We start from the raw sequence: 72,089 nt of genomic DNA, 5'->3' as shown, positions 1-72,089 counted from the left end.
TTGACAAGTGGCCGATCAGAGGACAATGGGCTTAGGCGCGTGTCCGAGTCGACCCTGTGCTTTATTTTCTTTCGTCTGTTTACCTAATTGCAGATTCCCGGTCGGAATATTATCGCTTTTTTACGAGAAAAATTGCATAAAAATGGATTTTAACCTGTTAGGGCTAGGGGGCAGTATTTACACCGCCGGATAAAAAACGTACCCGATTTAATCTGGTTACCACTCCTACCCAGTAACTAGAATATGCATATACTTATTAGATATGGATAGAAAACACCCTAAAGTTTCTAAAACTGTTTGAATGGTGTCTGTGAGTATAACAGAACTCATATGGCAGGCAAAACCTGAGAGATTCCTTTACAGGAAGTGGCCTGTCTGACCATTTATTGGCTTTCTTTGTCATCTCTATCTATTACAAAGGATCTCTGCTGTTACGTGACACTTCCTACGGCTCTAATGGGCTCTCAGAGCCCGGGAAAAACCTGAATGACGTAATTCAAAGCCCTGGCTGAAACACACGAGCGCTTTTGCTAAGTGGTCTATCAGAGGACAAAGGGCTTAGGCTCGTGCACTGGCCGCCCCCGCCTTTCTGTTTTTCCCTCTATTTACCGAAACGCAGATTCCCGGTCGGAATATTATCGCTTTTCTACGAGATAAATTGCATAAAAATTGATTTTAAACAGCGGTTGACATGCTTCGAAGTACGGTAATGGAATATTTAGAATTTTTTTGTCACGAAATGCGCCATGCGCACGACCCTGATTTACCATTTCAGATAGTGTCTAGAACGCACGAACAAAACGCCGCTGTTTGGATATAACGATGGATTATTTGGGACCAAACCAACATTTGTTATTGAGGTAGAAGTCCTGGGAGTGCATTCTGATGAAGAACAGGAAAAGTAATAACATTTTTGTTATAGTAAATCTGATTTTGGTGAAGGCTAAACTTGCTGGGTGTCTAAATAGCTAGCCCGTGATGGCTGGGCTATGTACTTAGAATATTGCAAAATGTGCTTTCACCAAAAAGCTATTTTAAAATCGGACATATCGAGTGCATAGAGGAGTTCTGTATCTATAATTCTTAAAATAATTGTTATGCTTTTTGTGAACGTTTATCATGAGTAATTTAGTAAATAGTTAGTAAATTCCCCGGAAGTTTGCGGGGGGTATGCTAGTTCTGAACGTCACATGCTAATGTAAAAAGCTGTTTTTTGATATAAACATGAACTTGATTGAACAAAACATGCATGTATTGTATAACATAATGTCCTAGGTGTGTCATCTGATGAAGATCATCAAAGGTTAGTGCTGCATTTAGCTGTCTTCTGGGTTAATGTGACATTATATGCTAGCTTGAAAAATGGATGTCTGATTATTTCTGGCTGGGTACTCTGCTGACATAATCTAATGTTTTGCTTTCGTTGTAAAGCCTTTTTGAAATCGGACAGTGTGGTTAGATTAACGAGAGTCTTGTCTTTAAAATGCTGTAAAATAGTCATATGTTTGAGAAATTGAAGTAATAGCATTTCTAAGCTATTTGAAAATCGCGCCACAGGATTCAACTGGCTGTTACGTAGGTGGGACGATTTCGTCCCGCCGGCCCTAGAGAGGTTAATGTAACCACATTGTCCGATTTCAAAAAGGCTTTACAGCGAAAGCAAAACATTAGATTATGTTAGGACAGTACATAGACAAACAATAACCAGTATTATCAATATTAGTATTATAAATATTCTCTCACCTTTGCTGATAATCGGCGGAATGCACTCCCAGGACTCCTACTTCCACAAGAAATGTTTGTTTTGTTCAAAATACTCCATATTTATGTCCAAATACCTCCGTTTTGTTCGTGCTTTCAGATCACTATCCAAAGGCATAATGCGCGAGCGCAAATCGAGACACGAAAAGTCAAAATGTTCCATTACCGTTCATAGAAACATGTCAAACGTTGTTTACAATCAATCTTTAGGGTCATTTTAACGTAAAAATGCAATAATATTCAAACCGGACAATAGCGTATTCATTCCAGGAGAAAAAGAAGGAACGGCTCGCTCGCGGGCTCGTGCATAACCAAGCCCTTTGTCCTCAGGCAGTCCACTCATTGACTGAGCTACTATTCTCTGCCCAGTAACAGGAGAAGGATGAAAAAACTTTCTAAAGGCTGTTGACAGCCAATGGAAGCCTTAGGAAGTGCAACGTGACCCCACAGACACTGTAGTTTCGATAGGGATTCAAAAGAACTACAATTCTCAGATCTCCCACTTCCTGGTTGGATTTTTCTCAGGTTTTTGCCTGCCATATGAGTTCTGTTATACTCACAGACATCATTCAAACCGTTTTAGAAACTTCAGAGTGTTTTCTATCCAAATCTACTAATAATATGCATATTCTAGTTTCTGGGCCCGAGTAGTAGGCAGTTTAATTTGGGTACGTTTTTCATCCTGCCGTGAAAATATTGCCCCCTATCCTCAACAGGTTTGCAACTCAATATTAGGAAGTTGTTCTTAATGTTTTTGGACTCAGTGTACGCAGGTAATTCTGATATGTATCCTAGAGGTCGAAGATCAAAGTTCTGTTGATCTGAACATTCTGATGGGTCTGGTGGACAGCTGTGAATCTAAGCTTTCCAATGATATATGATTAAAGGGTATACATGAGCAATAACCTGATGTACTGTATGCTGACATTGTCATGGGGTAAAACCCCAGTTAGCGGCAGTCCTGTGGGTGAAAACAGCTCATTGACGAGAGAGGTCGAAGGAGAATGGCAAAAATCATGCAAATTGACAAATAACGGCGCAGTACAACTGTGGTGTGCATCTTGGAACGCACAACTCGTCGATCCTCGTCACTGATGGGCTATTGCAGCAGACGACTACACTGTGTTCCACTCCTATCAGCTAAAAACAAGAAGAAGCTGCTCCAGTAGGAACGCAATAACCAACACTGGACAATTAAGGAGTGGAAAAACATTACCTGGTCCGACGAATCCCAGTTCCTGTTGCGTCATGCTGATTTTGGCGTAAGCAGCATGAGTTCATGGACTCATCCAACCTGGTGTCAACGGTACAAGATGTTGGCGGAGGTGCACTGGTGTGGGGAATGTTTTCCTGGCACACTTTAGGGCCCTTGATACCAGTTCAGCAACAACTTAACGCCACAGTTTATCTGAACATTGTTGCTGCCCTAACCCAACAGAGTATCTTTGGGATGAGATTGGCAGCATGAATGTGCCACCGTCCAATCTGCAATAAATGTGTGATTCCATCGCGTCAGCATGGACCAACATCCCGGGGGAATGTTTCCGACACCTTAAAGAATCCATACCCCGAAGAATTCAGGCTGTTCTGGAGGCAAAGGCTGGTCCGATCCGGTACTAGATGGGTTTACCTAATAAACTGGCCACTGAGTGTATACTGTTTATCAATCAAATAACAATTGTTGCAGAAGCAGATTGTAGTCTAATCCACACACATTATTGTTCTTACTTGATGAAATCAAATCCCCCTCCTCGTTTCCTCTCACAGTTACACTCTGCCCTGATGTTTCCTGCAGTCGACCAGCCGCAGAAACCCTCTTCAGACCCAGCAGTAAGGCGCTAACGGGAGTGTTGCAACCGGGGACTCCGGCAGGGTGGAGGGGGATGGGCTAGCTCTGTCCTGGTGACCACAAGAAGTATTGTACATAGAATATCATTAGACCAAACATTTGATTACTTTAACTGTGCATTCTTATAATATCTCATTTTTCTTGAAGTGTGCAATCGTTCACTACTTTCCACAAATGTACATTATTTTTTTTTTATCACTTTAGCACGTTTTTCCAAATGGATGTGGTTTATATATTCTTTTACTCTTAGTATAAATGCCAAAACTGATAACACTTGTAATGCCCCATTTTATGTTCAGAACCTTTGATTGAGCATTCATTAGAGTTGAACATATCTTTCACCCCTGAGTTAGTCTTGGATAACCCAGCACTAAAGTCTCACGTAATTGTTCAGCCGCTCGGTTAAGTTCCGGGTTCACTGATGTTAGGAGAGAATAGGAGATGCTAGAACGAGGAGCAGAACCAGAATGTGGAGCTCCTCTCGATATGGGCCAAATGTCCCCTCCCCTTCCGAAATATGAAAGATGATAACATCTGCGAAATACCCAAACACCAGAACTACTGCTGCTCGTTATCCCACATTTGCAGCATGTTGAGAAAAATGTCAGTCTTACAGTTTCAGTATTCTTATACAGTACATACATAGAAGAAACCATCAGATATAGGGGTACTGTGGTATGTAGCAGAAGCCTACATTAAAAAGGTATTGGTGTAGCCTAGTGCAATTTCTACCCCATGCAACATTGCTCAGATCCACTTGTCTATGTGACTTTACTGTAACAGCATCCTCATCTAAAATAATCAGCTTACAGCGTATCAACTTTTATTGGTCACATACACATGGTTAGCAGATGTTAATGCGAGTGTAGAGAAATGCTTGTGCTTCTAGTTCCGACCATGCAGTAATATCTAACAAGTAATCTAACAATTTCACAACAACTACCTTATACACACAGGTGTAAAGGAATTAATAAGAATATGTAAATATAAATATATGGATGAGCGATGACCGAACGGCATAGGCAAGATGCAGTAGATGGTATAGAGTACAGTATATACATATGAGATGAGTAATGTAGGGTATGTAAACATTATATAAAGTGGCTAGTGATACATTTATTACATCCAATTTTTTATTATTAAAGTGGCTAGAGATTTGAGTCAGTATGTTGGCAGCAGCCACTCAATGTTAGTGATGGCTGTTTAACAGTCTGATGGCCTTGAGATAGAAGCTGTTTTTCAGTCTCTCGGTCCCAGCTTTGATGCACCTGTACTGACCTCGCCTTCTGCATGATAGCAGGGTGAACAGGCAGTGGCTCGGGTGGTTGTTGTCCTTGATGATCTTTTTGGCCTTCCTGTGTCGTCTGCAAACTTAATGATTGAGTTGGAGGCGTGCATGGCCACACAGTCATGGGTGAACAGGGAGTACAGGAGAGGGCTGAAAACGCACCCTTGTGGGGCCCCAGTGTTGAGGATGAGCGGGGTGGAGATGTTGTTTCCTACCCTCACCATCTGGGGAGAAGTCCAGGAAGTCCAGGACCCAGTTGCACAGGGCGAGGTTGAGACCCAGGGTCTCGAGCTTAATGACAAGTTTGGAGGGTACTATGGTGTTAAATGCTGAGCTGTAGTTGATGAACAGCATTCTTACATAGGTATTACTCTTGTCCAGATGGGTTAGGACAGTGCAGTGTGATTGCGTCATCTGTGGACCTATTGGGGCGGTAAGCAAATTGGAGTGGGTCTAGGGTGTCAGGTAGGGTGGAGGTGATATGATCCTTGACTAGTCTCTCAAAGCACTTCATGATGACGGAAGTGAGTGCTACGGGGCGATAGTCATTTATCTCAGTTACCTTAGCTTTCTTGGGAACAGGAACAATGGTGGCCCCCTTGAAGCATGTGGGAACAGCAGACTGGGATAAGGATTGATTGAATATGTCCGTAAACACACCAGCCAGCTGGTCTGCGCATGCTCTGAGGACGCGGCAAGGGATGCCGTCTGGGCCGGCAGCCTTGCGAGGGTTAACACGTTTAAATGTTTTACCCATGTTGGCTGCGGTGAAGGACAGCCCGCAGGTTTTGGTAGAGGTCGTGTTGGTGGCACTGTATTGTCCTCAAAGCGAGCAAAGAAGTTGTTTAGTTTGTCTGGTAGCAAGACATAGTGGTCAGCGATGGGGCTGGTTTTCTTTTTGTAGTCCGTGATTGACTGTAGACCCTGCCACATACCTCTTGTGTCTGAGCCGTTGAATTGCGACTCTACTTTGTCTCTATACTGAAACTTAGCTTGTTTGATTGCCTTGCGGAGGGAATAGCTACACTGTTTGTATTCGATCATGTTTCCGGTAAAAGCAGTGGTTCACGCTTTCAGTTTTGCGTGAATGCTGCCATCAATCCACGGTTTCTGGTTGGGGAAGGTTTTAATAGTCGCTGTGGGTACAACATCACCGATGCACTTGCTAATAAACTCACTCAACGAATCAGCGTATTCATCAATGTTATTGTCCAACAGACAATATGCGGAACATATCCCAGTCCATGTGGTCAAAGCAGTCTTGAAGCGTGGAATCAGATTGGTCAGACCAGCGTTGAACAGACCTGAGCACGGGCGTTTCCTGTTTTAGTTTCTGTCTATAGGCTGGGAGCAACAAAATGGAGTCGTGGTCAGATTTTCCAAAAGGAGGGCGAGGGAGGGCTTTGTATGCATCGTGGAAGTTAGAGTAACAATGATCCAGGATTTTGCCAGCCTGGGTCGCGCATTCGATATGCTGGTAAAATTTAGGGAGCCTTGTTTTCAGATTAGCCTTGTTAAAATCCCCAGCTACAATAAATGCAGCCTCAGGATATGTGGTTTCCAGTTTACATAGAGTCTTTCAGGGCCGTCGATGTGTCTGCTTGGGGGGGGATACACACGACTGTGATTATAATCTAAGAGAATTCTCCTGGTAGATAATGCGGTCGGCATTTGATTGTAAGGATTTCTAGGTCAGGTGAACAAAAGGACTTGAGTTCCTGTATGTTGTTATGATCACACCACGTCTCGTTAATCATAAGGCATACACCCCCGCCCTTCTTCTTACCAGAGAGATGTTTGTTTCTGTCGGTGCAATGCGTAAAGAAACCAGGTGGCTGTACCGACTCTGATAACGTATACAGAGTGAGCCATGTTTCCATGAAACAAAGAACGTTACAATCTCTGATGTCTCTCTGGAAGGCAACCCTTGCTCGGATATCGTCTACCTTGTTGTCAAGAGACTGGACATTGGCGAGTAGTAAACTCGGGAGCAGTGCGCGATGTGCCCGTCTACGGAGCCTGACCAGAAGACCGCTCCATCTGCCCCTGCGCCGTTGTTTTGTGTCGCCGGCTGGGATCCGATCCATTGTCTTGGGTGGTGGACCAAACAGAGGATCCGCTTCGGGAAAGTCGTATTCCTGGTCGTAATGTTGGTAAGTTGATGTCGCTCTTATATTCAATAGTTCCTCCCGGCTGTATGTAATAAAACTTAAGATTTCCTGAGGTAACAGTGTAAGAAATAATACATAAAAAAACAAAATACTGCATAGTTTCCTAAGAACGTGAAGCGAGGCGGCCATCTCTGTCGGCGCCGGAACATTCAGATAATGAGTGGAATAAACTGTAATTTACCACTCAAGTATTTCAGCAGTTCATTGTACACTACACCATCATTTGAAATGGTAGCACAAAGTGACCCACTTTGCCCTGCTGGCTGAAGAAGGATGATGTAGTATTTATAGCCATATGCATAAATTATTTGGTTTTACCTTCCAACCTAAATTAAATTTATGTCAATTTATACAGCTTTCAAACTGTACGTAAACTCGACACTATACAATTTTGGTTTCGAAGTTCAGTTTTTAGCAATTTGATTAAATTATAGTTAAATGAATTGTTAACAAATGACAGGAAAATATTTTCAAAAGTAATCAATATGTTTTATACCAGTTATTTCCTTTCATATCAGTGAATGGAAGTGAACAAGTGCACACTTTGGGAGGATGGGAAAGAAAATGAGGGATTCGGTAACATAGTATCTAGGTAGAAGTGGAGCTAACGTGAGGGCCATGTGTGCTAAAAAACAAAACAATACATGTAAGCCTACCAAAAAACGAATAAAAACATTATGTAACACTATAAAACACCATTTAACAAGATTACACTATGAAGACATTGCTCCACCATTTCCTGGTTGCTACATTTTTTATAGTTCGCCTAATTTCAGTTTGTGACAAAACAAGCAAGTATAGTGTAGAGAATCATTGCAGCATCTAAACTGCTTTTAAATACATTTTCCATAACCCAAACTGTTGTATTTTCAGCTGTTCGAAGCTTGTGTACAAAACCGAAAGTAAAAAGAATACAAATCGGTTTGTGACACATGGAATCAATCAATCATTCGTTAATTCCATCACACAGGCGAGTCATTCATGCTTTGAAATGCAATCAAGCATTTTAGTTTTAAAACAAAGTAACAAAGAGAGCTTTGTATAACTAGCCTAAACAGTAAATAAACGGCAATTCACTGTTTTTAGTCTTTGCTGTAATAAAAGCTTAATATATTGTTCTTTAGAATAGACTCTGGTAAAATTAGAGTTGATTTTATTCAAAGACATAGGGTGTGTCTATATATGGAAAAAATACACGTTTTGACATTTTAATCAATCGATTGGTCGACAAAACAGACTACTCTCGGTCGACCAAGATCTTTTTAGTCAGGGACTTGCATAACTCCAAATACAGCTGGGCCAAGCTTGTAGCGTCATACGCAAGAAGACTCGGCGCTGTAATCGCTGCCAAAGGTGCTTCAAAGTACTGAGTATAGGGTCAGAATACTAAATAAAGTATGTTTATTTTTATACATTTGCAAAAATGTCAAAAACCCGTTTTCGCTTTGTCATTATGGGGTATAGTGTGTAGATTGATGAGGCAAAAAAACATTTCATCAATTTTATAAAAAGGCTGTAACGTAACAAAATGTAGAAAAAAGTGAAGGGGTCGGAATACTTTACAAATGCACTGTAGCTACCATAAAGTGACCATTTGATTGAAGAAAAAAAACATTGTATTGACTAAGTTTGTAGCTCCAACAGATTCTCACTTTCACGTGCACATTTTCGTCCATTAGCAACCAATGGCGAGCTACTTTTTTTGTAGCATTTCTGACAATGCTAACATCTTTTCAGCCATATCTCCGAGTTCTATTCAAACAGGTCAGCAACTCTGTTGCTCTGGAACAATACAGTTGCTATTAGCTAAAATTAGCTTATTTGCCCTGTCGGGTTGCGTCAATTCGAATCTGGTGTCAGAACAAAGAGAAACTCTGGTCTCTAGTACTGTTTCATAGCTGTTTATTAAGCTAAGTAAATAGCGATAAATGCAATGTTCGTATATACGGGCTCACTGTAACACCTCGCAGGGCAGACTGAGAACTGAGTGACACATCCTTTGCTTTTCATTAAATACTCTGACAGAGATAGTTCCTGCTCACTGCTGGCCTGTCAGAGGGAGGATGAGCGTGGTTTAAACTTACTCATCCTATCGTTGGCGTGCAGGCTGGTCCCAGCCTCTAGACGCATCTTTGTTGCCAAGCATAGTTGTCTTCTAGCTTATCTTCGTGTGTGTACCCGAGAGTCAGACACCCAAGGGCAGTGCCTGTTCTTGTGCCACAGCCATTCTCCCCTCTACCAGCCCCTCACATACACCTGTCCTTGAGCGGCCCCACAACCAGGCATTGTGTGTGTGTGTCACGAGTCTACTCAGCCTACACTACTAGCCAGCAACCCTCCAGTTAGTCATGTCTATTATATGTCGCTCAATCTATGTTAATACAATATAAACCTCTTATGTTTAGCATTAGTATTCATAAGTTATGCACCACAACTCATTTTATTATATAGGTTTAAATAGTTGTATTATATTGGTTATGCAAACAAATAGTTGGTTAAACCCTAACAATCCCCCTTTTCACACCTGATAGGTGTGAATACACAAGTTCTTAAAATTTCAGGGAAATTTTGAGATTCCCCCTTTTGACACCCCCTAGGGTGTCACTCAACACAATTTTAAATTCCCATTTTAATGATTAGATGATTAGTTAAAAAACCCTCAAGTCCTTCCAGCTACACCTCACTTGTACTAGGTTGACTACCAGTCACCCAGGAACTTCAAACCTTCACATAAGGAAAGACAAATAGTACACAGGATAAATTCAGAACATATTATTTAAAAAACGTATAAAAAGAAGACCTTCTTGCGGCAGTGGCTACACCTAACATGTATGGGACAGACTCTTTGTCCCAGAACTTAAAACCTTCACATCCACCTGCCACTACATTCAATACATATGAGAACATTTTAGATACGCTTTATTCAACCACTTCCTCAACAGCAAACCAAGGATCGTCCTCAGACAGACCCGTCTTTTGCCCAGAGCTGGATTCAGTGTCCTCCGAGGTCACTTCCCTCAAAGGCATCATTCCGGTTGCTCTGACAACTTCTGTAAGATATTTTCTCAAGCAAGGGATTATACAGGTAGCACAACACAACAATAATAGGAACACAAGCACTAGGGTCAGAAATCCAGTAACCACCATAGATGTGTACTTGCCAAAAAAGATGTTCAGCCAATTCCCCTCGTATACCCCCGCTACACCCTTCATTTCAGCAGATAGCTTGTCAAGTCCCAGTAGGGCTTTGGTAATGCTACCATAGGGCTAGTGTTATTAGGGATAAAAGTACAGCATTGTTCACCAAACATTTTACACACCCCCCATTATTAGCCAATATCATACCCAACTCCAATCTATTTTGTCTAGCGGTTCTAGTGGTAGCCTCTAGTTGCTCAGCCATACCTGTCAGTGCAGTGCGAGTATAGTTAACAAATCTCTGTTACACACACATCAGTAAAGAACTCAACCCAGCTTTAGGCGGCTGTATTTTTCCCACAGTACACATACATTCCTTATCAACCTTGCCACCTGTCTTCTAATCTCCTGCCCACTAGCCGTTCCCAGGTCGTTGCTACTCTCCCTAACTTAGGGAGGCTTCTTCTCCTGTTCCCTTCCCAAGGTCGTCTTATCAACTCTGCTCTGCTCATTCTGGTAACAGTGTCTTACTCACACAGTATGGGAATCTAGTTTTTAACCCATTATTATAGCTGTATTTCGAATACATTTCAACAGGTTATAAGGTTTCTGAGTGAAATCATTTAGTCAAACCCTTCATTACATCCACCCGATTGGCTAAATATTTCACATACATTAAAACACATCTATTTTTATTGGATTCAGAAATTTCACACAAAATCAAACTAATTCAGGAAACTCTAAAGATGGTCTCATCTTATCATGGGCTCCTCATAATTGAATGAATCCTCCACCAGGCTCGGCGGTAGGTATTTGTCGTCCCACTGATCTGAACTTTGACTCGGTCCGTATCTCACCATCCGCTCCGTTATCGATCTCTCTAAAGTTCTGGAAATGAGACCTCTCGCACAAGGGACCAAACAACAACCACACAAACACACTCATACAGGTGAAAGCAGCCCATAATACAGTTCTTACAACACTTTTCCATTTCCCAAACATGAGCTGTGTTATCAGGAATGTACGTACAGCAATTAACCTAATCATTCTACCTACACTGCCCTCTTCTGCCAAAAACATATCGAGAGTCAGTCTATTTTACCAGGTCATGAGGGAGGTGGCGGATAATTGGTCAGATAACCTCTTTACTGCATCCCCGTTTTCATTCATGAATCTCTGTTGATTATAAAATATGTCATTAATCCAATCCACATTTCTATTTATTGTCAACTACCAAAATAATGTAGTGTTAAAGCCTTCACATATTTGATTCATAGCTTTGTATTCATCTGGAACTTCCCTGAGGATGCCAATAGCATCCATCTAGACAAAGCTACTCCCATCCTGGTCAAAATTCCTCCTGTGCCTACTTTAGCCTCCTATAACTGGCCTCTGATGACTAACTCGAACTGGTTGGACCTATAACCCCAGGCCGCAAGTTCCTAACCACCCTTTGTGGTAGTTACTGTCGTATGCGTCCTTTGCTGGTACTAGCCCACCCTACATCAGTTATAGGTGCTATGAGGTTAAACATTTTCTCCTGTGCTTTCAAACCTAAGTCAGTCACATTAACGATTACCTTTCAGCCATTAAAATCATCTTAGTTCTCGGTGCCATTCTTGTATCTATAACACTGGTATTCATCCGGAGTTAAGGTGAACCGAGGTGTGTTGGCTGAGTACTTCAATCTGGCCAACCCCAATTCCTGTACAGTTGTCTGCTTCACCAGGAAATTGTTTAATGTTTACCTTGATCTTTTTTGATTCCTTATTCTGTATGTCACTCATCAGTGTATTATAGTTTATCTTTTACTTCTTCTCAATGACAACGGTATCGTATGATTAGTACTGGAAGGTGGTGGATCTGAATGTATCAGAAAGGTTACCAAAACTATGATGCAGCTCAGAGTCTCTACTCTTCCCAAAAACCGCCAACCCTCTCCTGCCCTTAGTCGATCTGCTAGGTACCACCCCATACTCACACCTCTAGGAGCACACACAGTGATGAACGGTCGGGATAGGGAATCTTCGTTAAGGAGGTAACCCCCGGACCCTGTTGGTACTCGGTTCTTCTCCTAACTGTGTGTGATCAGCAGTGGATATGTGTACATACCTTCTTGCAGTGGATAACGTGGACCCAAGTGACTCTCTCAGCTTCTCTAATGGCAAAGGCAATGGTTTAACAGAACCTGGTATGGGCCTTCCCCACGGGGCTGCTTCCCGTCTTTCCTCCTCAGGGACTGGATCCACACCCAGTCTCCTGGTTGTACTGAGTGAATCACCTTCTCCTGTAATTCACCTGTTGGACACAAAATCTTGGACATACGGGTTTGGTTAAAAAACAGTCTTCTCATGTGTTCTGTTAGTATTTCTTCAACTTCTATGTCTACCTGTTCTGGTATCTCTAACTCTGGCATTCTGTAGGCTCTACCTGATTAGTGTTGGGTCGCGTCAATTCGAATCTGGTATCAGAACAAAATAGTCAGCACCTAGTAACTTCTGATTTCTTTGTACTTTAATTAATGCAAACACTTGAATGGTAAATATGTGGTTCATATATACGGGATCCCTGTAACACCACGCAGGGCAGACAGAGAACTGGTATGTCATCACAAGTTCTTCCTTAAATACTGGACATACTTAGTTCCCTCTCCCCGAGGGGCTGTCATAGTAGAGGCTAGAATATGGTTTAGACTTATTCCAGCCTATCGTTGGCGTGCAGGTTGGTCCCAACCTCTGGACGCACTCCTGTTTCCTGGCGTAGCTGTTGTCTCTGGCGGATGTCTCATCTTGTGACTGCACAATGCACAGTTCTCTAAAACCCTTACACCCCCCTGCATATACCTTTCACCCATATCCTGTTATTGCTATTATTCTACAGAAAATCCTGTTTCTACAGCATCAGCATTCTTTCACACAGTGGCCCCTCCCACTGTGGCTGCTTCCAGTTCTTTTCTCCTCAGGGACTGGATCCACACCCAGTCTCCTGGTTGGATTGAGTGAATCACCTTCTCCTGTAATTCACCCGTTGGACACAAAATCTCAGACATATGGGTTTGGTTAACAAACATTCTTCTCATGTGCTCTGCTAGTATTTCTTCAACTTCTATGTCTACCTGTTCTGGTATCTCTAACTCTGGCATTCTATAGGCTCTACCTGATTAGCTAAACTGTAATTCATCATTTAAAGATATAGATCCCAGAAAACCAACTCTAGGGATAATATCTTGACCTCATTTTTTAGTTACCATAATCATGTCCACCAAGTAAATTGGGAACGCTTCTACCCATTTGCTATACTTATCTGTTATTGTTAAACACCCCTTCTTCCCCTCCATTCGGAATAGTTCAATAAGTCCATTTCCAAATGTTGGAATGGATATTCTACAAAAAATGTTTTTGTTTAAGTAATTATCCTAACCTGTTCTATCGCCTGCTCTACCATACTCTCTACCATACTCCCCCTATTTATACATGGCTCAAGCCATGTATCAATTTTGCTGCATATCTAAACAGTGTCTTTGGTAAGGTTAGTAAATTATCCTTATGTCAGACCTTCTCTTATAGGATGCCCCCTTTCATTTTCCACATGTCCAATTCTCCCTTGGGCATTTATCCTTAGCTACCCTGTAACAATTCTCTGTCAAGTGTCTTATCTTCTTTAAGATTTAACAACTACTTTCAACAAAATGATCATATCTTTTCCTAGCAAATTTTACCAAACATAACTTAAAATCAAAACTAAAATACATGCCTATGGAGCCGATAGTCTCTCCATGAATTAATATCCTAAAGCTAAGCCAACCAAACTAAATTCTCTTCCTATCTTCTATTCTTATTATGTATTTTCTGTCTGTCTCAGTATTATTTCTGTCCTCACCTGTTTATAATTTAACTATGCTGGTCTCCACTCACTAACTGTTATCTAATTCTTCTGTGTCCCTTTAATCTTCTCTTCCTTGCTTATGCTCTCCTCCTGCTACTTCCAACCCATCAAGGTCTCAGCAGTGCAGGGGAGGACTTCTCCGTCTGCTGTCTCATTCCATAGCTACTTAAATTTATCTCGATACCCTCAATGATCCTGGATCACCTACAGATGTCATATATTCCTGTCCCGTTGGCTTAGAATATATCCTGATACTTGACATAAGTCTACCATTATTAAACATATTCAACAACAAAATATAATAATACTATTATATTAATTCCACAGCCTTGTTGTGTTAAATCTCTTCCACTGCTTTCAACCACAGCTCACTTCCTAAGGGAAAATAAACTTATCTAGATCATGTAAAAAATACCCCTGCTATTGGTCAAAATATTTTCAAATAACATAATCAGATCAAAATGACTAATCTGATTTACTCCACCAAGAAAAATTATTGTACCCTTATTGTTCTAGGAAAATAGACTTAAGGAAGCCTACCCTTAGTCTAAGGCTTTGCCCTTTTAGTCTTCTCATTGGTTCAAATTATCAAGAACTTTAACTCCATCATAATTATCAGTTCTACAAATTCCCTTAAAATCAATATCACCAATGACCTTAAATTCACTATCCAAATGGCTTTTCAATGTGGCTGATCAGACCACACAGGGAAGCCACTAGAGGGGTCAAAAGTCATACCACCCTTTCAGAACCGTGTTTCTTACTACATTAGACAAATGAAGGCTAAGAACTTTATCCACATTTTGTATCCCAGGTTCCCAGAACATTCCCTATCAAAAGAATTTCACGTGTTTAATTCAAACTCAGAAAACAAGACTTCCAAAATGCCATGTGTGTATACCCCTTTAAGATATCCTGTCCCTAGGATTTTCCCCAAAGAGAGCTAAGCGCTCCTTTTTCCATAAAATAACCACGAACATTTGGTCATCATTCCTTACACTACACAGATTCAGAAACCCAAACGTTAGCTACAAACAAAACCTAATAATACTTAGAATTCCATTGTACTCCCCCCAATCATTAGTTTTAAACTTCCTCAAGGGTTTATGTGATAAAAAATATTATCTCTTTTTAAACAGCGTTCTGCCTTACCTCTATCGTAAGATTAAAACCAATGTTACAACTTTATCTCTCTTTCGGCTTCACTCTTATGAAATGTCCAAGACTTTAAAAAAATATCATGTATATCTCCAAATTTATAAAATACTTCTTTCAACTCTTTTAGCATAAAAATAAACACCTGTCGGTGGTTACAATTCTATCGCAATTACCTATCCGCTCCTTTAATTTAGCCTTCTCCATTGCTTCTTTAAATCTGCCGCTACGCGTTTCCCCCTCCTGCTTCCATTCGGAACAGGTTTTATCTGTTTTTTCGTTTTAGCATTTCCAATATTCTACCGGGCTCCCCGTCGACTGGGAGTCCGTTGGGTGCATTAATACTACCTTCTTTTATCCATCCCTTATATAATTTATCGCCTCTCCTCTTCCATTCTTTCCCATCGCGACCACCATTCCTTTCGAGAGTCGCTTTCAAAGTTTTCAACACCCGTTCTGGTTCAATATCCCCCATTCCCACTTTACCTTTTCCACAGAGGAATTATGTCTCCCTTCCTATGATCTATTTTACCCCGCTAATTTCTAGACCCGTTTTAACAATGTATTATGCCCACCCGGTAAAACCCCAATATAACCTGGAACCTAGCCTAAAACCTAGCCCATACCTCTTTGTATAGGACCTCGTAAAGGGAATCAAAATAGCTTATCTTCGTGTGTGTACCCGAGAGTCAGACACCCAAGGACAGTGCCTGTTCTTGTGCCACAGCCATTCTCCCCTCTATCAGTTCCTCACATACACCTGTCCTTGAGCGGCCCCACAACCAGGCATTGTGTGTGTGTGTGTCACGAGTCTACTCAGCCTACACTACTAGCCAGCAACCCTCCAGTTAGTCATGTCTATTATATGTCGCTCAATCTATGTTAATACAATATAAACCTCTTATGTTTAGCATTAGTATTCATAAGTTATGCACCACAACTCATTTTATTATATAGGTTTAAATAGTTGTATTATATTGGTTATGCAAACAAATAGTTGGTTAAACCCTAACAGCCCAAAGTCCAGCAGCTAGCCTCTGTAGCTAGCTAGGTAACACCAGTCAGCTGAAAGCTAGCTAGCTAATGAACGGGCAAAGAAAGGTAACGTTAGCTAGCTATATTTGTTTATGGAAGGGTTGTTACACATAACAAAGCCATTCGGTAACTAAAGCCAGACAACAGCTGACGTAGACACATAAGGAAGCTAATGATAGCTAATTCACTTCCAAATACCAGTCCTACACTTTTCCACAAAACATAGCTTGCTAACTACATCAGTTCAAAAACAACACCAAACTTTGGGCAAATTGCCACGCTGCTAGCTTACAATGCATGCATAGCAATTGGCTTTTGCAACACTAGCTAGCTCTATATTCCAAACTATGGTAAGAGCTAGCCATTTGACAGGCTTCATTGTTTTTACAGCTACGATCTGGATGGTGGACTAGCCTATGTGTAGGATATTTTTTGTGAAAAGCTCTGACGAAGGCCGTGAGGCCGTAAGCTTATTAAAGATCAGTGATACGATCAAGAGCAGTGTGCGGTTTCCTTTTTCATTTAATATAGATATATAAAATACAATTTAAGTGATAACTGCTTGTTAAGATAACAGATTGAATTTATTGATCACTTGAATACATGAATATACACCTATTGTTGAAACATTCTACAAACTGACATTCAATAATAATAGTATCATGAGTATATGAAAGAATATACAATTATCAACACCCCCCCACACAAACAGGTTCACTATGACATTTTCTATGATAACATTTATCCATTTAGATCCCAATGTGTGATATTACATAGACACAGGGGAGACCTGATCCTAGATCAGAGCTGCATATTATGCTCTACAGAGGTTACCATGGTGATAAGACTAAGTCAACTTTTTAAGAATGGGAGATGGATATGACTGTTCACTAGATGTTTTCTACTGATCCTTTACATGGGGATCAGAAACTGGTGCCGAATAGGAGGGAGATTAAGTACGGCATGTTTGTGCTTTCTGGTGTTTTCTCATTGGCCCTAAATGAACAAAGCTCTTCCCACTCTTCCCATTCACTGGTGTGAATAAAGGGTCCATAACCGACTGAAACACTTCCCACACTGATCACAGATATAAGGCTTCTTTCTCTCCAGTGTGTGTTCGCTGGTGTTTAGTCAGGGTGGAAGCTCGAGCAAAGCTCTTCCCACATAGACAGACATAGGTTCTCTCTCCAGTGTGTGTTCGCTTGTGTATTTTCAGGGAGGAAACTAGAGAAAAGCACTTTCCACACTGATCACAGCTGTAAGGCTTTTCTTCTGTGTGTGTTAGCTGGTGTATATTCCGGTTTACTGATTGAGAAAAGCTCTTCCCACACTGATCACAGCTAAACGGCTTCTCTCCTGTGTGTATTCGCTGGTGTATAGTTAGTTTTTCTGATACAGCAAAGCTCTTCCCACACTGATCACAGCTATAAGGCTTCTCTCCTGTGTGTATTCGCTGGTGTCTAGTTAGTTTTTCCGATACAGCAAAGCTCTTTCCACACTGATCACAGCTATAAGGCTTCTCTCCAGTGTGTACACGCTGGTGTATAGTCAGGGTGGAAGCTAGAGCAAAGCTCTTCCCACATAGACAGAGATGAGGTCTCTCTCCAGTGTGTATTACCTGGTGCCTAGTTAGGGAGGAAGCTACAGCAAAGCTCTTCCCACACTGATCACAGCTATAAGGCTTCTCTCCTGTGTGTGTGCGCTGGTGACTGGTTCGTTTTTCTGATACAGCAAAGTTCTTCCCACACTGATCACAGCTATAAGGCTTCACTCCAGTGTGTGTTACCTGGTGTCTAGTCAGGGAGGACGCTCGAGGAAAGCTCTTCCCACACTGATCACAGCTATAAAGCTTCTCTCCTGTGTGTATGCGCTGGTGTATGGTCAAGGCTCCTGCACTAACAAAGCTTTTCCCACAATCAAGGCAGGGGTAAGGCTTCTCCCCTGTATGAATTCTTACATTAGATTTGAAGGTGTTAGATGCAGCAAAACTCTTCCCACACTGATCACAGTGAATAATGAAGCCACTCTGGCTTGTGAAACTCTTCCCACAGTCAGAGCAGCAGTGGTGAGGTTTCTTCCCTGTACGTCTCTGCTGGTGTTTCTTGGGATGTTCTGATCTGGAGAGACTCTTCTCTGTCTCGTCAGCAACATGATGTTGTTGAGGCTCCCCAGATGATAAGCCCCTCCCACTGAGAGAACAGTACAGGGTTTCCCCTGTGAAACAATAACATTAAATAACTAGGTTTTGGAAATATAGGTCCATAAATAATATCATTTTTGTAAAAATTTGTTATTTAGCAGACGCTCTTATCCAGAGCGTCTTACAGGAGCAATCAGGGTTAAGTACCTTGCTCAAGAGCACAGACAGATGTTTTACCTAGTTGGCTCAGAGATTCAAACCAGCAACCTTGCGATTACTGGCCTTAACCACTAGGCTTGAAAATAAGGGAGAGCCGCACACCCTAGGAGCTCAGATGCAAAAATGTAATGTCCAACGTTTCGACAGCCAAGCTGTCGGGGTATGATCACAAACACTGTGAGATGACTCGTTTATATAGTGTCAAAAGACACACAGGTGTCTGTAATCATGGCCAAGTGTGGCCTAATATCATTGGTTAACTCTGAAATATAAAAATGGCATACAAAGAACATACAAAAAAACAAATGGATAGCATACGATCATAGATTCATTTTAGACTACACAAGCTTACAAACAAGTATAATGGCAAAGTCACAATAATCACAAGAATGGCTTAAGATCAAAGTCTATGTTGAGACCGAAGGGTGCAAGGGTCTTTAAATTAAAGATCCAGGCAGCCTCTAGTTTTAACAATAAATTATCAAGGTCACCCCTCTCCTAGGGAGGGTGACATGTTCGATGCCAATATAACGCAGAGACGAAATCGAGTGGTTTGCTTCCAAAAAGTGGGCCGCAACCACTAGGCTACCTGCCGCCCTCATCATCAATAAATACACTCCGTGGCCAGTTTATTAGGTACAACCTCCTCCGTTCACGAAACGGATCGACAATTTACTGGCTACTGAGTGTATACTGTTTATCAATCAATTAACAGAAGTTACAGAAACAGATTGTAGTCTCATCCACCCCCCATTGTTCTTACTTGATGAAATCAAATCTTCCTCCTCGTGTCCTTCTCTCACAGTTCCACTCTGCCCTGGTGTTTTCCTGCAGTCGACCAGCCACACAGACACCCTCTTCAGACCCAGCAGTAAGGCGCTACCAGGAGAGTTGTGACCAGGGGACTCTGGCAGAGTGGAGGGGGATGGGCTAGCTCTGTCCTGGAGACCACAGGAAGTATTGGTCATAGAATATCATTAGACCAAACATTTGATCAATTTAGTCTAAATCTCTGATTGATGGCTGCATCCTTATAATAACTACTTTCTCCTGAAGTGTGTAATCGTTCATTACTTTCCACAAATGTCTTGTATATTTCACTTTGGCAAATTTTTCTAAATGGAATTGGAATATTTTTTACAAAATGTAAAAACGTATAAAACTTGATGGTAGAACAAAGAGCAGAACCAAATCGAAAAGCTCCACACCCTCTTTCAAGATACGGGCTGAATGTGAAAGATGGTAACACCTGCTAAATCATGTTGTTTTCAAATAACCTGTGATGAAATACCCAAACACCAGAACTATTGCTGCTCGTTATACCACTTTTGGAGCATGTTGAGAAAAATGTCAGTCTTATAGTTTCAGTATCCTTATACAGTACATACGTAGAAGAAACCATTAGATATAGGGGTATTGTGGCATGTAGCAGAAACCTACAGTAAAAAGGTATTGTGTAGCCTGGTGAAATTTCTGCCCCATACAACATTGCTCAAGATCCACTTGTCTATGTGACTTGTTACTGTAACAGCAGCCACATCTAAAAATCAACAACATTCAGATAATGAGTGGAATAAACTGTAATTTACCACCCAAGTATTTCAGCAGTACATTGTACACTACACCATCATTTCAAATTTCTTAAAAAAAAAAAATACTGTACGTAAACTTGGCACTTTATAATTTTGCTTTCGTAATTCAGTTTTTAGCAGTTTGATTAAATGATTGTTAAATGTGTGGTTAATAAATGACAGGAACATCGTTGTACTTACAGTTACGAAAATCTACAACATACTTATGAAAATTGTACCAAAGAGAAAAAAAACGGCATTGGATTGGTGGAGTCATGGGCTAGTGGGAGAATCCACCATATGTTTTATAACAGCCATTTCCTTTCAAATCAGTTAAGGTATAGTGAACAAGTACACAGTTAGGGAGGACAGAAAGATAACTACGGATTCCTTAACATATTATGTAGGTAGAAGTGGAGCTTGCGTAAGGGCCTGTTCCTGCAGATACAAAGAAAAATGATGTAGACCTACCATTATTTAACACTATAAATATTATGTAACACCATAAAACATTTTTTAACATTATAAAACATGCAACACTATAATTACATATTTAACACTATAAAACATATGATTCAATTAAATCCTGGAATTGGTCTGAGCTGTTGTTGCTTATTTTATAAAGCAATGTATCGTCTGTCAGTATACCTCCTTGAGGGTACACCTGTGACTGGTGGCTGCACTGCTGGTTGGCTGCTGGTGGGGGAAGGACCAGGGTCTTCAAAATGATTTATTTATTTAGTTTAATAGTTTAAATTAAGTTAATACACTGCTTTACAAGACCATCGTGATTAATTGACCGAATGATTTTGTCTTGCAGTAATGTGGTGCCTGCCTGAATTTCCTTAAACCTTTGTTTTAGCAATGCATGCTACTGAGAAAAAAATAATATTTCATAACAAATGATCTTGCCCCCATTAGCCCCCACCCCTAGCACCGCACCACTGGAATGGCCGTGCATGGCAGGGTTGTTGACAAATATCCAACACATGGGCTAGTCCAGCATCCAGATCGGAGCTGTAAAAATAATCAAGCCAGTTAAATGGCAAAGTTCTTAGTTTGGCACTGTTGATCAGCACAGATTTGGATTAAAAATTTAAAGAAGACAGAAGAAGCATATTTTAAATTGAGTTTTTCCTGATACTAGCCAGCATGCATTTGCTGTTGCAACATGCTGTTTACATGTGTATTTGTTTTCTCCGCTACAGTTAGACTTGTGTCCTGTCTGACAGTGAAAAATGGTTAGCTCTTAACATAGCTTGGTCTATGGAGTAGCTAGCTAGCTAGCGTTGCAAAAGTCCATTGCATTGCAAGCATTGTAAGGTAGCAGCGTGACAATTTGGTTTTGAACGGATGCAGCTATGTTTTGTGCAAAAATGTAGGACTGGCATTTGGATGTGAACTAGCTATCGTTAGCCAGCTTCTGTGTTGATGTCAGCTTTTGTTGTCTGGTTCTAACTAGCTAGCTAGCTAATGGCTGAAGTTATTTGTGTAACAACTCTTCTATAAACAATTACAGCTAGCTACCTTTCGTTGCCTGTAGGTTAGCTAGCTAGAAACTTTCAGCTGACTGGTGTTAGCTAGCTACAGAGGCTAGCTGAACTGTGGACAAGCAAGCTAACGTTAGCTATGAGCAGCTTTATTGTTGCCAAGCATCCAAGTTGCTGACCAGGTTACATAGATATGCTGAAAAGATGTTAGCATTGTCAGAAATGCTACAAAAAAGGTAGCACATTTTGGGTCTAAATGGACAGAAATGTGCACGTCAGAGTTGTCAGGTCTCGTCAATTCGAATCTGGTATCAGAACAAAATAGTCAGCACCTAGTAACTTCTGATTTCTTTGTACTTTAATTAATGCAAACACTTGAATGGTAAATATGTGGTTCATATATACGGGATCTCTGTAACACCACGCAGGGCAGACAGAGAACTGGTATGTCATCACAAGTTCTTCCTTAAATACTGGACAGACTTAGTTCCCTCTCCATGAGGGCCTGTCATAGTAGAGGCTAGAATATGGTTTAGACTTATTCCAGCCTATCGTTGGCGTGCAGGTTGGTCCCAACCTCTGGACGCACTCCTGTTTCCTGGCGTAGCTGTTGTCTCTGGCGGATGTCTCATCTTGTGACTGCACAATGCACAGTTCTCTAAAACCCTTACACCCCCCTGCATATACCTTTCACCCATATCCTGTTATTGCTATTATTCTACAGAAAAGCTCTTGCAAAACCCTGTTTTAAAGCATCAGCATTCTGTCCACATGACCCACCATCACATGAGCCACTTCCTCTAACATATAGCAGTATTCAATGATCTTATAGTTAATAAACTTATCATTATAGCATCTGTGTTATATTATATAGGTTATGCAAACAGATTGTTATATTATATAGGATATGCACACAAATAGTTGGTCAAACCCTAACAGAGTGATAAATGATCAAATGTAATAAAACCTGTTCCACCTAAAAAGTTATTCAAACCTTTTAATTCCAATCATCACTTTATGGAAGGAATAGTGCCATTTTAATCCAACGCAATAATTTTAGCAAAGTAGGCACAGAACATACTGAACACTCACAACTATAATATAAGGGAATCTAAAACAATAAAATAGAAAATAATAATTGTCCAAATATAATTGTTTTTGCCAGTGTGTAGTGAGATAAGCATCTCACAATTACTTACAAAATAGTCATAATTTGAAAAGGGGATATTAACTAGCTGGCCTGGCGCATCGTTGCCCATGAATAGAAGTTACAAGGCTAGTGTGCAAGCATCTTAGCCAGGTAGCCTTGGACAAAAAAACCCCGAAAAGCGTGTACTGTATGACAGAGTCCTAGACCGTTCAGGGAACATAAGTTGGGACACACAACATGTTTTTTTTTCTTCTACTTGCACGCACACACAGAAATGAGTACCATGGATAGACGCCTCTTGGCAGGGGCGCAACTTTGGTTTTAGAAGTGTGGGGGGGTCATAATGATTTTTTAAAATTATCCAGTCAGATACACACTACAAAACAGCCTACTCGACGTCTTGGAGGCATCCGCATGGTCCCAAAGCACACCGTTGCCACATTTAGTATCACATTCCAATGATAAAACTAGGAGGGACAAAAATGCAATTTCAGAATCTGGTTTTTGTTATCTTTTAGTTGTCACTGTAGAAGACTAAATTAGATGATGTTGAAGTTGAAATGGTTCTAGAATAGTGGAGGCAGCACCTGTTTCCTTTTCGACTTGCGGTAACTCTAAATCAATAATTGTTTAGTATTCAGAAACATTCACTTGCTTAACCATTCTGAAGGTCATGTAACTGTTACATGCAACATTTTTGGTGAACTTAACAGGACAGATGTTGCTCTCTAGTTGTATGATGTAACAAAGGTGTGGTTGATTGTATTCTGCCATTGTTTTCTTGTCTCGGCAGTGTCAAGGCATAGAAACTAACAGGTTATAACAACGCAATTACCACAACATGTAATACGGCTATTTTTCTGGCTTGGCTTCCCTGGTGATTTTACCCACACACTAGCTTCTGCAAGGTGTAAGCTTAGCCTCATTATTTCTCCATGGTTCTGACGTAACCTGCTCGTTACATATTGCCTTGTATCAATCTGTGCTTTAGGCTAGTAGGCTACTTTGCTGAAGGACAAAATATCCCTGGTTTTTATTACCATCATTGTTTATTTTGTCCAGCTGTTCAAAGGGAGCGAATGGATATGGAAGATCAACCATTGTTAAAACTAGGCCTATACATGTTATACACCACAGTAGGCATACTGTTAATAAAAGTAAACCAAACTTACCCGATCCATCGTTGAAACTATTCTTTCTTCAGCGTTTCTTCAAATAAAAAAAAGTGACAGTAAATCTGTAACTAGCCTACACTACAGTTACTTTCTTGTCACAGCATTCAAATAAAGCTAGACCAGAGCAAACGTAAATTTAAATATCAACACTCGATTTACGTTGTGACAAATATATGTCTGATGTAGCCTAATCTTACTTCAGAATGATCCTGGATAAGATTTAATCTATTAAAGTCAATTAAACGTTCAACACCCTATTCACCAAGAATCCTGTTGTCTGTTATCGTCTAACTCTACCCGAGCGTCACTTGGAACAACGTCCTCTTCGAGAGTCCAGATAGTTTTATTGTCTGATGCCCAGTAAGGGAAGCCTATAAAATACCAGACTGATTACAGCAGAGCTGTACGTGCAGCGAACCATATAGCACTTACAGCAACGCAACCTCCGCAGTAGTCAGTGTATTACAAGCATTTCGCTACACCCGCAATAACATCTGCTAAACACAAGTATGTGACCAATTGTTTTGATTTATAATTCTTCCGCTTCACAGACCAGATCCAGAACCGTTGTGAAGGAAGTGGTCTTCTTCTTCTTTAGTGTTATGGCGGTCAGCAAACAATTATTATAGGTGCACGCCCCCACCTAGTGTATTGGCTGTGCATCAGTCTACTATTCTGTAGTATTAATTCAATACACTTTGTGAAAAACCAACTAACCCTACACCCATTACAACCTCATCAATATTCCACTACTTTGTCCCTCTGATTCTACACCAGGCCAGCAGCCTGAAAGGACGGGATATTATCCTTCAAAACACCTTGTAATTCTGCAGTAAAATATTGTACACCCAAGTACTTATCTACAGCTGCCACCACAACATCTATCCACTATGATTTACATTCTATTCCTGTAGTACGGTTGACAACCATGGCCATGAACTCCAAAAAAATGAATCTTACTGAAGCATGTTATTCCTATCACTCTCTATTGACCTCGGCCTAATCACAGGTATCCTCTCAGGATCCTTCACCCTGGACCCATCTTCCTCTAGTACTCTCTTCACTGCCTCAGCATATGACACCTTTTGTGATCCTGGTAACCTCAACCTGTCTTTCTCTCACCGGACACGTCTGATCTCCAGCATCATGTGTACCCCTACAGTTTACACACACAACTTGTTCCATCAATACTACACATTCCTTTCTTTCAGGTCCTCCTGCACACGTCTCACATCTAGGAATCTCCCTGATACACACTGCTGGAAGGAAGTAGTCAAGGAAGGGAGTTTGTGTTTATACAGGAAGTACCGCCCCCACTTACCGTCAACCAATCATTTCAATGTCAAGCTATACGAGCTCACCAGCTTGTAGTCTTGAAACTCGGAAATGAGATACGTTTGGCTCGTTCAGCCATCCCAATGGCAAAAATGAAATGGGGGAAAATGTGGGTTTTGGAATAAACACTGAAAATTAGGTCTGCGCAGGCTAAGGTGATCTTATACGTTTTGTTCTATAAGATAATAGCAGTCAGTTAATATGAACTTGATATTTTATGAAGCCTTCTGTGCTTTTTCTGTTACAAATTCTTCAAAATTCACAAGAAGTGACATTAGCTGATAAATATTGTAGAACAAAATGTATAAGATTTCCTAAACCTGTGTTTACAACGGTCCTTATTTTCGGCATTTATCCAAACACCCTACAAAAACGCCATTACATTTTGCCCATAGACTTTGTCCAATGAACCATGGCAAAATTAGTGCCTATAAAAATATGCTATAATAAGGAACTATTTCTCTCTATAGAGCCCCACAGTGGACGAGTCATAATACCCATAAAACCTAGTGGTCAAACAGGGAAATGGTTCCAATTGTTTTCCACCATTCATTTTTCTCATAGGGGATTTCCCATAGCCTTACCCTGGCGAGACATTTTGATTACCGTGTAACTCTCTCGGACAAGGTGACTTGATCAGTATAGTCAGCTATATTTACTCTCACATTTCACAAATGCTGATGCAAGGCAATGATCTTCACCTTTTCCAAATGTGTATTTTGGTCCAGTTTCATCCAACTGACAACACATTACATTATCAAAGTATGTTTGTCTATTTTATGTTTCTATCTGAAAATATTTTTCACTCTTGTAGTCTTCTGACGTTGATATCAGAGTCCTCTAAGGCATGTAGTGACCTCTCTGAGGAGTGGTGGTCGGGGTGGAGGGGGTAGCCCAGGATGGGGTGGGGGTCCGGTCGAGGGTTCTCCCCGCCCGAGGCATGGCATCTTTTTAAATGTCATTTTTTCGACGTTTCAGAACCACGTCAAACAAAGTTAAAAATGTATAATTTTATTTTTAAAGCAATGACAGGTAATTCTGATGTTTCCTAGAGGTCAAAGATCACCTTTCTGTCAATCTGAACATTCTGAAGATGTGTCTGATGGATAGCTATGAATCTAATATTTCCAATGATATATGATTAAAGGGTAAACATGAGTAATAACCTGATGTACTGTATGCTGACGTTGTCATAGGGTAAAACCTCTATGGGAAAACTGAATGGGATGTAAGGATGAATAGAAATAGTGATAACACACAGAAAGCTACCATTGCTGCAACGATAGAACACATTTTACACTCTAGGGACATATACATTGTCACCCCGAGTGAGCCTGGCTCATTGACTACAAAGTCTACAGATAAATTCAGTAAAAAAAATTGTGTGTGTGTGACTGATTGTACAGGTGTGTACATTTCAATAATTCCATTATTTTCCTTTTAGATGGGTGTATTGTTAGATATTACTGCACTGTTGGGGCTAGGAACACAAGCATTTACAATTTGATTATTAGAGTGTGTGTTTGTGTGTGAGTACAGGTGCTTAGGTTTGTGTGTGTCTGTTTGCAATTGGTGAAGTAACACATAAAACATTAGTTTGTTATTACATGATCGGTCACAGTCATTACTTTATTCATTTAAAAAGTTCTTACATGATAAAGTAACTTAATGTAATAAGTGGAAAAAGTTATTACGATAACAATTCAACATTTTATATTAAGCAACAAGATATTACATTTACAGTTGAAGTCGGAAGTTTACATTCACCATAGCCAAATACATTTAAACTCAGTTTTTCACAATTCCTGACATTTAATCCTAGTAAAAATTCCCTGTTTTAGGTCAGTTAGGATCGCCACTTTATTTTAAGAATGTGAAATGCCAGAATAATAGTAGAGGGAATGATTTATTTTAGCTTTTATTTCTTTCATCACATTCCCAGTGGGTCAGAAGTTTACATGCGCTCAATTAGTATTTGGTAGCATTGCCTTTAAATTGTTTAACTTGGGTCAAACGTTTTGGGTAGCCTTCCACAAGCTTCCCACAATAACTTGGGTGAATTTTGGCCCATTCCTCCTGACAGAGCTGGTGTAACTGAGTCAGGTTTGTAGGCCTCCTTGCTCGCATACGCTTTTTCAGTTCTGCCCACAAATGTTCTATAGGATTGAGGTCAGGGCTTTGTGATGGCCATTCCAATATCTTGACTTTGTTGTCCTTAAGCCATTTTGCCACAACTTTGGAAGTATGCTTGGGGTCATTGTCCATTTGGAAGACCCATTTGCAACCAAGCTTTAACTTCCTGACTGATGTCTTGAGATGTTGCTTCAATATATCCACATAATTTTCCTACCTCATGATGCCATCTATTTAATGAAGTGCACCAGTCCCTCCTGCAGCAAAGCACCCCACAACATGATGCTGCCACCCCCGTGCTTCACGGTTGGAATGGTGTTCTTCGGCTTGCAAGCGTCCCCCTTTTTCCTCCAAACATAACGATGGTCATTATGGCCAAACAGTTCTATTTTGTTTCATCAGACATTTCTCCAAAAAGTATGATCTTTGTCCCCATGTGCAGTTGCAAACCATAGTCTGGCTTTTTTTATGGCGGTTTTGGAGCAGTGGCTTCGTTCTTGCTGAGCGGCCATTCAGTTATGTCAATATAGGACTCATTTTACTGTGAATATAGATACTTTTGTGCCTGTTTCCTCCAGCATCTTCACAAGGGCCTTTGCTGTTGTTCTGGAATTGATTTGCACTTTTCGCACCAAAGTACGTTCGTCTCTAGGAGACAGAACGCGTCTCCTTCCTGAGCGGGATGACGGCTGCGTGGTCTCATGGTGTTTATACTTGCGTACTATTGTTTGTACAGATGAACGAGGTACCCTCAGGCGTTTGGAAATTGCTCCCAAGGATGAAACAGACTTGTGTAGGTCTACAGTTTTCTTTCTGAGGTCTTGGCTGATTTCTTTTGATTTTCCCATGATGTCAAGCAAAGAGGCACAGAGTTTGAAGGTAAGCCTTGAAATACATCTACAGGTACACCTCCAATTGACTCAAATGATGTCAATTAGACTTTCAGAAGCTTCTAAAGCCACGACATCTTTTTCTGGAATTCTCCAAGTTGTTTAAAAAGGCACAGTCAGCTTAGTGTATGTAAACTTCTGACCCACTGGAATTGTGATACAGTGAATTATAAGTGAAATAATCTGTCTGCAAACAATTGCTGGAAAAATTACTTGTGTCATGCACAAAGTAGATTTCCTAACTGACTTGCCAAAACAATAGTTTGTTAACAAGAAATTTGTGGAGTGGTTGAAAAACGAGTTTTATAACTTCTTAGGATAGGTGTCCCGTTAACAAGACGTCTGAAGGTGAAATGTGTACTTAAATCAGAGCAAGATTTCAGAATGTATCATCCAAAGTGTCCCAGAGATAACATGAAGTGTTGTTTTGTTAGATAAAATCCTTTTTCATATCCTAAAAAGGTCCATATAGCATGCACGATCGATTTTGTATTTCCACTCGTTCAATTTGCAAAGAAAGGAATCTGTGAAAATCTAACCCTAAGTGTTGTTTCAACCGGTCAAATCACATTTGTATGCATTCCTCAGAGATCCTAGAATGTACCCAGACTTCACTATATCATTAGGGGTGTAGTATATCCTATAGGACACCATATTTGGTCAGAGAGCGACGCCTTCATGGCACGGCGATGACGCTGCCAGTCTTCATTTGATCGACTATCTTTGTCAAATAAGCACCAATCGGGGTCAAACAAAGCTATCTAGATAGCCAATGAGCTAACCTTATGGGAGTATCCGGAAACCCTGTGACTGTCGCAAAATGTAGGTGCTGACCTTTTGCGACAGCATGCAATTTCCTTTTGGACAAAAATTAAGTTCTGAAAACTGGTTGTTTTGCAAATGTTGAACTTATAATATGGCTACTAACACTGGAAAAGCTAAATCAAAGTCCAAGTATACAGATTTGACGATATTCTTGCAGAAAAATGTAATATGAATGCAAATGTCTCCTTCACGATTTGCACAAATGTACCTGGGTGACTTCACTCTAAATGTCATGTAGAACGCTCATACTTCAAGTTATCCGTCTGAAACTTTGCACATACACTGCTGCCATCTTGTGGACACCATCAGAATTACAACCAGAGTGATGGCTCGAACTGGGACCTTTCTCTTGCATTTCAAAGATGGTGGTAGAAAAAAAATGGTCGTTTTTTTCTTTTTATCTTCTTCTTTCAGATCTATTGTGTTATATTCTCCTACATTCAATTCACATCTCCGCAAACTTCAAATGGTTTCCTTTGGAATGGTACCAAGAATATGCATATCCTTGCTTCAGGGCCTGAGCTACAGACAGTTAGGTATGTCATTTAGGCGAAAATTGAAAAAAAGGGGGCTATCCCAAATAAGTTTTATTAATGACTCCAACCTACGTGTATGTAAACTTCCGACTTCAATTGTACCAGTTTTATTACATTATTAATCTAAAAGTTATTACATTACTTAATTACTTTAAACAATGCCATATACAGTCATGGACAAAAGTTGAGAATGACAGAAATATTAATTTCCACAAAGTTTGCTGCTTCAGTGTCTTCAGATATTTTTGTCATATGTTACTATGGAATAGTGAAGTATAATTACAAGCATTTCACAAGTGTCAAAGGCTTTTATTGACAATTACATGAAGTTGATGCAAAGAGTCAATATTTGCAGTGTTGACCCTTCTTTTTCAAGACCTCTGCAATCCGCCCTGGCATCCTGTCAATTAACTTCTGGGCCACATCCTGACTGATGGCAGCCCATTCTTGCATAATTAATGCTTGGAGTTAGTCAGAATTTATGGGTTTTTGGTTGTCCACCCACCTCTTGAGGATTGACCACAAGTTCTCAATGGGATTAAGGTCTGGGGAGTTTCCTGGCCATGGACCAAAATATCAATGTTTTATTCCCCAAGCCACTTAGTTTTCACTTTTGCCTTATGGCAAGGTGCTCCATCATGCTAGAAAAGGCATTGTTCGTCACCAAACTCTTCTTGGATGGCTGGTAGAAGTTGCTCTCGGGGGATGTGTTGGTACCATTCTTTATTCATGGCTGTGTTCTAGGGCAAAATAGTGAGTGAACCCACTCCCTTGGCTGAGAAGCAACCCCACACATGAATGGTCTCAGGATGCTTTACTGTTGGCATGACACAGGACTGATGGTAGCGCTCACCTTGTCTTCTCCGGACACGCTTTTTTCTGGATGCCCCAAACAATCAGAAAGGGGATTCATCAGAGAAAATGACTTTACCCCAGTCCTCAGCAGTCCAATCCCTGTACCTTTTGCAGAATATCAGTCTGTCCCTGATGTTTTTCCTGGAGAGAAGTGGCTTCTTTGCTGACCTTCTTGACACCAGGCCATCCTCCAAAAGTCTTCGCCTCACTGTGCATGCAGATGCACTCACACCTGCCTGCTTCCATTCCTGAGCAAGCTCTGTACTGGTGGTGCCCCAATCCCGCAGCTGAATCAACTTTAGGAGATGGTCCTGGCGCATCTTGGGCGCCCTGAAGCCTTCTTCACAACAATTGAACCGCTCTCCTTGAAGTTCTTGATGATCTGATAAATGGTTGATTTAGGTGCAATCTTACTGGCAGCAATATCCTTGCCTGTGAAGCCCTTTTTTTGCAAAGTAATGATGACGGCACGTGTTTCCTTGCAGGTAACCATGATTGACAGAGGACGAACAATGATTCCAAGCACCACCCTCCTTTTGAAGCTTCCAGTCTATTATTGGAACTCAATCAGCATGACAGAGTGATCTCCAGCCTTGTCCTCATTAACACTCACACCTGTGTTAACGAGATAATCACTGACATGATGTCAGCTGGTCCTTTTGTGGCAGGGCTGAAATGCAGTGGAAATGTTTTTTGGGGGATTCAGTTCATTTGCATGGCAAATAGGGACTTTACAATTAATTGCAATTCATTTGATCACTCTTCATAACATTCTGGAGTATATGCAAATTGCCATCATACAAACTGAGGCAGCAGACTTTGAAAATAAATATTTGTGTCATTCTCAAAACTTTTGGCCACGACTGTAGAGCCCACTGAGGAGGTCTTCTACTTTCTGAAACATCACGTTGGATCGGATGGCATCAGAAAAGGTCAGTTCAAGGCGGTGTGCCATACAGTGGATGCCGATGATGTAGGCCCTGTCCCCCTTCAGCTGGCTGACCACACCATTCTTGGCTCCGGTCATCACAGCAGCTCAATCTGTTCCCAGAGCGACCAACTTGCTCCCCCACTCATCACACACTCCCTCCATGATGGCGTTACTTATGTGTGCGCGTCTGCCTTCTCCACTGACTCGACTCGATCTTGCCCTTGTGACAGAATCTGACATAAACTAACTCCTCTTTCACAGAAACATCTGTGGAGCCATCTGACATGGAGAGAAAGTGTTTTTCAGAGTCTCTCTAACCTCTGCAATATGGTGCATAAACTCTTTGGCCTGCTTATCATTTCTATATGTTGAGCCCACAGCGATTCCTTTTTTCTCATCCAAAGCGCAAAAATAAGAACATCAGATTAATTCAATAATAATTAAAAATACAATCATATTATCCAATATAGCTGTCAGTTGATTGTGCTAAATTAGCCTTCTAGCCTTTGTTTACTTTAGGATCAACACTATAAGGCAGGTAAAGTCAATTGTGTCACAATGCTTCAAAATGTAAACAGCATCTGGAGACGAACATTAAAATAGAATGTTACAGAGCCATAGGAAAGCATGGAGATCCATATCATCATCATCAGTAGGCCTATAATTTTGTTATTTATACACTATTTTAAGGTGAACCAAAGCTTATCAAGAGCTGAGAAATAACCTTCAATACCGGACCACGTCTGCTAAATAGACTTGAAAAAACTAGCTACAAAAGTACTAGTCTAGCTACAAGAGTAACAACATTTTCACTTCCTCGCACATCCATTCGAAGTCAGAAAGTGGTCTCACCTTCTTGCCAATGGCATGTACAGTCCTAAACAGCATCTTCATCTTCGTGCTGGTCTGCTCTGACATTGCCATTAGTACCGTTACAGAGGGTGTCAAGAGGAGAGGCTCTGATTGAGCCCGGGACACAGACACGCAATGTGACACTTGCTGTGTTCATGGTCACGAATGTTCTCCAGCTTCATCATTTTATTTCCGATAACAAATTAGTTGTTTCTGCTTTTATCCTCAGCATACTGGTGACACACAGAACAATTCATCACCACAGCCTCCGCATCTTACTGTAGCCAGCTTCTTGAAACGCCTTTATCTCCAAACCTCCATTTCTCACAAAACTTTCTGTGATTCGTCCTCCTTTTCGTCGGTGGGTTTTCGTTTCAAAAGGTTGGCTCACTCCAGGTAAATGTCGCCACATAATAGCTATTTATTGAACAGTAGCTAGCAGCAAACCCGTGGCAAGTGAGCGATGTCGAGTAGCTGATGTACCGTGCGGTAAACAGTGCCACGAAACTAGGAGCACTAGAGACGGTCTGTGGTAGGCTGGCAAACATGAGTAATTTGAGCCATCATGCCAGATTTTATTACATTACTATTTTGGTACAAACATTTACCCGCCAGTGTGGCGGATAACCTAAGATTTACTCACCAAATGAAAAATCTACCCGCATTTGGCGCTTGAAGGATGTTCATTTCAGAACCTGCCGCCATCTACCTACGGTTTCTGGTTGGGGTAGGTTTTAAAAGTCACAGTTGGTACAACATCTCCGATGCAGTTCCTTATAAACTCACTCACCGAATCAGCGTATAAGTCAATATTATTCTCTGAGGCTTCCTGGAACATGTCCCAGTCCAAGCGATCAAAACAATCTTGAAGCGTGGATTGCGCTTGGTCAGACCAGCGTTGAATAGTCCTCGTCAGGAGGTACATCCTGTTTGAGTTTCTGCCTATAGGAAGGCAGGAGCAAAATGGAGTCGTGGTCAGATTTTCCGAACGGAGGGCAGGGGAGGGCCTTGTATGCATCGCGGAAGTTAGAGTAGCAGTGGTCCAGTGTATTGCCCTCACGAGTGCTACAATCAATATGCTGATAGAATTTAGGTAGCCTTGTTCTCAAATTTGCTTTGTTAATTAAAATATCCAGCTACAATAAATGCAGCCTTAGGATATATGGTTTCCAGTTTGCATAGAGTCCATTGAAGTTTGAGGGCCGTCGTGGTATCGGCTTGAGGGGGGATATACACGGCAGTGACAATAACAGACGAGAATTATCTTGGGAGATAATACGGTTGGCATTTGATTGTAAGGAATTCTATGTCAGGTGAACAGGAGGACTTGAGTTCTTATATGTTGTTACGATTACACCATGAGTCGTTAATCATGAAACAAACAACACACCCTTCATCTTCCCGGAGATATGTTTATTTCTGTCAGCGTGACGCATAAAGAATCCCGGTGGCTGTACGGACTCCAACAACATATCCCGAGAGAGCCATGTTTCCGTGAAACCGAGTATGTTACAGTCCCTGATGTCTCTCTGGAAAGCAACCCTTGCCCTAATTTCGTCTACCTTGTTATCTAGAGACTGGACATTAGTGAGTAATATACTCGGAAGTTGTGGGTGGTGTGCACGCCTCCGAATTCTGACCAGAAGGCCACTCCGTCTACCACTTCTGCGGCGACGTCGTTTTGGGTCGGCCTCTGGAATCAGATCGAATGCCCTGGGTGGTGGTGCGAACAAAGGATCCGCATCGGGAAAGTTGTATTCCGGGCGTTAATGTTGGTAAGTTGACGTCACTCTGATATCCAATAGTTCTTCCCGGCTGGACTAGAAGCGAGGCGACCCTTTCTGTTGGCGCCATTTTGCTCACACAAGAAAACTATAACATTAAAGTGATATCTTGTTTATAATATAATGGATTGAATTTATTGGTCAATTGAATATACACCAATTGTTGAAACATTATTCTACATAATGAGATTTAATAACAGTATCATGAGTATATGAAACACGATACAATTTAACATCCCCCCCCACACACACACACACACACACACACACACACAGGTTCACTATGACATTTTCTATAACATTTATCCATTTAGATCCCAATGTGTGATATTACATAGACACAGGGGAGACCTGATCCTAGATCAGAGCTGCATATTATGCTGCACAGAGGTTGCCATGGTGATCAGACTAAGTCAACTGTTTAACAATGGGAGATGGATATGACTATTCACTAAATGTTTTCTATTGAACCTTTATTTATGGATCTGGAACCGGTGTCGGATAGGAGGGAGACGAAATATGGCACATTTTTGCTTTCTGGTGTTTTTTAATTTGCCCTAAATGAGTAAAGCTCTTTCCACATAGACAGACATAGGGTTTCTCTCTAGTGTGTGTTCGCTGGTGTGAATTCAGGGTCCCTGACTCAGCAAAGCTCTTTCCACACTGATCACAACTATACGGTTTCTCTCCAGTGTGTGTTCGCTGGTGTATAGTTAGGGTGGAAGCTCGAGCAAAGTCCTTTCCACAGAGACAGACATAAGTTCTCTCTCCAGTGTGTATGAGCTGGTGTTTATTCAAGGTGGAAACCACAGCAAAGCTCTTCCCACACAGATTACAGATATAAGGCTTCTCTCCAGTGTGTATGCGCTGGTGTATAATCAGGGTGGAAGCTACAGCAAAGCTCTTCCCACACTGATCACAGCTATAAGGCTTCTCTCCAGTATGTACACGCTGGTGTATGGTTAGGGCTCCTGCACTAGCAAAGTTTTTCCCACAATCAAGGCAGGGGTACGGCTTCTCCCCTTCATAAATTCTCAGATGATATTTAAAGGTGTTATATGCAGCAAAACTCTTCCCACACTGATCACAGCTATAAGGCTTTTCTCCTGTGTGTGTTCGCTGGTGTGTAGTCAGGTTGGAAGCTTGAGCAAACCTCTTCCCACATTGATCACAGCTGTAAGGCTTTTCTCCTGTGTGTGTTACCTGGTGTCTAGTTAGGTTGGAATCTTTAGCAAAACTCTTTCCACACTGATCACAGCTATAAGGCTTCTCTCCAGTGTGTGTTACCTGGTGTGTAGTCAGCTCTCCAGACCGAGCAAAGCTCTTCCCACACTGATCACAGCTATAAGGTTTCTCTCCAGTGTGTGTTCGCTGGTGTGTAGTCAGGTTGCCTGACTGATTGAATCTCTTTCCACACTGACCACAGCTATAAGGCTTCTCTCCAGTGTGTGTTAGCTGGTGTCTATTCAGGTGTCCTGCTAGAGCAAAACGCTTCCCACACTGATTACAGCTATAAGGCTTCTCTCCGGTGTGAATACGTAGGTGAATTATGAAGGACCTCCGTGTAGTGAAACTCTTCCCACAGTCAGAGCAGCTGTGGTGAGATTTCTTCCCTGTACGTCTGTGCTGGTGTTTGAGGTGTTCTGATTGGGAGAGACTCTTCCCTGTCTCGTCAGCAACATGTTGTTGTTGAAGCGCCCCAGATGATAAGTCTCTCCCACTGAGAGAACGATGGTTAGGAGTGTCCCCTGTGAAACAGACATTGAATAACTAGGTTTTGGAAATATGGGTCCATAAACAAACATCAACAATATAACATTATACACTCAGTGGACAGTGTTTTAGGTACAATACCCAGTTCATGAAAATAGGTCACTCCTACAGACAGTGTCACGCGGCTGTGGCTTGCTATATAAAGCAGGCAGACAGGCATTCAGTTCCTGTTTGATTGAACATTAGAATTGGCTAAATAAGTGACTGAGTGTGTGGTATGACCGTCGGTGCCAGGTGAGCCGGATCCAGTACCTCAGAAACGGCCGACCTCCTGGACTTTTCACGCACGACAGTCTAGAGTTGACCAAGAATGGTGCATCAAACAAAAAACATCCAGTCAGCGGCAGTCCTGTGGGTGAAAACAGCTCATTGACGAGAGAAGTCGCAGGAGAATGGCAAGAATCGTGCAAGCTAACAGGTGGCCACAAACAGACAAATAACGGCACAGTGTACCTGAACATTGTTGCTGACCAAACCCAATAGAGTATTTTTGGGATGAGATGGAACGGGCTGTTGGCAGCATGAACGAGCAGCTGTCCAATCTGCAGCAACTGCCTGTTGCCATTGCGTCAGCATGAACCAACAACATCCCTGTGGTACGTTTCCGACACCTTGTGGAATCCACGCTCCAGAGAATTCAGGTTGTTTTGGAGGCAAAGGGGGGCCCGATCCGGTACTAGATGGGTGTACCTAATAAACTGGCCAATGAGTATATATTGTTTAACAATCAATTAACAGAAGTTGCAGAAGCAGATTGTAGTCTAATCCACACACAACATTGTTCTTAATTGATGAAATGAAATCTCCATCTCCCTTCTCGTGTCCTCCTCTCACAGCAGATGCTCTTATCCAGAGAAAATTACAGGAGCAATTAGGGTTAAGTACCTTGCTCAAGGGCACATGGAAAGATTTTTCACCTAGTCGGCTTCTAACCAGCAACCTTACGATTAGTGGCCCAACGCTCTTAACCACTAACCTACCTGCTGCCCTCATCAATATACACTCAGTGGTCAGTTTATTAGGTAACCCCCCCTCCGTTCACGAAACTGGATCGACAATTTACTGTCTACTGAGTGTATACTGTTTATCAATCAATTAACAGAAGTTACAGAAACAGATTGTAGTCTCATCCACCCCCCATTGTTCTTACTTGATGAAATCAAATCTTCCTCCTCGTGTCCTTCTCTCACAGTTCCACTCTGCCCTGGTGTTTTCCTGCAGTCGACCAGCCTCACAGACACCCTCTTCAGACCCAGCAGTAAGGTGCTACCAGGAGAGTTGTGACCAGGGGACTCCAGCAGAGTGGAGGGGGATGGACTAGCTCTGTCCTGGAGACCACAGGAAGTATTGTACATAGAATATTTGACCAAACATTTGATACATTTAGTCTAAATCTCTGATTGGTGCATCCTTATAATACCTCCTTTCTCCTGAAGTGTGTAATCGTTCATTACTTTATACAAATGTACATATTTTTTCAAATCACTTTGCCACATTTTTCAAACGGAAGTGGTTTATATATTTTTTTTACTCTTAGTACAAATGCCAAAACTGATAACACGTGTAATGCCCCATTTTATGTTCAGAACTTTGATTGAGCATTCATTGGAGTTGAACACATCTTTCACCAGAGTTAAGAGATTATAGAATGAGGAGCAGAACCTGAATGAGGACCTCCTCCCTCTCTTGATACGGGCCAAATGTCCTCTCCCTTTCCAACATGTGAAAGATGGTAACACCTGCTAAATCATGATTTGTTCAAATAACCTGTGATGAAAAACCTAAAACACCAGAACTACTGCTGCTCATTATCCTACTTTTGCAGCATGTTGAGAAAAATGTCAGTCTTACAGTTTCAGTATCCTTATAGAGCACATATGTAGAAGAAACCATCAGATATAGGGGTATTGTGGCATGTAGCAGAAGCCTACAGTAAAAAGGTATTGATGTAGCCTGATGCAATTTTGTCCCAATGCAACGTTGCTCAAGATCCACTTGTCTGTGATTTATTACTGTAACAGCATCCACATTTAAAATCAACATTCAGATAATGAGTGGAATAAACTGTAATTTACTACCCAAGTATTTCAGCAGTAGATTGTACACCACACCATCATTTCAAATGGTAGCACAGTGACCCACTTTGCCCTACTGTATAGAAGTACACTGGCTGAAGGGTGGTGTAGTATTTACAGCCAAATCCATAAACTATTTGGTTTTACATTCCAACCTAAATTAAATTCATGTCAATTTATATACAGTTGTTTTCAAACTGTACGCAAACTCGACACTATACAATTTTGGTTTCGCGGTTCAATTTTTAGCAGTTTCATTAAATTAAAGATAAAATGTATAGTTTACAAATGACAGGAAAATATTTTCAAAAGTAATTAATTGAAAATGGCCTAAGAAATTTGAAAGGTAATTGGATTGGTGGAGTCATGTGCTAGTGGGTGTATCCATCATATGTTTTATACCAGTCATTTCCTTTCAAATCAGTGAAGAGAATTGAATAAGTGAACACTTAGGGAGGACGGAAAGACAATTAGGGATTCCTTAACATATTATCTAGGCAGAAGTAGAGCAAGCGTGGGGTGCAACTGACCCCCCCCCAAAAATCAACACATGTAAGCCTACAAAAAACGAATAAAAACATTATGTAACACTATAAAACATTATGTGACACTATAAAACATTATGTGACACTATAAAACATTATGTAACACTATAAAACATTATGTGACACTATAAAACGTTATGTATCCACTATAAACATTATGTAACACTATAAAACACTATTTTAAAAAATGCACTACGCAGAAATTGCTCCCCCATTTCCTGGTTGCAAAATTGTTTATAGTTCGCCTAATTTCAGTTTATGTGACAAAACAAGCAAGTATAGTGTAGAGAATCATTGTAGCATCTAAACCACTGTCAATTATCTTTTCCATAACCCAAACTATTGTATTTTCAGCCGCTTAAAGGGGGTGTACAAAACCAAAAGTTAAACACAAATCTGTTTGTCACACATAATATGCACACATTAATTTCATCACACAGACAAGTAATTCCTGCTTTGAAATGCAATCAAGCATTTTAGTTTTAAAACAAAGTAACAAAGGGAGCTTTGAATAATTAGCCTAAACAATAAATAAAGCGCAATTCACTAACTCAAATAATCCATGCCCAAAATATTAAAACATGCTTTTGTGTAAATTATACTTATCCTGAGACAAAATGTAAATATAGTTGTAGAAAAAAAGTGGTTCCAAAATAATTTTAAAAGCAAATAGCTCTCGAGCACCACCTAAAATGGCATTTCTCATCCCACCTTCTTGATGACCAAATTGCACATCAAATATAACAGTTAAAATAAGTTTTAAATCTACTTTGTTTGGTATGAATTTGTTGATATGTCTCTTGTAATCGTTCAAAACAATTTGTTTAATCATCAACATATTTTAAAATGATATCCATTATGCACTGAAGTTGTGTCACACAACATGCATGCAGTCCTGTTACCGAAATCTGTTTAGCCTGGCAGAGGAAATTATATCATCAAGCCATTTGCTAACACCATGGTTAGACCAAAGGTAAGTCCTGTCTTTCATTTTTCCAATATTTTCACCCTTGATCAAGTGTCACTCTAACCAACACAACCCTGTTACTCATTATCAGATTAAGACTAATTCATTTCAAGGTTTTTATTTATATAACTAAGTTTGTCCTTGACAGTAACGCTACATTCCACAGATAGCTTTTTCTCAGGAATAGATGCTAACATTAGCATTGATTTACAACCGTTACTTGAATTATAATAACAGGGTTTCAAGTAACAGTGTTGCACTACACTAACAGGGTTGTATCTCCTTCAGTTCACTCAGAAGGGACAATCTATTATCTATAGTAAAATCAACACTAGAACCGTGATTTGCCACATCATTCAGAGTTCAGGCACACCATTGAGCGCTGCTGAAAAGCAGAGGCGCTATCGTTCCAGACGTGATGCTGATTAACAGAAGAGACAGCAGTACTTAGAAAAATAGAAGTGTAGGGAAGACGTAGAAACGGGGAAGAAGAAAAGGCAAAAATACCGCAGTGTTAGAGAGCAGGGTGCCCAGCGAAAAAAGTGGAGAGGCGCTCATGAGGAGTAATGCCAGGAAGAAGGTACTTGAAGGATTAAACACCCCCCAGTCAGCCCTGATCCTCCAATCAGCCCTGATCCTCCAGTCAGACCAGAATATCCAGTCAGCTCTCAACCAGAGACTTCAAGGTCAGAACAGAAGTTAAGGTTATCCGGAAGTCGCAGAGTGAGTAGTCGTGCTGTTCTTCGCTCCGCGGGTAATATTACATTTCCTTACATTACAACGGAACGATTTGATTAGTGTAATGTTGTCTGTGCATCAAGGATAAAGGTGTAGCTGAAGGTGTAGGTGTAGCTTTGAGAAACTAACTTTGAGAAACTAACAAGGTTAGCTAGCTAGCTAGCTAGCCAGCTGTATTCGTTCGTTCGCGCCGTTTTCCCAAACGGCGTCAACAACACAACACCACAGCCACTGCTAGCTAGCCAACTTTACCAACTAGCGGTACTGTAGAAACGAAATACATTACAACGGAAGGATTTGATTAGTGTAACGTTAGCTAGCTACATAGTTGTCTTTGTATCAAAGATAAAAGGTAAACGCAGCCACTGCTAGCTAGCCAACTCTACCAGCTACCAGTACTGTATCAGTTTTAGTCAATAAGATTTTTGCAACGGAAGCTTTCGAGTTGTGTAGTCCACTTGTGTAGCTAGCAAGACTGACTTTGTGTTAGCTAGCCAACGCTTAATTACTTCTGCGTTATGAAAGGAACTAGACACTGACACGATTGATCCATTGGTAGTTTGTTGTAACCAAGTATTGGTGCTAACCGTGTGTTATTGGATGCTAGCATGCTAGTTAGCTACGGCGTCATAAGACACGGCGCACTGGGTGGGTTTCACGGAAGAATACTGTACCAAGTTATCTAGCTGAATAAACTAAGTTTGAGCCTATTCCTGGAAACATTGAACCACTGTAGTTTACATCAATTATAATTTCTAAGTGGAAGTTGGAATAGTTATATTTGAGTGTTTCAGCGAATGGTTAGTGAGGGAGGCCCTGCTCTCTCGCTTCCCCAGTTGTTTAGTTAATTTTCATTCCAATCTCCTTTGCATTAGCGTAGCCTCTCCTGTAGCCTGTCAACTATGTGTCTGTCTATCCCTGTTCTCTCCTCTCTGCACAGGCCACACAAACGCTTCACACCGCATGGCCGCTGCCACTCTAACCTGGTGGTCCAAGCGCGCACGACCCATGTGGAGTTCCAGGTCTCCGGCAGCCTCTGGAACTGCCGGTCTGCGGCCAACAAGGCAGAGTTCATCTCAGCCTATGCTACCCTCCAGTCCCTCGACTTCTTGGTGCTGACGGAAACATGGATTACCACAGAAAACACTGCTACTACTACTGCTTTCTCCTCGTCTGACCACGTGTTCTCGCATACCCCGAGAGCATCTGGTCAGCGGGGTGGCGGGACTGGAATCCTCATCTCTCCCAAGTGGACATTCTCTCTTTCTCCCCTGACCCATCTGTCTATCTCCTCATTTGAATTCCATGCTGTCACAATCACTAGCCCATTGAAGCTTAACATCCTTATCATTTATCGCCCTCCAGGTTCCCTTGGAGAGTTCATCAATGAGCTTGACGCCTTGATAAGTTCCTTTCCTGAGGATGGCTCACCCCTCACAATTCTGGGTGACTTTAACCTCCCTACGTCTACCTTTGACTGATTTCTCTCTGCCTCCTCCTTTCCACTCCTCTCCTTTCCTCTTTTGGCCTCACCATCTCACCGTCCCCCCCCTACTCACAAGGCAGGCAATATGCTTGACCTCATCTTAACAAGATGCTGTTCTTCTACCAATCTCACTGCAACTCCCCTCCAAGTCTCCGACCACTACCTTGTATCCTTTTCCCTCTCGCTCTCCTCCAACACTACTCACTCTGCCCCTACTCAGATGGTATTGCGCCGTCGCAACCGTCGCTCTCTCTCTCCTGCTACTCTCTCCTCTTCCATCCTATCATCTCTTCCCTCTGCTCAATCCTTCTCCAACCAATCTCCTGATTCTGCCTCCTCAACCCTCCTCTCCTCCCTTTCTGCATTCTTTGACTCTCTATGTCCCCTAACCTCCCGGCCGGCTCGGTCCTCCCCTCCTGCTCCGTGGCTTGACGACTCATTGCGAGCTCACAGAACAGGGCTCCGGGCAGCCGAGCGGAAATGGAGGAAAACTAGCCTCCCTGCGGACCTGGCATCTTTTCACTCCCTCCTCTCCACATTTTCTTCCTTTGTTTCTGCTGCTAAAGCCACTTTCTACCACTCTAAATTCCAAGCATCTGCCTCTAACCCTAGGAAGCTCTTTACCACCTTCTCCTCCCTCCTGAATCCCCCCCCCCTCTGCGGACGACTTTGTCAACCATTTTGAAAAGAAGGTTGACGACATCCGATCCTCGTTTGTTAAGTCAAACGACACCGCTGGCCCTGCTCACATTGCCCTACCCTATGCTTTGACCTCTTTCTCCCCTCTCTCTCCAGATGAAATCTTGCGACTTGTGACGGCCGGCCGCCCAACAACCTGCCCGCTTGACCCTATCCCCTCCTCTCTTCTCCAGACCATTTCCGGAGACCTTCTCCCTTACCTCACCCCGCTCATCAACTCATCCTTGACCGCTGGCTACGTCCCTTCCGTCTTCAAGAGAGCGAGAGTTGCACCCCTTCTCAAAAAACCTACACTCGATCCCTCCGATGTCAACAACTACAGACCAGTATCCCTTCTTTCTTTCCTCTCCAAAACTCTTGAGCGTGCCGTCCTTGGCCAGCTCTCTTGCTATCTCTCTCAGAATGACTTTCTTGATCCAAATCAGTCAGGTTTCAAGACTGGTCATTCAACTGAGACTGCTCTTCTCTGTGTCACGGAGGCTCTCCGCACTGCTAAAGCTAACTCTCTCTCCGCTCACCCTTCTAGACCTATCTGCTGCCTTTGATACTGTGAACCATCAGATCCTCCTCTCCACCCTCGCAGAGTTGGGCATCTCCGGCGCGGCTCACTCTTGGATTGCGTCCTACCTGACAGGTCGCTCCTACCAGGTGGCATGGCGAGAATCTGTCTCGGCACCACGTGCTCTCACCACTGGTGTCCCCCAGGGCTCAGTTCTAGGCCCTCTCCTATTCCCGCTATACACCAAGTCACTTGGCTCTGTCATATCCTCACATGGTCTCTCCTATCATTGCTACGCAGACGACACACAATTCATCTTCTCCTTTCCCCCTTCTGATAACCAGGTGGCGAATCGCATCTCTGCATGTCTGGCAGACATATCAGTGTGGATGACGGATCACCACCTCAAGCTGAACCTCGGCAAGACGGAGCTGCTCTTCCTCCCGGATAGGACTGCACGTTCCATGATCTCGCCATCACGGTTGACAACTCCCTTGTGTCCTCCTCCCAGAGTGCTAAGAGCCTTGGCGTGACCCAGGACAACACCTGTCATTCTCCGCTAACATCAAGGCGGTGACCCGATCCTGTAGGTTCATGCTCTACAACATTCGCAGAGTACGACCCTGCCTCACACAGGAAGCGGCGCAGGTCCTAATCCAGGCACTTGTCATCTCCCGTCTAGATTACTGCAACTCGCTGTTGGCGGGGCTCCCTGCCTGTGCCATCAAACCCCTACAACTCATCCAGAACGCCGCAGCCCGTCTGGTGTTCAACCTTCCCAAGTTCTCTCACGTCACCCCGCTCCTCCGCACACTCCACTGGCTTCCAGTTGAAGATCGCATCTGCTACAAGACCATGGTGCTTGCCTACGGAGCTGTGAGGGGAATGGCACCTCTGTACCTTCAGGCTCTGATCAGTCCCTACACCCAAAGAAGGGCACTGCGTTCATCCACCTCTGGCCTGCTTGCCTCCCTACCTCTGCGGAAGCACAGTTCCCGCTCAGCCCAGTCAAAACTGTTCGCTGCTCTGGCACCCCAATGGTGGAACAAGCTCCCTCACGACGCCAGGACAGCGGAGTCAATCACCACCTTCCGGAGACACCTGAAACCCCACCTCTTTAACCTGTTTAGGATAGGGGGCAGTATTTTCACTGCCGGATAAAAAAACGTACCAGATTTAATCTGGTTATTACTCCTGCCCAGAAACTAGAATATGCATATAATTGTTTGATTTGGATAGAAAACACCCTAAAGTTTCTAAAACTGTTTGAATGGTGTCTGAGTATAACAGAACTCATATGGCAGGCCAAAACCTGAGAAGATTGCATACAGGAAGTGCCCTCTCTGACCATTTCTTAGCCTTCTATAGCCTCTTTATGGAAAATGGAGGATCTCTGCTGTAACGTGACATTTTCTAAGGCTCCCATAGGCTCTCAGAAGGCGCCAGAACGGGGAATGATGACTCTGCAGTCCCTGGCTGAAAAACAGTAGCGCATTTGGATAGTGGTCGATCTGAGAACAATGAAACGGGTGCACGTGAAGAGTCCATTTGACATTTTCAGTCTTTGAACGAAAACGACGTCTCCCGGTCGGAATATTATCGCTATTTTTCGAGAGAAATCGCATAAAAATTGACTTTTAACAGCGTTTGACATGCTTCGGAGTACGGTAATGGAATATTTTGAATTTTTTTGTCACGATATGGGCCGGCGCGTAACCCTTCGGTTAGTGTCTTGAACGCAAGAACAAAACGCCGCTATTTGGATATAACTATGGATTATTTGGAACAAAAACAACATTGGTGTGGAAGTAGAAGTCCTGGGAGTGCATTCTGATGAAGAACAGCAAAGGTAATCCAATTTTTCTTATAGTAAATCTGAGTTTGGTGAGTGCCAAACTTGGTGGGTGTCAAAATAGCTAGCCTGTGATGGCCGGGCTATCTACTCAGAATATTGCAAAATGTGCTTTCACCGAAAAGCTATTTTAAAATCGGACACCTCGATTGCATAAAGGAGTTCTGTATCTATAATTCTTAAAATAAATGTTATGTTTTTTGTGAACGTTTATCGTGAGTAATTTAGTAAATTCACCGGAAGTGTTCGGTGGGAATGCTAGTTCTGAACGTCACATGCTAATGTAAAAAGCTGGTTTTTGATATAAATATGAACTTGATTGAACAAAACATGCATGTATTGTATAACATAATGTCCTAGGAGTGTCATCTGATGAAGATCATCAAAGGTTAGTGCTGCATTTAGCTGTGGTTTTGTTTTTTGTGACATTATATGCTAGCTTGAAAAATGGGTGTGTGATTATTTCTGGCTGGGTACTCTCCTGACATAATCTAATATTTTGCTTTCGTTGTAAAGCCTTTTTGAAATCGGACAATGTGGTTAGATAAAGGAGAGTCTTGTCTTTAAAATGGTGTGAAATAGTCATATGTTTGAAAAATGGAAGTTTTTGGATTTGAGGAATTTGTCATTCGCGCCACGCCCTATCATTGGATATTGGAGCGGTGTTCCGCTAGCGGAACATCTAGATGTAAGAGGGAATACCTTGGATAGGATTAAGTAATCCTAATCCTTCAAGATTTGCTGAGAATTAATTCCATGGCATTATTTTATAGTATGAAGAAAACTATTGAACATAGCTGTATAAAATAGGATATTTTCTTCAAGTGATTTGAAGGAGTGCACACATGCGGCTATTCTGTGTTGAGCGCTTTTAATAACAAAGAAACAGGTAATCGTATACGCTTAAGTAAAGAAAAGGAACTATCTGCACAATGAACAGTGAAATAGGCATCACTTTTACTGGATAGGTATAATATGTAATAATTAACCTCTACGGGCTAGGGGGCAGCATTGAGAATTTTGGAAAAAAATATGTGCCCATTTTTAACTGCCTCCTACACCAACTCAGAAGCTAGAATATGCATATTATTGTTCAGGTTTGGATAGAAAACACCCTGAAGTTTCTAAAACTGTTTGAATGGTGTCTGTGAGTATAACAAAACTCCTATGGCAGGCAAAAACCTGAGAAGGTTTCATGCAGGAAGTACCCTGTCTGACAAGGTGTTGTTCTTGCTTCTGTTTATTGAAGAGTCAGGATCTTAGCTGTAACGTGACAATTCCTAGGGCTCCAATAGGCTCTCAGAACCCGGGAAAAACCTGAACGATGACGAGGCAGCCTCAGGCTGAAACGCATTATCTCCTTTTCCAAGTGTCGCATCAGGGGACAACAGAATTAGGCGCGTGCGCGATTCGCCCCCGTGGAGTATTTTCATTCGGCTGTTTAGCTAATTGCAGATTCCCGGTCGGAATATTATCACTTTTCTACGAGATAAATTGCATAAAAATTGATTTTAAACAGCGGTTGACATGCTTCGAAGTACGGTAATGGAATATTTAGAATTTTTTTGTCACATTCTGCACCATGCGCACGACCGTGATTTAGCATTTTGATAGTGTCTAGAACGCACGAACAAAACGCCGCTGTTTGGATATAACGATGGATTATTTGGGACCAAACCTACATTTGTTATTGAAGTAGAAGTCCTGGGAGTGCATTCTGACGAAGAACAGGAAAGGTAAGACCATTTTTCTTATAGGAAATATGATTTTGATGAAGGCTAAACTTGCCGGGTGTCTAAATAGCTAGCCCGTGATGGCTGGGCTATGTACTTAGAATATTGCAAAATGTGCTTCATCCGAAAAGCTATTTTAAAATCGGACGTATCGAGTGCATAGAGGAGTAATGTATCTATAATTCTTAAAATAATTATGCTTTTAGTGAACGTTTAACCTGAGTAATTTAGCAAATTGTTAGTAAATTCCCCGGAAGTTTGCGGGGGGTATGCTTTTTCTGAACGTCACATGCTAATGTAAAAAGCTGGTTTTTGATATAAATATGAACTTGATTGAACAGACATACATGTATTGTATAACATAATGTCCTAGGTGTGTCATCTGATGAAGATCATAAAAGGTTAGTGCTGCATTTAGCTGTGGTTTAGGTTTTTGTGACTATATGCTAGCTTGAAAAATGGGTGTGTGATTATTTCTGGCTGGGTACTCTGCTGACATTATCTAATGTTTTGCTTTCGTTGTAAAGCCTTTTTGAAATCGGACAGTGTGGTTAGATTAACGAGAGTCTTATCTTTAAATAGCTGTAAAATAGTCATATGTTTGAGAAATTGAAGTAATAGCATTTCAAACGTAGGTGGGACGAATTCGTCACGCCGGTCCCATAGAGGTTAAGGGTAACACTTTATAATAACCATCCTTAGTAAGTCATTTATATCTATTAATTACTGGGTAACGACCCTCAAATAAGTTGCTACTGTGAAATCAATAATGAAAGTATCTATATGGTTACAGTTAATGGCTGGCGCTGTCTATTTTGCTGCAGGTGAAATGGTTAAGTAACAATATATTTATGGTTTATGTGTTTCTTTTAGGCAACATGATTTTGGGAGAAGAAAAAGGAGCGCTACCAAAGCAAAATTAAACAGGGAGCTGCAGAAACTACAAGATCAGTTGAGTAAAGTCGAACAGCGAGCAGAAAAATACAGAAAGCAGCTCCAACGATCGAAAAAGGACCACACATCTCCAAGATCCAAAGTCAACAAGTTGGTTCGGCAAATCTCGGGCACATCCCTAAGGAGAACCCTGTTGTTTCATACAGCAGTAGCTGAGGAAGTACGTAACAAGTACACACATTCAAAGAGAGAGAGTGACAGACAAGTCATTGCAGGAATAGTTACCAGCAAAATCCTGAAGTACAGGTTGCAGAGATTGGCAGAGGTTTTGGGATTTTCAAGGAGAAGGTAGACACAACTGGCAAATTAAAATGTCTACGGGTACCAGAGGAAGAAGCACAAGGGGATTGCTGCCACGCTGAGATCAACGGTGAGATGATTATTTTTACGTGACGATGTCAGCGGGATCACAACTGGAAAAAAAAGAAAACGGTGACAAAAAAAAGAAAATGCAGAAAAGATTACTGGTGGATTCAATGAAGACCCTCCATTTGAAGTTCCTAGATGAGCATACCAACCTCCATCTATCATACTCACTGTTCTGCACACTTCCCCTCCTACTGGGTTGTGCATCCAACATTGGCAGATCGTGACACATGCATGTGCAAACAACATGAGGCTTTATTTTGCCTAAAAGCTTCACCTGATGCACATCATCTACACATCCAATTTGGAGAGCCTGACACATGCCATCACGTGGGATACCACAAGCAAGCAATGTATGTATGGGGAATGTGAGCAATAATACCTATACACTCAAAAGCCACTACAGAGCCACTGATCACATCTCCTACCTTCAGTGGGCCACTATGGACAAAGAGCACAAAGATCTCTTGGAAAAAATTATTTGAATGCCCCGCAAGAAGAGCTGGTGGTAACAACATTTTGCTCCAGAAGTTCAGGCACCAGCTCTATAACATCATACAGCAATATGCTTTCTCACGGGCGCTGAACCTCCTTGCAAATGAATGTGCAGTCCATATTGACTTCTCTGAGAACTATGGCTGCAAGTACAGCACTCAAGCACAAGCTGTCCATTTTGGTGCATCACACCAATGGGCCACTTTGCAGACTGGGGTTTACTATGTGTGTGTGTGGGGGGGGGGGCATCTGCCCCTACCTCCTGCACTGTATCGGCATCCAGACTGAAGTGACCACCTGCCATATGGCAACACCTGGAGCCCATCCTGAAGGAAATCCGAGAGAGATGCCCGGATGTTTTTTTGCACGACGGTCCCTACACACAGTACAAGCAGAGTGGCAATTTTTACCTCTTTTGTACTGACATTTTCATGAAGGGGTTTACAAGAGGAACCTGGAACTACTTTGAAGCTAGTCAGGGCAAAGGTGCCCCAGATGGTGTGGGTGGCACATTGAAGAGCAGGGCCAACAGGCTTGTCAGCCAAAGAGTTGATATCCCCACAGCATTGTCCCTGTACCAAGCTCTGAGTGAGGGACAATCAAAGGTGAAATTGTTTTACATTCAGGAGCAAACTGTGGAGGATGGAGTGAAAGAAATGCCAGCTGACCTTCCAGCCATATTGTCCACAATGAGGCTCCACCAGGTGGTCACACCTGGGAAAATTCTCTACCGTGATGTCAGCTGCATATGTTCTGCAACAGAGAATCTGGAGTGATTGCCAAAAAACAAAGTGCTCCAGCTTTAATCCCACAGATGACCACACAGAAGACCCCATACACAGCACACCAGAAGAAGCACACCAAGTTAACCTCTATGGGCAAGCGTCCCACCTACTCAACAGCCAGTGTAATCCCGTGGCGCGATATTCAAATACCTTAGAAATGCTATTACTTCAATTTCTCAAACATATGACTATTTTACACCATTTTAAAGACAAGACTCTCGTTAATCTAACCACACTGTCCGATTTCAAAAAGGCTTTACAACGAAAGCAAAACATTAGATTATGTCAGCAGAGTACCCAGCCAGAAATAATCAGACACCCATTTTTCAAGCTAGCATATAATGTCACATAAACCCAAACCACAGCTAAATGCAGCACTAACCTTTGATGATCTTCATCAGATGACAATCCTAGGACATTATGTTATACAATACATGCATGTTTTGTTCAATCAAGTTCATATTTATATCAAAAACCAGCTTTTTACATTAGCATGTGACGTTCAGAACTAGCATTCCCACCGAACACTTCCGGTGAATTTACTAAATTACTCACGATAAACGTTCACAAAAAACACAACAATTATTTTAAGAATTATAGATACAGAACTCCTTTATGCAATCGAGGTTTCCGATTTTAAAATAGCTTTTCGGTGAAAGCACATTTTGCAATATTCTGAGTGGATAGCCCGGCCATCACAGGCTAGCTATTTTGACACCCACCAAGTTTGACCCTCACCAAACTCCGATTTACTATTAGAAAAGTTTGATTACCTTTCCTGTTCTTCGTCAGAATGCACTCCCAGGACTTCTACTTCAATAACAAATGTTGGTTTGGTTCAAAATAATCCATAGTTATATCCAACTAGCGGCGTTACAAAGAGAGAGAAAGTAAACATGGAGTCGACTCGTGCACGCGCCTCAGTCTCATAGTACTCTGACCGACCACTATCCAAACGCGCTAATGTTTTTCAGCCAGGGCCTGCAAAGCCACCATTCAGCTTGTTGCCGCCTTCTGAGAGCCCATGGGAGCCGTAGGAAGTGTCACGTAACAGCAGAGATCCCCTGTTTTGGATAGAGATGATCAAGAAGGCCAAGAAATGGTCAGACAGGGTACTTCCTGTACAGAATCTTCTCAGGTTTTGGCCTGCCAAATGAGTTCTGTTTTACTCACAGACACCATTCAAACAGTTTTAGAAACTTGAGTGTTTTCTATCCAAAGCTAATAATTATATGCATATTCTAGTTTCTGGGCAGGAGTAATAATCAGATTAAATCGGGTACGTTTTTTAAAGACGGGCAAACACAAGCTAAAAGCACTAACTGGTAGCCTAGCAACAAGAATCACCTATTTTCAACTGTCCTTTTTTATTTGGGCGCCAAAAATGTGTGTAAACGGTGTGTGTGGTCTAACTGACATCAGGATAAACAAAGTGAGAAGGTGTTCAGAAAATACCTCAGAGGTTAACCAAAGCCTCTCAATGGCCAATACATAGCATCAGCAATCCAGGGTTTATATACATCACTGGTGTTGCCGATGCCTAATTATTTCTCCCTGGTTCTGACTTGACCTGCTGGTTGCGCATTGCTTGTATCAATCTGTGTGTGGGATATGCTATTAGGCTACTTGGCTGAAATTACCACCATGCTGTTTTGTCCTGCTGTTCAAATCGAACGCATGGTTATTGAAAGGTCAAAGATGAAGACCTAGACATGTTATACACCACAGTAGGCGTATTGTTCATATAAGTCAAACAAACTTACCCGATCCATAGTGGAAGCTACTATATTCTTTCTTCAACGTTTCTTCAAATAAAAAAAACTTGACAGTAAATGTGTACGCTGCAGTTAATTTCTGTCACAGCGTTCAAACAAATAAAAGCTAGATCACACCTCCTTAATTAACAAAACTCGATTTAAATTGGGACAAATAAAAAGTCTCACGTAGACTAATATTACATCGGGAAAGATCCAACAAAAGCCTGTGGATTTTTATTTGGCTTAAAAACGCAATAGAGGACGGTAACAAAGCACTTCCTGTTGATGCTTTTCGGCTTCTTCTGTGGTGTTTAAGTTGTACCGCCACCTACTATACATAGTCAAACACTTTTCTACAGGTGGGTGATGCGGTTTAGGGATTCATTTATTGCTAGAAAATAACTGTTTGTATTGTCTCAAAATAGTATGTTAAATTAATGTTAAAAAATGTAGGTTGTTTTTGCTATAATCAATATATCATTAATCTATTTTAACTTTCAATTATTTGAATCAGGTTGTTGGCGTCATCCTCAATGATTGTAACTGCATTATGTCCACGTGTGGTTGTGTAGTAGAGTGATGTTGTTCCCTTAGATTATGCACCAAGTTGCACGCAAGGACAGTTCAAGTAGGCCAGGTCGAAGAGGGGATGTTAATAAGTTAATAACAATAATTCAATGCGTTTTCTTTATTTAATTACAGCAGCATAGTTAATGTTATTTTTCGGTGTACAAACATTTTTTGATATCTATATTGTAAATACACCTAATTGTAAAAGTTTGTATATTTTGGTTTGGTCCATCGCGGGTTATCCGTACTTACGGACCCTTTTATCGTTCTCTTTTGCCGGACCTTCAGCTAGCAAGGTGCCCGAGAGCTGTGACTGCACCGAGGGCTAACCTATTGTGTGTTGTCTCTTCGTGTGCAGGACCAATAAACATGATTCAACCATCATAATTCCAGTTGTGGCAGTGTCCTGATTAAAAGTACACAACGCAGAACGAACCACGCTACAGTTGCATCGTTTTAACATTTGCAAATAAAATCGAATTAAAATCACAACAATTCTAAGGTATTTATAGAAACAACAACTTGCAGTCTATGGCTGGTTTGGTTTGCTGGAAAGTGGCAGGCTGAATTTGAGATTAGTGAAATCCCTTGCTATTGTCTTTCAAATTAGATCATGGCTAGATGGCGCGAGTTGGGCCTTTTTGCCTCTTCCTCTCTGACAACGTTCTCTTCTAGAGAGAGTCCGTTATTGGCTGAGGCCCAGTAAGAGTAGCCTCGTAAATAACAGACCGATTACCAATACCCAATCCGTGCAGTGAACCAGTAAAGCCCGATTTATGTTCAATCAGACTTCTGCAGTGGCCATACACAATGGCGATTTCAGCATGTAAATCTTGGTGGGGCAAACCCCAAACATTTTTGGGGGTGCATGCCAGCAAAGCAACAACAGAACACTAAACAATACATGAATTGCACTGTAACAGTGACAAACGGTGCCCACAAAGTATTAGGGCCTACATAAAGCTGTCCCAGCAGCAGAGCTATCTTTTCAGCACCATGGAGTGAATCCTTACCTTGGCTATGCCTGGCTATTAGTGGCGCCTTGTCTGGCAGCCTAACAGTTCATTCAGCCTCATTTACTGCCTTTAAAAAAAAGCATAGCTGATATGGCGAACTTGCTTAAACAAATGTGGTTTCTACTAACAATTGAGATGTACAAACTATGACATAAGGGAACGGTGAGCAGATGAGGCAATCCGTAATTTCAATTAAAACAATGAGCAACGTAGTAGTAGTAGTCAATATAACTATTTGTTCAGCACTTTTGAAATATACAGCGACAGAATTCAGAATATGGGCTGGTCTTACAGTAGGCTATTCTCCCTGTACACCAAGTCAGGCTGTAGGATAAATAAAGGGGGTATGTAAGCAGACGATGATAGCTCTTACAATTTTATTTATTTATTTTATTTCACCTTTATTTAACCAGGTAGGCAAGTTGAGAACAAGTTCTCATTTACAATTGCGACCTGGCCATTCGACAACATACAACAACACAGAGTTACACATGGAGTAAACAACATACAGTCAATAATACAGTAGAAAAAAATAAGACTATATACAATGTGAGCAAATGATGTGAGATAAGGGAGGTAAAGGCAAAAAAATGCCATGGTGGCAAAGTAAATAAAGTATAGCAAGAAAAACACGAATGGTAGATTTGTAGTTTGAAGAAAGTTCAAATATAAATAATAACAATATTCAATGACGAAATTTCTCTAAAACAGGCTATAGGCTAAACGTACACCACCAAGTCAGAACAGTAGGCTAAGTTATGAGGAAAAGGACCAAATTATTAGGGTGAGGCACATGGGCTATTAAGAGCTTACTACACAACATACACTTAGTATTACTTTCTTAACTACAGTATACATATCTCCCTGGCATATTACATCCTTTATGCAGCAGCATACAATACATTTTTGGACTCACCTTGTGCTGTGCACACTTGAACAGCAAGGTGGTGCGACGGTCCTTGTGGGCAAATTTTGTAATCAAAGTCTGGCATTCTCTGGATTTATGGTGCTTTCAAGACAACTGAAAACTCTGGGGAAAAAAACAAAGGTTGAATCATGACGTCAATGATTTTCAGGTCAGAGCTCTAGAAAGAGGCCCAAGTTCCCGAAATGGATTTCCGAGTTGGATGACCGTTCAAAACGTATTTTCCCAGTCGAGCTCTCCCCAAAGATTTTTCTGTGACCTAACCTGTGTTCGAATACACATACTAACCGTACTATTTGTGAGGTAAATTGAGTATGCAGTGTGCTTATTAGTCATAGTTAAAATTTCAAAAATTCCCGAATGTCGTACTACATTCGACAAAATACGAAGTATACAAGCAGTGGACACTACTTCCGTACTTTTCGGGCCCATAATGCAATTCAGAAAATCGGCGTGGCTTCACAACATTTTCAGGTTGGAAGAAAATATGCAGTCGAAGTCTGACAAGAGGGGATACAAATTCATTGCTAATTATGACAAATGTTCAGAAAATGTGCAACACAGCGCAACTAGAGAACATTACCAACCCCTATGTTCTGTATTTTCCGCTGGCTGTCCCACAACCACAAGCTGAAACCTGAGCTAGGCTGAAACACCTGCATTTTGGAGCTGCCTTAAGAAATAAACAATGCTTGTATGCAGCTTTATTAACTCATTATATTTTTTAAGTTGTTTCCAAACTGATATGAAACACGTATTAATGCCAAAACAACATGCAAAACAGCCAACAATTTAAAATATATATATATATTTTCTGCCCCACATGCCCTGAATGACAGGACATCACTGGCCGTAGAGCATTTACTACGATGCAGCCTCCACAGAAGTCAGGCATTCGGAAATTGTCTTCTTCGGTGTCATGGCATTTGCACATTTTGTTTGTGCATGCTGCCACCTACTTTGCAGTAGTGGGTGTCTTCAATCATGTTACATGTGACACAAAAAAGAAAGAATTTCACCACCAACCAAACCTATACCTATATACCACTATCTCATAATATATATATGTATATATACACAGTTAAGGTCGGAAGTTTACATACACTTAGGTTGGAGTCAATAAAACTAGTTTTTCAACCACTCCACAAATTTCTTGTTAACAAATTATAGTTTTGGCAACTCGGTTAGGACATCTACTTTGTGCATGACAAGAATTTTTTCCAACAATTGTTTACAGACAGATTATTTCACTTATAATTCACTGCATTACAATTTCAGTGGGTCAGAAGTTTACATACACTAAGTTGACTGTGCCTTTAAAAAGCTTGGAAAATTCCAGAAAATGATGACATGACTTTAGAAGCTTCTAATTGACTCAAATGATATCGATTAGCCTATTGGAAGTGTACCTGTGGATGTATTTCAAGGCCTACCTTAAACTCAGTGCCTCTTTGCTTGACATCTCGGGAAAATCAAATCAGCCAAGACTGCACCAGATTATATATTGTAGGCCTCCAAAAGTCTGGTTCATCCTTGGGAGCAATTTCAAAACGCCTGAAGGTACCACGTTCATCTGTACAAACAATAGTACGCAAGTATAAACACCATGGGACCACACAGCCATCATACCGCTCATGAAGGAGACACGTTCTGTCTCCTAGAGATGAACGTACTTTGGTGCGAAAAGTGCAAATCAATCCCAGAACAGCAAAGGACCTTGTGAAGATGCTGGAGGAAACAGGCACAAAAGTATATATCCACAGTAAAACGAGTCCTATATCAACATAACCTGAAAGGCCGCTCAGCAAGGAAGAAGCCACTGCTCCAGAACTACAATAAAAAAGCCAGACTACGGTTTGCAACTGCACATGTGGACAAAGATTGTACTTTTTGGAGAAATGTCCTCTGGTCTGATGAAACAAAAATAGAACTGTTTGGCCATAATGACCATCGTTATGTTTGGAGTAAAAATGGGGAGGCTTGCAAGCTGAAGATCACCATACCAACCGTGAAGCACAGGGGTGGCAGCATCCTGTTGTGGGGGTGCTTTGCTGCAGGAGGGACTGGTGCACTTCACATAATAGATGGCATCATGAGGAAGGGAAAATTATGTGGATATATTGAAGCAACATCTCAAGACATCAGTCAGGAAGTTAAAGCTTGGTCGCAAATGGGTCTTCCAAATGGACAATGACCCCAAGCATACTTCCAAAGTTGTGGCAAAATGGCTTAAGGACAACAAAGTCAAGGTATTTAAGCGGCCATCACAAAGCCCTGACCTCAATCCTATAGAAAATTTGTGGGCAGAACTGAAAAAGCATGTGCGAGCAAGGATGCCTACAAACCTGACTCAGTTACACCAGCTCTGTCAGGAGGAATGGGCCAAAATTCCCAAAACTTATTGTGGGAAGCTTGTGGAAGGCTACCCGAAATGTTTGACCCAAGTTAAACAATTTAAAGGTAATGCTACCAAATACTAATTGAGTGTATGTAAACTTCTGACCCACTGGGAATGTGATGCAAGCAATAACAAAAAAGCTGAAATAAATCAATCATTCTCTCTACTATTATTCTGACATTTCACATTCTTAAAATAAAGTGGTGATCCTAACTGACCTAAGACAGGGCATTTTTACTAGGATTATATGTCAGGAATTGTGAAAAACTGAGTTTGAATGCATTTGGCTAAGGTATATGTAAACTTCCGACTTCAACTGTAACACTCAGTAAAAAAAAGAAATGGCACTTTTTCAGGACCCTGTCTTTCAAAGATCATTCGTAAAAACCCAAATAACTTCACAGATTTTCATTGTAAAGGGTTTAAACACTGTTTCCCATGCTTGTTCATTGAACCATAAACAATTCATCAACATGCACCTGTGGAGCGGTCGTTAAGACACTAACAGCTTACAGACGGTAGGCAATTAAGGTCACAGTTATAAAAACTTAGGACACTAAAGAGAGGCCTTTCTACTGACTCTGAAAAACACCAAAAGAAAGATGCCCAGGGTCCCTGCTCATCTGCGTGAACGTGCCTTAGGCATGCTGCAAGGAGGCATGAGGACTGCAGATGTGGCCAGGGCAATAAATTGCAATGTCCGTATTGTGAAACGCCTAAGACAGCGCTACAGGGAGACAGGACGGACAGCTGATCGTCCTCACAGTGGCAGACCACGTGTAACAACACCTACACAGGATCGGTATATCCGAACATCACACCTGCGGGACAGGTACAGGATGGCAACAACAACTACCCGAGTTACTCCAGGAACGCACAATCCTTCCATCAGTGCTCAGACTGTCCGCTGAGAGAGGCTGGACTGAGGGCTTGTAGGCCTGTTGTAAGGCAGGTCCTCACCAGACATGACCAGCAACAACGTCGCCTATGGGCACAAACCCACCGTCGCTGGACCAGATAGGACTGGCAGAAAGTGCTCTTCACTGACGAGTCGCGGTTTTGTCTCACCAGAGGTGATGGTCGGATTCACGTTTATCGTAGAAGGAATGAGCGTTACACCAAGGCCTGTACTCTGGAGCAGGATTGATTTGGAGGTGGAGGGTCTGTCATGGTCTGGGGCGGTGTGTCACAGCATCATCGGACTGAGCTTGTTGTCATTGCCTGCAATCTCAACGCTGTGCGTTACAGGGAAGACATCCTCCTCCATCATGTGGTACCCTTCCTGCAGTCTCATCCTGACATGACCCTCCAGCATGACAATGCCACCAACCATATTGCTCGTTCTGTGCGTGATTTCCTGCAAGACTGGAATGTCAGTGTTCTGCCATGGCCAGCAAAGAGCCCGGATCGCAATCCCATTGAGCACGTCTGGGACCTGTTGGATCGGAGGGTGAGGGCCATTCCCCCCAGAAACGTCCGGGAACTTGCAGGTGCCTTGGTGGAAGAGTGGGGTAACATCTCACAGCAAGAACTGGCAAATCTGGTGCAGTCCATGAGGAGGAGATGCACTGCAGTACTTAATGCAGCTGGTGGCTACACCAGATACTGACTGTTACTTTTGATTTTGACCCCCCCCTTTGTTCAGGGACACATTATTCAATTTATGTTAGTCAAATGTCTGTGGAACTTGTTCAGTTTATGTCTCAGTTGTTTATGTTCATACAAATATTTACATATGTTAAGTTTGCTGAAAATAAACGCAGTTGACAGTGTGAGGACGTTTCTTTTTTTGCTGAGTTTACGTATATTTCTTTCTCAAAACATCTTATAAGTCTTCTGCAGTAAAACATTGTAGAACCAGGTACTTCTCAGCAGCTGCCACCTACGCAATAAAAACCCACTACCCCATTCCACTACTTTGACCCTATCTGCTCCTGCACCATCCCAACAGGCTGGGAGGACGGGACATCACCCTTCAACACGCCATGTAACTCTTCTGAAGTCAAATCTCATATACCCAAATAAATCTCTGCAGCTGCCACCACAGCATCTATTTTCTGTGATTTACGTTCCATTTCTGGGGTACAAGATATTACATTACAAATCTAAAAGTTATTACATTAACCGGTGTTACAAGACAATATGCATAGTTCTTGCCTTGATCGATTATCCAACGTATCATTGATTAGTTTTATGAGCACACACACACACAGGTTGACTATGACATCTTCTGTGATAACATTTATCCATTTAAATCCCAATGTATGATATTACATAGACACAGGGGAGACCTGATCCTAGATCAGAGCTGCATATTATGCTCCACAGAGGTTACCATGGTAATCAGACTATGGCAAATGTTTAACAATGGGAGATGGATATGCCAGTTCACTAGAAGTTTTTTTTATTGATTGTTTATTTAGGGATCTGGAACTGGTGCCGTATAGGAGGGAGATGAAATAGGGCACGTTTTTGTTTTCTGGTGACTTTTCATTGTCCCTAACTGAGCAAAGCTCTTTCCACATAGACAAACATAAGGCTTCTCTCCAGTGTGTGTTCGCTGGTGTCTAGTCAGGGAGGAAGCGACGGCAAAGCTCTTCCCACACTGTTCACAGCTATAAGGTTTCTTTCCAGTGTGTATGCGCCGGTGTGAAGTCAGCACGGAAGCTAGAGCAAAGCTCTTTCCACACTGATCACAGCTATAAGGCCTCTCTCCAGTATGTATCCGCTTGTGTACAGTTAGGTTTCCTGCACTAACAAAGCTTTTCCCACAACGAAGGCAGGGGTAAGGCCTCTCGCCAGTATGAATGATCAAATGCGATTTTAAGGCGCTAGATACAGTAAAACCCTTCCCACATTGAGAGCAGCAGTACGGTTTCTCTCCTGTATGGACTCTCAGATGAGATTTTAAGGCTGTAGATACAGTAAAACTCCTCCCACACTGAGAGCAGCAGTACGGTTTCTCTCCTGTATGGATTCTCAGATGAGATTTTAAGGTGCCAGATAGAGCAAAACTCTTCCCACACTGTGAGCATCTGTAAGGTTTCTCTCCTGTATGGATTCTTTGGTGTTCTTTAAGACGCCCTGCAGAGATGTGCCTCTTCCCACACTGAGAGCAGAAGTACGGTCTCTCGCCGGTGTGAATCCGCTGGTGAATAATGAAGCAACTCCGGCTAGTGAAATTCTTCCCACAGTCAGAGCAGCAGTGGTGACGTTTCTTCCCTATACATCTCTGCTGATGTTTCTTGAAGTGTTCTGACCTGGAGAGACACTTCTCTGCCTCGTCAGCAACATGTGATGGACGTTGAGCAGATAAGCCCCTGCCACCGAGATAACCACGTTTAGGTGTGTCCCCTGTGAAACAAAGACATTGAATAACAAGGTTTATGAAATACGGGTCCATAAACAAAAATGATCATCAATAAATACAGTACACTCAGTGACCAGTTTATTAGGTACACCTACAGACAATGAGTCACGTGGCTGTGGCTTGCTACCTAAAACAGGCAGACAGGTAGAGACATTCAGTTACGGTTTGATTAAACATTAGAATAGGCAAAACGAGTGACAAACAAAATACAATGTCAGTGGCAGTCCTGTGGGTGAAAACAGCTCGTTGATAAGAGAGGTTGAAGGAGAATGGCAAGAATCGTGCCAGCTAACAGGCGGGCCAGAAAAAAATAACAGCGCAGTACAACAGTGGTGTGCAGAACGGCATCACGGAATGCATAACTAGTTGATCCTCACACGGGTGGGCTATTACAGAAGAGAACCACACCGGGTTCCACTCCTATTAGCTAAAAACAAGAAACGGCTCCAGAGGGCACGCCATCAACACTGGACAATTGAGGATTGGAAAACATTACCTAGTCCGACAAAACCCGTTTGTTGTTGCGTCATGCTGATGGCAGTCTGGATTTGGTGTGCAAAGCATGAGCCCATGGACCCATCCAGCCTGGCGGCGGTGTACTGGTGTGGGGAATGTCTTCCTGGCACACGTCTTCCTTGATACCAATTGAGCAACGATTTAACGCCACAGCCAATCTGAACATTGTTTGCGACCAAACCCAATAGAGTATCTTTGGGGTGAGATGGAACGGGCTGTTGGCAGCATGAATGTGACGCTGTCCAATCTGCAGCAACTGCGTGATGCCATCACGTCAGCATGGATCAATTCACCTTGTAGAATCCATGTCCCGAAGAATTCAGGCTGTTCTGGAGGAAAAGGCGGCTCTGATCCGGTACAAGATGGGTGTACCTAATAAACTGGCATTGAGTGTACATTGTTTATCAATCAATTAACAGAAGTTTCAGAAGCAGATTGTAGTCTAATCCACATACAACATTGTTCTTACTTGATGAAATCAAATCTCCATCTTCCTCGTGTCCACCTCTCGAAGTTCCACTCTGCCCTGGTGTTTTCCTGCAGTCGATCAGCAACGAAGACACCCTCTTCAGACCCTGCAGTAAGGCGCTACCGGGAGAGTTGCAACCCGGGGACTCTGGCAGGGTAGAGGGGGACGGGCTAGTTCTGTCCTGTTGACCGCAGAAGTATTGTACATAGAATATCATTAGACCAAATATATATTTATAACCCCCCTATTTCATGATATCCAATTGGTAATTAACAGTCTTGTCCCATCGCTGCAACTCCAGTGCGGCCTTGGGAGAGGCGAAGGTCGAGAGCCATGTGTCCTTCCGAAATACAACCCTGTCAAGCTGCACTGCTTCTTGACACACTGCTCGCTTCACCCGTAAGCCAGCCGCACCAGGGATTGAACCCGGTTCTGTAGCGATGCCTCTAGCACTGCCTTAGACCGCTGCCCCACTCAGGAGGCGAGACCAAATATTTCTGATTGATTGGATCTACTACTTCAACTAAATAAAACCTCTTGTTGCTGTACTTACAACATCTCCACTGTCACCACCTACAACAGTCTCCACAGCCTCTGTGCCCCAGTATGTAGTCCCCAGTGTCCCTCTCCCTCCATCACCTGCAGCAGACACAGCCCTGAGCATGCCTCTCTCACACGTGACACCTGCAGTACCACAGCATCTTATAGAGGAGATGATCAGCCTGGTGCGTCAGCATAGGGAGGAGATCCGGGAGCAGCAGTGTGCAATGAAAAATGTTGAGGAGGACAACCAGGCTCTCAGGATGGAAGTCCGCAGACTTAGAGAGGAACTGTCCAGTACAGTCAACACTGGCCACATGCAGGACCTGTAGAAGGAGCTACATGAGCCAAGGCAAGTATTTCTCAGCTACCACCATCCACTCTAGTTCCACAAACACCTTGGACCAGGCCAACAGCTGAATCAGAACCTACAAACCAATCCAACCAAACAATGCACCAACCAAGCTGACCCCTTCCATCCCCATCTTATGGCTTGTAATTACTCCCATCAATCAAATGGCAAGTTTATATTAGAGCATCAACTTTTCCCGAATAAAATGATGTCAAAGTTATGGTGCCCCACAACGGACAAAGCTACTGTGGCCCAGCTTGTCTCCCCAAGTCATATCATCATTCACACGTGGACCAATGACCTGCATGCCCAACAGGAGAGGGTGATCACATCACAAAGGGGAGTGACAGAGATGGCATCCACCATTTCCCCCCTTGCAAAGACAGTAACGTCTACCCTGCTCCAGAGGAGAGATTTCCACCCTGCCACCATCCAGAGGGTAAATGCCAGCCTCTCTCGGGACTGTGTGCTATAGTCCAACGTGCACCTGGCCTACTGTCCCACCCTCAGCCTGGACTGTCTTTAGGATAATGTACGCCTGTACAGAGGCAGTCTCCACCTTCGCCAGGATCTCTCTCTCTCTCATATATATATATATTTTTGGAGTCAATAAACCTCAAGATGAGCTTACACATACCTGCTGCGTTTTGGTCCTCCTTAACCAACAACCGTGACAGAACCTATGAAAGCTGGTGGTTCCTTTTAACATGTGTCTTCAATATTCCCAGGTAAGAAGTTTTAGGTTGTAGTTATTATAGGACTATTTCTCTCTATACGATTTGCATTTCATATACTTTTGACTACTGGATGTTCTTATAGGCACTTTAGTATTGCCAGTGTAACAGTATAGCTTCCGTCCCTCTCCTCGCCCCTACCTGGGCTCAAACCAGGAACACATCGACAACAGCCACCCTCGAAGCAGCGTTACCCATGCAGAGCAAGGGGAACAACTACTCCAAGTCTCAGAGCGAGTGATGTTTGAAACGCTATTAGCGCGCACCCCGCTAACTAGCTAGCCATTTCACATCGGTTACACCAGCCTTATCTTGGGAGTTGATCGGCTTGAAGTCATAAACAGCGCAATGCTTGAAGCATTGCGAAGAGCTGTTGGCAAAACGCACGAAAGTGCTGTTTGAATGAATGCTTATGAGCCTGCTGGTGCCTACCACCGCTCAGTCAGACTGCTCTATCAAATCATAGACTTAATTATAATAAACACACAGAAATATGAGCCTTTGGTCATAAATATGGTAGAATCTGGTAACTCTCGAAAACCAAACTTTTTTTTTTTTTTCAGTGAAATACGGAACCGTTCCGTATTTTATCTAACGGGTGGCATCCCTAAGTCTAAATATTCCTGTTACATTGCACAACCTTCAATGTTATGTCATAATCATGTAAAATTCTGGCAAATTAGTTTGCAACAAGCCAGGTGGCCCAAACTGTTGCATATACCCCGACGCTGCGTGCAATGAACGCAAGACAAGTGACAATTTCACCTGGTTAATATTGCCTGCTAACCTGGATGGCTTTTAGCTCAATATGCAGGTTTAGAAATATATGCTTCTGTGTATTGATTTTAAGAAAGGCATTGATGTTTATGGTTAGGTACAGTCGTGCTACGATTGTGCTTTTTTCGCAAATGCGCTTTTGTTAAAACATCCCGTTTGGCGAAGTTGGCTGTCTTTGTTAGGAAGAAATAGTCTAAACACAGTTCGCAATAAGCCAGGCGGCGCAAACTGCTGCATATACACTGACTCTGTTGCAAGAGGTGACACATTTTCCCTAGTGAAAAGAAATTCATGTTAGCAGGCAATATTAACTAAATATGCAAGTTTAAAAATATATACTTGTGTATTGATTTTAAGAAAGACATTGATGTTTATGGTTAGGTACACGTTGGAGCAATGACAGTCTTTTTTCGCAAATGCGCACCGCATCGATTATATGCAGCGCAGGACAGGCTAGATAAACTAGTAATATTATCAACCATGTGTAGTTAACTAGTGATAATGATTGATTGATTGTTTTTTATAAGATAAGTTTAAAAGCTAGCTAGCAACTTACCTTGGCTTCTTACTGCATTCGTGTAACAGGCAGGCTCCTCGTGGAGTGCAATGTAAAGCAGGTGGTTAGAGTGTTGGACTAGTTAACCTTAAGGTTGCAAGATTGAATCCTCGAGCTGACAAGGTAAAAATCTGTCGTTCTGCCCCTGAACAAGGCAGTTAACCCACCGTTCCTAGGCCGTCATTGAAAATAAGAATGTGTTCTTAACTGACTTGCCTCGTTAAAAAAAAAGAAGGGCAAATCGGTGTCCAAAAATACCGATTGTTATGAAAACTTGAATCGGCCCTAATTAAATCAGCCATTCCGATTAATCGGCCGACCTCTAATAATGACGAAGCAAAAACAAGATTTTAGAAATTCTTGCAAAAGTATCCCGTTTCCACTGATCATCCTTGAGATGTTCCTAGAACTTGGAGTCCACCTGTGGTAAATTCAATTGATTGGACATGATTTGGAAAGGCACACACCTGTCTATATAAGGTCCCACAGTTGACAGTGCATGTCAGAGCAAAAACCAAGCTATGAGAATGAAGGAATTGTCCATAGAGCTCTGAGACAGGATTGTGTCCAGGAACAGATCTGGGGAAGGGTACCAAAACATTTCTGCAGCATTGAGGGTCCTCAAGAACAGTTGCCTCCATCGTTCTTCAATGGAAGAAGATTGAAAACACCATGACTCTCCCTAGAGCTGGCCACCCAGCCAAACTCAGCAATCTGGGATTAAGACCCTTGGTCAGGAAGGTGACCAAGAACTCGATGGTCACTGACAGAGCACCAGAGTTCCTCTGTGGAGATGGGAGAACCTTCCAGAAGGACGAACATCTCAAATCTAATTTTATTGGTCACATACACGTGATTAGCAGATGTTTTTGCAGGTGTAGCAAAATGCTTGTGCTTCTAGCTCCGACATTGCAGTAATATCTAAGAAATTACACAACATATACCCAATACACACAAATCTAAGTAAGGAATTAAGACTATATACACATAGACGAGCGATGTCAGAGCGGAACGGACTAAGATGCAGTAGAATAGTATAGAAAACAGTATTTACATTTGAGATGAGTAATGCCAGATATGTAAACATCATTGAATTGCGACTCCACTTTCTCTATACTGACGTTTGACTGTTTGATTGCCTTACGGAGGGAATAACTACACTGTTTGTATTCGGCCATATTCCTAGCCACCTTGCCATAGTTAAATGTGGTGTTGCGCTTTCAGTCGTGTGTGAATGCTGCCATCTGTCCACGGTTTCTGGTTAGGGTAGGGTTTAAATAGTCAGTGGGTACATCTCCTATACACTTCCTGATAAACTCAGTCACCGTATCAGTGTATTTGTCAATGCTATTCTCGGAGGCTACCTGGAACATATCCCAGTCCGCTTGATCAAAACATTCTTGAAGCGTGGATTCCGATTGGTCAGACCAGCGTTGGATAGACTTCAGCATGGGTACTTTCTGTTTGAGTTCCTGCCTATAGGAAGGGAGGAGCAAAATGGAGTTCAGATTTGCCAAAGGGAGGGCCTTGTAGGCATCCTGGAAGTTGGAGTAGCAGTAGTCGAGTGTTTTAGCAGCACGAGTATTTCAGTCAATGTGTTGACATTACTTCTGTAGTGTTTTCCTCAAATTTGCTTTGTTAAAATCCCCAGCTACAATGCGGCCTATGGATATTTGGTTTCCAGTTTGCATGAAGTCCAGTGAATATTTGAGGGCTGTCATGATATCGGCTTGAGGGGGAATATACATGGCCGTGACTATAACCGAATTCTCTTGGGAGGTAATACGGTCGGCATTTGATTGTGAGGTATTCTAGGTCGGGTGAACAAAAGGACTTGAGTTCCTGTATGTTATCACAATAGTTAATCATGAAACAAACACCTCTGCCCTTCTTCCCAGAGAGATATTTATTCCTGTCTGCACGATGAACTGAGAACCCAACTGGCTGTATGGACTCAGACAGTATATCCCGAGAGAGCCATGTTTCCGTGAAACAGAGTATGTTACAATCCCTGATGTCTTTCTGGAAGGAAATACTCGCCCTAAGCTCATCAACTTTATCATCCAGAGACTGAACATTAGCGAGTAATATACTAGGAAGCGGTGGGTGGTGTGAGCGCCTCCTGAGTTGGACTAGAAGACCACTCTGAATACCTCTCCTCTGCCCGGCGGTGTTTTGGATCAGCCTCTGGAATCAGTTCAATTACATATACAGGTTTTCGGAAGCACCTTAATAGTGTTCATAGTAATGTTCAGCAAATTGCTCAAACTTCAACTGTTGCATGTTCATCTAGTGAGCCAGTTGCAACTTCATCTCAGGCACATGCTTTGGAGGACACATTTAATCCACAAAATCAATGTAGCTCTTCCAGTGTTTATTCTGAGAGCAATGATTCAGGACTTACTAAAGATCCAACTAAAGAAATTTGTGCATCCATCGTGGCCAAATTACAGGGGAGTGGGATTTCCAACAGTTTGGTATCCTCAATTGTAGGAGATTTGGAAGAACTAACAAGTGAGATTCGCTCACAAGCAAAGCATACAGCTATTTCTGCTTTACCTATAACTGACCGCAACATCTCTGTGATAAATGAATCTTTTGAAGATTATGAAAACCCGTTCACAAATCTAAATACAGAATGGAAACTAAATAAATACTACCACCAAAAAGGGGAGTTGTCGAGCCAGTAGAAATAACACTGGGAGTGAGATATGACAACAGGCGAAATCATTAATCGGGTACTTATGATCAAGTACCTGTGAAGGATACTTTTATATATGTGCCGATTTTAGAAACATTGAAGTTCATGTGCAGAAATCCAGACATTTGTGTTTTGCTAAAGAAAGAGTGTAGATCAGAGTGACACTTATACTGACTTTTTTGATGGAAGTTATTTTAAAACCCACCCTTTGTTTACAGCCAACAGACATGCATTACAAAACCAACTATACTATGATGATTTTGAAACAGCCAATCCCCTTGGCTCCAAATGTGGAATTCACAAAATTGGCTCTCTTTATTTTGGTGTAAGAAACTTTCCCCCAAAATTTAATTCAGTTTTGATGAACATTCATTTGGTAACACTTTTTCACACACAAGATCTGCACAAGTATGGTTTTGATGTTATACTAGAACCGTTGATAAATGATTTGAAAAAACTAGAAAGCCAAGGGCTAATTCTTCCATTTTCAGATGAGCAGGTATATGGTACAATCTGTCAGATCACTGGAGATAATCTAGGGATGCACACAATTCTTGGTTTTAATGAGTCATTCAGTAGCCGTCATTTCTGTCGCCTTTGTTTGATTGAGAAGAATGATTGTCAAACGGTATACAGTGAGGATGATCCTAAGGTGATCCTTCGTGGAAAAGATATGTTTGAAATGCATTGCCAGTCTCTCCAGGAAAACCCACAATTGAAGTCACTTTATGGTTTGAAAAAAAGATCTACACTTAATTCATTGAAGTATTTCCATGTTTGTAATAACTATTCATTTGATATCATGCATGATCCTCTTGAGGGTGTGGTTCAGTATGAGATCAAATTGCTTTTTGGATATCTCACACAACACTTTATGTCAGAACAGGACTTGCTTTCCAGGATTTATGGTTTTGATTATGGATTTTTAGAACGAAAAAAATCGTCCTACAAAGATTATTTTGGAGAGTGTTGGCAATGGCATTGGTTTGAATTCTATTCAGACATTGTGTCTTGTGAAAAACATCCCACTGTTTGGTGACATTATTCCTGCAGGAAACAAAAACTGGAATTTGTTACTGTTGTTACTTCAAATAATGAACATAGTTTTTTCACTTTCTCTCACTCTAGGTATGACAATATATTTAAAACATTTGATTGTTGATCACCACAAACTATTTAAGCACTTGTATCCACATAGAAACTTGATACCTAAGCATCATTTTATGATCCATTACCCATCTTCTATAAGGAAAATTGCCCCTTATTATATACGTGGTGTATGAGGTTTGAGGCCAAACACAAGCCGTTTAAAGATTGAAATGTTTAAAACAAAAACATAACCAAATCGCTTGCTAAAAAGCATCAGATGGCCATTGCTTATCACTGGGAAACCTTCACCCTCAAACAAAATGAGTATGGGCCAATTAAATATTTTCTCTTCAAAGATGAGAATGTCGTCAACAATGAAATGCTTGAAACGATCTTGTCAAAAGATGTTCTCAACTAGTTGGGTTAAACTTGGTGTAGAATATAAAGCTGGACTAGTTATTTGCAGTACAATGGAAGAAGACATGCCAGTCTTTTGTCAAATAAGTGATGTACTTTTGGTTGAAGATCCAATTTTTGGGGGGACAAACAAGCTATTTACAGAGAATTTTGATGACCATCATCATGCATTCAGAGTATTACGAAGTGTGGAAAGATGTCTACTAAAAATGTCTGAGCTTAAATTTCATAAACCGTTTGATATTCAAAGCTCATACAATGTTTCAGATGAAAGTATGTACATTATACCTTCATTCACAATGTTAATTCAACTGACTGCAAGGGAGAAAAGGCACAAATGTTTTTGACAACAATTGTTTGTGATTAATTCTTATTAATATAAGTATATTAAATTAATTAATAAATAATATTTAATAAATTAACAATACATTTTTTCCGTGTAGATAATTGACACTTTAGGGAGTGAAATTAACACTACACAAAAAGTTAAAAAATTAACTCGGAGCAGTGTTAGTTGTCTAATCCCTTAGTGTTACTTCAACTCTGTTTTGCGAGTTAAAAAAGGAACTCTGGCAGAGTGTTAAATGTTTAACTATTTTGAAAGTGTTAATTTAACTCTGGAGAGTGTGGACCTATATAAACCCTCAGTGTTGAAATCAACTCTGTGGGAGTTAATTCAACACTGGACTTTTTGCTGTGTACCATTATTTAACCCTATACAACATTATTTAACACTATAAAACATTGTAAAAATTATCTGATTAAATTCCATCCTGGAATTGGTCTAGGTGGTTGTTGCTTATTTTATAAAGCAATGTACCCTACAGCTGTCTGTCAGTATACCTCCTTGAGGGGTCCCCTGGGACTGGTAGCTGCACTGCTGGTGGGGGAAGGACCAGGGTCTTATTTTTTAAATGAATTTAGTAAGTCATTTATTAAGTTAACTTAAATATTTTAAATTAACACACTGATTGAGGTAGGCCTATTCAAGAAGAATCCAACAATGACACATGTCAACTAAATTTGAAACAGTCTAATACATCTTAAAGCAGGATTTAAAAAACATTAGGAGACGAAAAGCTTTCCAAAGAACAGGATAGCATATTCTGAGTTTAAAAGAACAGGATAGCATATTCTTAGTTTAAAAGAACAGGATAGCATATTCTGAGTTTAAAAGAACAGGATAGCATATTCTGAGTTTAAAAGAACAGGATAGCATATTCTGAGTTTAAAAGAACAGGATAGCATATTCTGAGTTTAAAAGAACAGGATAGCAAATTCTGAGTTTAAAAGAACAGGATAGCATATTCTGAGTTTAAAAGAACAGGATAGCATATTCTGAGTTTAAAAGAACAGGATAGCATATTCTGAGTTTAAAAGAACAGGATAGCATATTCTGAGTTTAAAGGTAGACTCAGCAATATGACGTAGGCAAAATACACAAAGTAAACATAATAAGTGGGTCAATTTCCACAACAACCAAGAACTTTGAAGCGTGAAATTAAACTTTTCCAATGTAGTCAACATTACAGTGGATTTGCAATTTAGTAGACACTCTTATATTCCAGTACCCTAATCACAGTCAAGACATTATCTATTGTAAGAATAAAAAAACTGTTTTAAGTGAGAAGTAGGCATTGGTCTGAGGCAGAAAAATAAGATTCACATGAGCAGCACAATCCCACCCATGCTCTACCAAGGTTTTCCAGCACACAGCTTTGACCTACTACTATGCTGGTCTACTGTACTTCAAACAATGATTATGCATGTTGCTTTTGAGCCAAACATTCTCAAAGAGCCCAATTCAGACTCTTAGATGTGCTTCCACAATGTGATTTTTACTGCATAAAAGGATTTGTCACACACACACACACACACACACACACACACACACACACACAAATCCCATTCCACTACCTTTTCAAGCTTTTATTTTTTATACTGAAAAACATAAAAAACGCAACATGCAACAATTTAAATTATTTTAGTTAATGAGGAAACCAGTCAATTGAAATAACTTCATTAGGCCCTAATCAATGGATTTCACATGACTTACAGCTACCATAATAAACATGTATTATTATTATTTTTTAAATGGGCCTCAAGAACTCGTTGCAGTATTTTTGTGCATTCAAGTTGCCAATCGATAAAATGGTGTTCATTGTCCGTAGCTTTTGCCGGTCCATACCATAACCCCACCACGGGTCAAATCGCTCGCCCACATGATTGTGAGGCCTCTAAAATCAATGTTGGAGGCGGAATATGGTAGAGAAATGAATAATAAATTCTCTGCCAACAGCTGCGGTGGATATTCTTGTAGTCAGCATGCCCATTGCACACTCCCTCAACTTGAGACATGTGGCATTGTGTTGTGTGACAAAACTAAACATTTTAGATTCTCCTATTGTCCCCAGCTAATGTAATGAACATGCTGTTTAATCAGCTTCTTGATATGCCATACCTGTCAGGTGGATGGATTATCTTGCAAAGGAGACATGCTCACTAACAGGGATGTAAACAAATTTATGCAAAAAATTTGAGAAATAAGATTTGTGCGTATGGAACATTTCTGGGATTTTTTCATTTCAGCTCATGAAACATGGGACCAACACTCTACATGTTGCGTTTATATTTTTGTTCAGTGTATATGAAAGCAAGCTTTGCTTTTATCCTTTCAAGACCATCATAATTAATTGACCGAGCGTTTTTGTCTTGTTGCAATGTGGTGCCTGCCTGTATTTCCTTAAACCTTTGTTTTAGCAATACATGTCATTGACAAAAGAATACATAATTCATAACATATTTTCTTGCCCCTAGTAGCCCCCACCCCTAGCACCGCTCCACTGGAATGGCCGTACATGGCAGAGTTGTTGACAAATATCCAACACATGGGCTAGTCCAGCATCCAGATCAGAGCTGTAAAAACAATCAAGCCGGTGAAATAACAGAGTTGTTAGTTTGGCCACTGTTGATCTAAACAGATTTGGATTACAATGTCAAGAAGACAGGAGAAGAAGCATACTGGAATGTATTCTGGATGTTTGAAACTGGTGAGTTTGTCCCGATGTTAGCAAGCATACATTCGCTCACTGCAGTGCACAACATGCTGTTTACATGTCTATTTGTTTTCTCAGCTACAGTTTGAGTTGTGTCCTGTCTGACAGTGAAATGGTTAGCTCTAAATATAGCTTGGTCTATGGAGTAGCTAGCTAGCTAGCTAGTGTTGCAAAAGTCCATTTGATTGCATGCATTGTAAGGTAGCAGCGTGACAATTTGGTTTTGAACTGATGTTGCTATGTTTTGTGCAAAAATATAGGACTGGCATTTGGATGTGAACTAGCTATCATTAGCTACCTTCTGTGTCAATATTGTCTGGTTCTAACTAGCTAGCTAGATAATGGCTGAAGTTATTTGTGTAACAAACCTTCCATAAACAATTACAGCTAGCTACCTTTCTTTGCCTGTTTGTTAGCTAGCTACTTTCAGCTTGTGTTAACTAGCTACTGCTGGACTGTGGACAGGCAAGCTAACATTAGCTAATAGCAGCTGTATTGTTGCCAAGCATCCAAGTTGCTGACCAGGTTAGATAGAACTCTGAGATTTGGCAAGTTAGCATTTGCAGAAATGCTACAAAAAGGTAGTACGTCGATGGTTCTTAGTGGACATAAATGTGCACGAGAGTGATAAATTATACATTTGATAAAAACTGTTGCACCTACAAATTTTGTCAAACATTTTAAGTCCAATGGTCACTTTATGGAAGCTATAGTGGCCTTTTACTCAGATGCAAGACTTTTAGCGAAGTAGGCGGAGAAAATACTGAACACTCACGACTAGAATATAAAACAATAAAATAAACATTGGGGGACAGTGTAGTGAGATAAGCATCTCACGATTAAATCTCAAAAACAGTAATCATTTGAAAAGGGGCTATTAACTAGCTGGCCTGGGGCATCGTTGCCCATGAATAGAAGTTACAAGGCTAGTGTGCAAGCATCTTAGCCAGGTCGCCAAGGACAGAAAAAAAACTAAAAGCGTGTTCTTATTGACAGAGGAAGATGGCATTTGCATTTCTCTACAAGTTGGGTGACTCAACATGTTTTTTTTCTACTTGCACAAACATGGATGGACGCATCATATTAAGCTTAGGTTGATCGGACTAAATAATTTTTGGCAGGGGCGCATCTTTGGTTTTAGAAGTGGACATAATGATTACATTTTTTATGACCGCTCCGAGACTAGGAGGGGTCTGCGTGGTCCTAAAGCACACCGCTACCTCATGTTGTATCACATTTCAATGATAAAACTGAGGGGGCCAAAAATTCAATTTCAGAATGTGGGGGGCATGTACACTCCATCCCAGTGAAAGTTGCACCCCTGGTTTTTGTTATCTTTTAGTTGTGACTGTAGAAGACTAAATTTGATGATGTTGAAATGGTTCTGGAATAGTGGAGGCAGCACCTGTTTCCTTTTCGACTTGCGGTAACTCTAAATCAATAGTTTAGTATTCCGGGAAACGTTGGAAAATGTCATTTGCTTGACCATTCTTGACCACTCTGTAACTGTTTGTTGTATGCAACATGTTTTGTGAACTCAACTGGACAGATGTTCCTCTCCGGTTTTATGATTGAACAAAGGTAGTTGTTGAATTTATTATGCCACTGTCTTGTTGTCTCGGCTGTGTCAAGTCATATAAACTAACAGGTTATAGAGCAAACAACGCAATTATCACAACACATAGGTTGTAATATGGCTATTTTTCTGCCT

At 41.5% G+C, this 72,089-nt stretch overlaps 3 protein-coding genes and 1 long non-coding RNA gene across 5 annotated transcripts in view; all 4 read right to left on the bottom strand.

Moving 5' to 3' along the window:
- Nucleotides 1-8,954: 8,954 nt before the first annotated feature.
- LOC115208006 (uncharacterized) lies at nucleotides 8,955-11,172 on the bottom strand. The gene is made up of 2 exons (XR_003881087.1): nucleotides 10,857-11,172; nucleotides 8,955-9,945 (listed from the first exon to the last, which is right to left on the bottom strand). It is a non-coding gene; the product is annotated as an uncharacterized LOC115208006 (long non-coding RNA).
- Nucleotides 11,173-17,264: 6,092 nt separating this feature from the next.
- LOC115207942 (zinc finger protein 664) lies at nucleotides 17,265-24,940 on the bottom strand. Its single transcript, XM_029775570.1, has 3 exons — nucleotides 24,025-24,940; nucleotides 19,405-19,582; nucleotides 17,265-18,496 (listed from the first exon to the last, which is right to left on the bottom strand). Exons 1-3 carry the CDS (start codon nucleotides 24,031-24,033, stop codon nucleotides 17,364-17,366), a joined length of 1,320 nt encoding a protein of 439 aa, XP_029631430.1. The 5' UTR covers nucleotides 24,034-24,940; the 3' UTR covers nucleotides 17,265-17,363.
- A 9,344-nt stretch (nucleotides 24,941-34,284) lies between these two features.
- Nucleotides 34,285-51,305, bottom strand: LOC115207917 (zinc finger protein OZF-like). The gene is made up of 3 exons (XM_029775496.1): nucleotides 50,899-51,305; nucleotides 37,092-37,269; nucleotides 34,285-35,916 (listed from the first exon to the last, which is right to left on the bottom strand). The coding sequence occupies exons 1-3, from the start codon at nucleotides 50,905-50,907 to the stop codon at nucleotides 34,646-34,648; spliced, it is 1,458 nt and encodes a 485-aa protein (XP_029631356.1). The 5' UTR covers nucleotides 50,908-51,305; the 3' UTR covers nucleotides 34,285-34,645.
- A 6,272-nt stretch (nucleotides 51,306-57,577) lies between these two features.
- LOC115207970 (zinc finger protein 239-like) overlaps nucleotides 57,578-72,089 on the bottom strand; it is a 15,628-nt gene continuing 1,116 nt past the window's right edge. The window contains exons 2-3 of one of the 2 annotated variants that reach the window (XM_029775643.1): nucleotides 60,157-60,337; nucleotides 57,578-59,155 (exon numbers count right to left, since the gene is read on the bottom strand). In XM_029775643.1, coding sequence (XP_029631503.1) covers nucleotides 58,221-59,155; nucleotides 60,157-60,337 — 1,116 coding nt within the window. In that variant the 3' untranslated portion in view covers nucleotides 57,578-58,220. Of the gene's footprint in view, nucleotides 59,156-60,156; nucleotides 61,363-72,089 lie in introns of those variants that run through there. The other variant, XM_029775634.1, reaches the window with a different exon arrangement.

This window comes from Salmo trutta, chromosome 1, assembly GCF_901001165.1.
Source record: "Salmo trutta chromosome 1, fSalTru1.1, whole genome shotgun sequence".
NCBI lineage: Eukaryota > Metazoa > Chordata > Actinopteri > Salmoniformes > Salmonidae > Salmo > Salmo trutta.
The sequence above is the reverse complement of the archived record's forward strand: the minus strand, read 5'-3'. Positions and strand labels throughout refer to the sequence as shown.

Bases quoted from the DNA above. Each gene is read 5' to 3' on its own strand.
- LOC115207942 (XM_029775570.1), bottom strand. The intron at 18,497-19,404 runs GTAAGAACAATG...ATTGTTTCACAG, and splicing joins GGAAGATTTGATTTCATCAA to GGGAAACCCTGTACTGTTCT.
- LOC115207917 (XM_029775496.1), bottom strand. The intron at 35,917-37,091 runs GTAAGAACAATG...TCTGTTTCACAG, and splicing joins GGAAGATTTGATTTCATCAA to GGGACACTCCTAACCATCGT.